The following is a 60948-nucleotide window of genomic DNA, read 5'->3' on the forward strand; positions in this document are numbered from 1 at the left end:
GTTCCTTCGACTGCATCTTTCAAACCCATGACTAAGATGCTCTGCAGCAATTCACCATGGTTCCTTCGACTGCATCTTTCAAACCCATGACAACTATCATTTAGCAAGGCCAGGGCATTAGATACGTGGGAATCCACCACTTGGAAGTTACCCTCTAGGTCACTCACCATCCTGACTTGGAACTACATCATCATTCATTTAATCTCGCTGGGTCAAAATCCTAAAACTCCCTTCCTAACACGCTGTGGGTGTACCTATGCCATACGGACTACAGCGCTTCAAGAGAGCAGCGCACCACAACCTTCTCAAAGGCAATTAGGGATGGACAATAAATGCTGTCCTCGCTGACAAAGCACCCATCACCTGAGTGAATTAAAAAAATACCTCTATTACAATTACGATGAACTTATTTATTCTATAAGCTGTTCCAAAGAAATTAAGAACTCATCGCTTGGTGAATTCAAACATAGGCCAGGATTTTCCACTCCCGATTGTGTCAGGCAGGTTTGGTGATGGAAACAAATTCTTGCAAGAACTCCCAAATTGTGTTTCACATCAACGTAAAGGGGTGACACAATTCAACATCGAGGACATCATTTGAATGCATTTGCACTAATTATCAGGCCTCTATGTTTGAATCATTCCCCACACCTCCATCAGAAAATCCATCCATGGTGCCATGAGGGCAGAATGATGTGAAGCATGATGGGGAGCACATCTGAGTGCGTCACTCAGAATAGAATAAGGTCACGCCTAGGCACTGTCACCGGGGGCCAGTCCATAGGCAATGCTGGGGACAATGTCAGGTGAGGATGTGCGGAAACTGGTGTTCCAGGTGAACTTTAGTGCTGAGACTGCCTTTAAAAATGGTGCCATGATTGTGGGTGAGAGCGGGCAAATTAGAGACTGTACCACCAGCGTTACATCATGGGTCCCACCCCTAAAGAACTGCACTACATAGTGGAGAAAGCTACAATTGCTATCAATGGCTTCAACACAACTTTTCCTGCCTGCTATCAGCCTTTGCTGATTTCTGGGAAAATTGAGTCCTTAAACTTGGGTTAGACTGATGCTGCATTTTATAGAATGTACCTCGAGTAATACACTGATTAAAGTTGCAATCCTTGACGAACTATTAGTCAATACCCCTATAATTCAGCAAAGATTAACAACCCCAAATCTGTACTGTGTGTAAATTCACTTTCAGCAATAGCATCGTTCCAAAAGTGACTAATATTTGAATTCACAATTTGTAAAGAACACTGCTGATACTACCTAAATAATAATTAGTCCATCTCACTTCCTGTTCACAGAGACACCGATTAACTCTGGTGTCAGGAATTATGGGTGAGTATTTTATTGGCACTATATATAACATATATTTATATATATATAGGGGAGACAGAGCAGGCTGGAGATGGGGGAAGCTTACATATCCATAACTCTTAATTAGAGCAAATTAAAAATCTGGAAATATAAAGCTAGTATCAAAAAAAAGTGGCCAAAAAGTTGTCAAAGTGGCATAAAAACCCAATTGGTTCAATAAAGTCCTTCTGGCAATGAAACAACCTATTCTTCCCCAGTCTGGTCTGTGTGTGACTCCAGTCCCACTGAAATGGTTGACTCTCTGCTGTCATCAGCCAGTCATATAACAACACGGGCAGCTGTTCAAGAAGGCAGACAACCACCACTTTCTTAAGGAATGAGAGATGGGCATTAAATGCCAGCATTGCCAGTGACAGTCACTTGCTGAGAAATCGTTAAAAGATCGAGACAATTTATCAGGCTATGGGATGCGTGGCTTAGACTGGAATTAGCCTGCTTTCATTGCTAATTGCATTAAAGGAGAGGCTAAAGGCTGGTTTCAAAAATAATTTCTGCCTCACCTCCTTTCTGAACAAGCAGTTGTTAATGTAATAGGAAGTTCTGTGGGTTACATCTGAAAGGAAATTCTGGAGTGGTGTAAAGTTGATTGGCTGCTGCCCGGTTTGGGCAAAGTTGAATTTCGTCTATTTTTACTGCATGATCTCACTGCTGTGACCATGGGCAGAATCTTATAGAGGCGAGCGGATTCTCAGTTGCTGGAAAGTTGACACAATCCCCCCTTCACCTCTTTTCCAAAGGCCATCTAAAATAACCACCACTCAGACACTTACCAGGCCAACGGCATGCCTTGTCCTAAGATCAAAGACCCCATGGGCAGAATCCTGCCATGCCAAGAGGTGTCAGCTAATTAGAGGTCAGCAGCTCAGCAGTGCCACAGGGGTGGGGTGGCGTGGCTGCTGCTGATACAGCACCCACGCAAGATCTGGGATTGAGGAGAGACCTGGGCATGGGTGAGTTTTTTAATTCATTGTTTAGAGATTTAAGGCCAAAGAAGGGTGCCAATGAGCCCAATTCTCACCTGTAGAATTAGCCTTTTTTTTTACAAATAAGGACAAAGAGAATTAAAATGTTCCCAAACACCAATTCTATTTGACTAGCATTACCATGTTTTATTATTATCCAGCACCACAGCATAGATTTCATAACATCTATGCTTAACATAGTGGGACATTTCAAACAAACACAGCAATAAAGCATGCAAAAATACAATCATCACTGTGATAACTTGACAAAAACAAAACATTGACATTTCCCAGTTAATTTTTCTATACACTGCAACAGAGGTGCGATAGAGCAAATGAGCAGAAACGGAATAGATACCGCTGGTATGCTACTCAGTGAATATGACTACAGACTTCACTTGTAGCTTATCAAATATGTCTTAATTAATTTACTACTAGCGGCTTATGGCTACTGGAGCAGCAGAATAACCTAAGTTCTAAGAGGCACTGTTGGGTATTGCTGCCTGATCGCTTTTTCTTAAATTATGTTTAATATTTCACAAGAAATTCTTATTTTTGGGAGCACAGACTTATTTTTATGCTTAATCACACAAGTATTAATACAATTGCATTCACAACCATTCTGTCATAATGCATAGACAGCATTTTATATCTATGATGTGAAAATGCTTATGTGGAACTAGATCCCTGCATTTCAGTGGTTAAATTAAAGTCTGCAACAATCATTCAATTTACATCTATATCAAAATGAAAACCCAATGTCAAACCTCTGCATGCAATTTAAAATTAGCATCTTTTCAATACAAGTTTTGAGTTGCCTGATTAGATAATTAGATTTCTCCCAAACACCCATTCCTCCACCTCTCTCCTTTTAAATAACTAGCAATGTGGTGCTTCCAAGACCTGGGTAATGCTGCCAGTGTAATTGTATTATTAAATGATTGACAGTAAAGATTGCATTCCATTATGTGGTAACAGAGTAGAATGGTTCATTGGCTGGTTGACTCAATGGCTTATTTTCAATCCAAGACATAGGGCAAGCTCAGACTTCTGAATTTTCCCATCCTTGTTTACATCACAGTGGCGCAAGAGAATTTCACGGAACTTGTCAAGGTCAACTCCAGTAATACTCGACTGAACAAAACAAAACAAATGAAGTTACTGAAACAGGAATGGTGCATTCTAACTTAAGTGCAAAAACACAATACAACAAAGGTGCCAAATATCATGTATACTTGTAATTGCATATCTCCATCCCTTTTGCACATGATATACATTTCTAACGCATTGTGCTGAGGAAGTCCCCATCCAAAACAGGCAGCAGCTTTCTAAAATTATCATAATAATATAGAAAATGCACATTTGATGACCATTTTATGCCAATCATTAGCAATGGGTGCAAATTTTACCCTTACAGAATGCTGTTTAACAAAGCATTGGTCTAGAGTAAGTGTTAATGGCAGAATAAAGGACAGCTTTGTTTGAAAGCAAAAACGTGAAAATAAGATACAGACTCACACTTGACAAACAGAAACACAAATCAAAACGAGGACCGAGTTTGTGGTCTGAAGTTGTTGAACTCAATGTTGAGTCCAGAAGGCTGTAAAGTGTCAATTCTGGACCAAAGCTTTGTTTATCATCATCAATAACGCTCCATTTGTTCCATGGCATCTTTGTCACTTAACCTCCCTTGCCCTCTAATCTATCCCTGACCTTCTCTTTTGTTCCACCTGGCACCCTCCCCATTTTCCAACTGCATAACACCCATCATATTTCTACCTCTCTTCAGTTCCAAAACAAATCGCATTAGACTTGAAATGTTGGCCAAAATTTTCCAGCTGTTCCTGCCAGCAGGATCCGAGTGCCATCGATGGTGAGCTCCCACCACGGGATTGCCGGTGATGGAAGGTGTGAACAACTGGAAAACTCATTGACAGCTGCAGAACTGGAAGATCCCACTACTGGTTGCCTCTGCTGCCGCTAAATGCGCCACGGGATGGTGTGGAAAATCCCACCATTAAGACTGTTTCCTTCTCCACAGATGCTGATAGACCTGCTGAGTATTTCTACCACTTTGTTTTTATTTCAAATCGCCAGCATCTGCAATATTTTCCTTTTGTTTTATGGTATTTATACATCTGCCTTGGCAGACAATTAGCACATGCAGTCTTGGAGGAAGGTTAAGACAGGAAACCTGCCAGTTCTATACTTCACAGAAGATGTAACAGCTTTTCATCCTTTACCAAAACCTAACTGACTGCAACCAAAATGGCATTAACCACATTTACGTTGCACCGAGATTTAATCCACATTAACTGGGAGTCAGATCTTGAATATTACTGAAAAGAGGGGACGTGTTGCTGCCACTTTTGGTCCTCCTGCTTGCTGTTCAGGCTGCCCATGTGGCTTATAGTGGGCGAGAATCTGACCCACAGCAGGATCTTCACGTTGCCACCTTGCCAGGCTCTTCTCATTTTCCTCTCCATAAATATTGTGGACCTGACAGACAATTCTGACAGTGAAGGAACTTGGCACAGCTATTAGTTGACACAAGTTGTAAGATTTGGGTAGCATAGTGGCACAGTGGTTAGCACTGCTGCCTCACAGCGCCAGGGACTTGGGTTCGATTCCCGGCTTGGGTCACTGTCTGTGCGGAGTCTGCACATTCTCCCTGTGTCTGTGCAGGTTTCCTCCGGTGCTCTGGTTTCCTCCCACAGTCCAAAGTTGTGCAGGTTAGGTGGATTGCCCAAGCTAAATTGCTCCTTACTGTCAGGGGGGACTAGCTAGTGTAAATGCTTGGGGTTATTGGAATAGAGTCTGGGTGGGATTGTGGCAGTTGCAGACTCATTGGGCTGAATGGCCTCCTTTTGCACTGTAGAATTCTATGATCCATCTACAATCTATGAGAAAATAATTTTCCAGTTTGGAATTAGTTCCGATTTATTCTAATGTAATTTTTAAACCAAATGGAAAGCCTCAGCACAGTGTTCTGAGCTGGCAACAGCTGCCTATTCTCAAAGTTACAAAAAGTTATTGACATATGTTGCCCATTCTCTGCTGATGGGTCAGATACCACAGAACGTGAGCACTGAGACATTTTAGATTGCTTTAGACTTAAATCGGAAATCTGCACTTTCCAGCAGTGAGCAAATTTCATTAAACAACAGTTACGATGACATGGAACAAAATAAAGTTATCCAATATTAACTGAAGTTTCATAAGGTAGAACGTAGAGTTGTTCACATGCAAATAAAATCAGAGACCAAGCAAGTCTCAATGTGTCGTAACAGAACAGCTTAAAACAATAATGGTTTAGAACTCCAAAGGGCCAAATCTTCAGCGTTTTGCAGTAAATTAGTTGAAAAACCTAACAAAGTAAGCTTGGCATATAACATATCACTTACAAATGCAATGCAATTTATAATGGTGATACCAGGTATTGTGAGACCTTTCCCACACAGACTGTAACAGTTCAAGAATACCCTTCATTAACTTCAGCTAAAGATGGATAATAAATGCTGGCCTTGCCAGTGAATAACTTCTCAAGAACAAATCAAAAAGTAGTTTCGTAAATATTGGCTTTTGATATCTCTTTTGAATAATCTTAGCCAAGTAACCTTTAAGAATGTGCCTTTGTTGCTTTACCTAAATCACCTCAACAGCAAATCTTGTTTTCCTATTTACGTTGGTGCTATTAATATTGATACTTGTTGATAGAGGTAATATCAATTCAATTGAAATTCTGATTGCTGAGAGTTGCTATATAATTTAAACATTATTTTTAAATTGAAGTATTAATTCAGTTTTGTGTAAACTCACCTTCACCAACTCCATCATATCCTTGACAAATCCATCTACTTCAGGACCTTCCAGAGCTCCCGTTTTACTCTGCAATATAAACGGGAGTTGGCAATCAACACAAGGCTGGGTGATAATTTATTATTCCTTGTATCACAAATTCAAATGAAGGCAGTCCAGCAAATCATTTGATCACGTTTCCAGAATACCAATTCTATTGTCCACTGCCTTTACAGAATACAGCTTAAACAGACCCCACTGCAATCTGTTCCAACTGCTTGTAAATAGAACCCACTGCAATCTGTTCCAACTGCTTGTAAATAGAACCCAGTGCAATCTGCTCCAGCTGTTTATAAACAGACCCCATCACCATCTGTTCCAGCTGTTTATAAACAGACCCCATCACCATCTGCCCCAGCTGGTTATAAACAGACCCCTGCATCATCTGCTCCAGCTGGTTATAAACAGACCCCTGCATCATCTGCTCCAGCTGTTTATAAACAGACCCCTGCACCATCTGCTCCAGCTGGTTATCATGATATAGCCTGAACAACAATGACTTTGCTTATTCATGCTCTGGCTGTCAATCCCGTTGTACAACTTGCAGTCAGAAACCACATGCTATAAGTATGATAATACATCCATATGCAATATCCTGCATATGTGGGACTTCAGAATCTACTCTTAACAATGGCATCAGTTTTAACAAACAATTGCACTCAGTGCCATGGTCTTCAGTTTGAAGACAAAACCTCAATCGCATCTGCGTACCTTTTTGTTAATTACCAGACACATTTTAGTCCTGTTTCCCTTCCTCGCTGATCCATTGGGCTGAATCTTAACCTAACAGACACAATCATAGTGAGGGTTGGGTGGGGTATGATGATTTATAGTGGTGGCAGGAATCAGATCATGAGGGAGATGGGCTTTGTTGTGCCTGTTTAACTTGGCATTAGTATCCCAGGCTTCCCAGCCAATCATCAAGTGCAGGGATGATGATGACCTATGTCTGTCAATGGGAAGTGTTCTAAGGGCAAGAGTCACAGTAGCCGCATTCCTGAGTCATCCTTGAGGTTTCGGCATGTACAAGAATGGGAGCTTGATGTGGGAAGGCTGATGGATTTCCCTTTGTGAAGCATTGGGTGTGATGCTGTGCTGCCCCTTCTGAATACAAAAATACAAGGTTGAAAAACTAAGTACAAGCAAAAATTCATTTTGGCACACTTGGCAGTGGGTTAATGATTTTAGTTTAGAGTGTCACTGTATCAGTCTTCCATAGGGCCAGGGATCCTTTTTAAGAGATTTCTGGAAGAAACGATACAGCATTGATCTATGAGCTCATCAATTCCCTTTTCATTTTCTCAACAATGTCTCCAACCCAGTTCAGAAATTAACCTTTCAGAAGCTATGGAAAGCTTCTGTCTTGTTTTTATGTTGCAGGATGATGATCAATAACATTGATAACAGAACGTGACCATACAACTGCAAGGCATCTGCATTCTTGTACATGTGCAATCTGACCTTCAACCCCCAGGTCAGGTGACTCCATGTAATGCAGAGTATAGCATATTATATCTACAATTGGAATCCACTACCACAATCATCCTAATATCGTGACAGTTTCAGAGAGAGAGAGAGATGGGGATTTGCTTATCTAAAAATAGAACTAGTTTAAGGCTGCACATACACTCAGTCATAGCTTTAATCTGATTATTCAGCACAGAATTTGCTGGAATAATACATGTTTGCTGTTCCCTTAACTTAAGGACGTTTTTCAATGTAATTTTCTGCAAGTGTACTCTGGTGATGATGTGACAAGGACAACATGGCATTTGGAAACTGTTTGAATGACTGGAACAACCGCGTTAGGATTTAAGGATTGGAAAAGAAACAGAAAAGCTAACAAGGAAGAGGATAAATTACGGTGGATGAATTAATATCAAATAAATTAATGTCCAAAAATGTGTGGCTTGGGTTGATTGGCCATGCTAAATTGACCCTAGTGTCAGGGGAATTGGCAAGGTAAATGTGTGGGGTTACGGGAATAGGGCTAGGTACAGACTCGATGGACCAAATGGCCTTCTGTGCTGTAGGGATAAAGTACAGAAACAGAAATAAAGGCTGGAACTTTTCATGGCTGGAGAATCAGGGGCAATTAAGCCTCCACTGGCCTGGAATCCACAAACAGATTTTATGTCAGTAGTCAGATAATTGCTTAAAGTTGTGGCTTCTGTTCCCATTCTGGAGGATGTCCCCCCAGCCCCAAGAGCTGTCAGCCAATCAGATGGCCAACAACTCTCCAGTCTCAGGCATGTCACCAGGAGCAATAGCCACTCCTGGGACTGAAATCAGTCCCTGATGAGAAACACTGATGTCTATCGGATAAGCGGGGTGGGGCGATTTCGGTAAGGGTAGCCAGGCAAGCGTCAGCTAGGGGGTGAGGGCACAGGATTCTAGAGGGGGGTGCCCAGGCAGGCTGCCAATGTTTACCTGGTGACCTTAACTGATATTTAAGAAGCTCAATTGGCTCTATGGCAGGCAGGTTGCCTGACACCGACACACCACTGGTGAAATCCTAGTGGAAACAGGTAGGAAACAGATATGGTTCAAATGGTCTCTTTTTGCACTGTAAGGATTCGATGGTTCGAAATATAATTATTGCTGGGGGAAGATGCATAAAAATAGTGGGAGTTATGGGAAGACAGATAGGGAAGACGATTTAAGACCAATATCAGATCGGCCAAGATCTTTTTGAATGGTGGAGTAGGCGGATAGTCTATTCATGCTTCTTTTTCTTGTGATCTTATGATCCAAGTGGGGCAACCAATTGGCACACAGCAAAATCCCAACAGCAGCAGGATCATGATGAGACAATCTGTTTTAAGTGCTGGTTAAAATGAGTTCATTTGTGAGACTGCATACCAAAATACACTGGTCTTTCTACACTGTTAGAAATCTGCATGCATGTGAGCACATACACAAAACACAAATACATCAGAGTAAAATATTCAAGTAAAAAGATAAAACCCACCACATCATAATGGGTGAAAATCTTCTCAAAGTCTTTCTGTCTGTCCTTCAGGCTACACGCCTATAGTCAAGAGGGGGAAACATAATGTCAAAAATCAGTGGTTTTCTTTGGAAATTTGCTTGATGTGTCAATGTTCTGATGCATCAAAATAAAACTGATGATTTTAAAAATTAAATACATAATAGTTACAAAATTACATTAATTGTGTTTCATTTAGAACAATTCTGAATGTGTTTTTTCTAAAGTGAGATTTAGGGAAAAACATTTTCCCAAAAGCAAGAATAACGTACTAGCAGGTAAGCAATCAGAGAAGCAAAGTACCATGATGCTGAAAATTCAAAATAAAAATGGAACAATGCTGGAAATACTCGAAACAGAGCGAATCGTTCAGGTTGATGACCTGTCATTGGAACCTTTCCTGATCCTGGCATCCTGTTCTGATGATAGGTCTGAAATGCTACCTTTATTTCTCTTCATAATGCTGCCCTGACCTGTTTGAGGGCAGGCCGAACTGGCGTATTGGATCAACTATAAGGTAAAGTGGCCATAGTCCCAGATGGCCATTGGCTGCTCTCCCCATTGAGGGTGAGAGCTGACTGGTGGTGACTTTAACCTGAGGATCACCGCACCTCAGGTGAGGGGCTAGGTTGAGAAAGTAGGGCCTTCATAAACAGCCTCAGCTGGCATGGGAATTGAACGCATGCTGTTGGATCCCTCTGGATCACGAACTAGCCATCCAGCCAACTGAGCTAAACCCACTCCCCAGTTGAAACAACTGGGACTGTACTAGATTTCAAAGAACAACTTATTTGGGAAGATCCAGGAATAAAAATGCAGAGATGGACAGGAATTAATTGTAATCAAAATGTGCAAATTTGGAAGAATAAGTTAACAAGAAATCTCTACTATGTTTTGTGAATCCAGTGTGGAATGGTAGCACTGGAAAAAAGGGTGCATCATACCTGATATCAACTTGAAGCTCTCCCAGGTCCAATGTAAATGGCTAAAAGTTACCTAGTCGCTGAGGGCTAGTTCTATAGCCTAAGATTTGTGTAGGGCTTTTGCCAGCATTACATTGTTTGGAGTGTGCAGTTGACACTCGGGCTACAGGATTTCTTCTGGAAAAGCTGTGGCATTATTTGTGGAAACAGCTCAGAGGGAATTCCTAGCCTCTGTAGCCAATTCAAGAGTGGCACGGGAATTGTTTGGGAAAAGATTTCCGGAATGCTTTCTGAATCAGATAACTGTATAGGCCATGAAGGAGAAATAGGCCAGACAGTGGATTTCAGGTTTGCAACAAGTTAAAAGCAAGGTTTGACAGATTCTGCAATCTGAAATAAAAAACAGAAAGTGCTGGAAATACTTTGCAGGTCTGGCAGCAACTGTGGAGAGAGAAACTGAGTTAACCTTTCAGGTCAAACATGAATTCTTCAGAATTGAAGGAGGATAGAAATGTGATGCATTTTATGCCATTGGAAGGGGAAGAAGTAGACAAGGGCAAGTGTAGGATAGTATAGAGGGTGAGAGAGATGAAGTGACGAATAGGAGAAAAGACAATGGGAGTGGTAATGGTTGTAGTAAAGAGACAAAGAATGCTTAGTCCCAGCAATGTATTTAGCTATTTGGATTCTAGACCAGCACACTGGAGTTTGGACCTGCCATTGCAACTGGTTCACGCTCCCACCTGGAAGTGACCCAGCTGGATTATCTACAAGAGGGGGACTATCCATGTGCAGCGAGAGTGCCTGACATTGTAAGGGCTATGCATTTTAAAACAGTTGTACAGAATTCATAAGAGGGAAACAAGAAAACTTTCAAACTGACAATTCAACTAATAATCTGAAAAAAATCCATTACTGGGACTATTATATACGGATGACGTAATGGGTTTAGTGAATGTCATTTCCAGAGTCTCACAAATTCCTTTTTGGACCATATTCTACAATTTAACCTTTGTGTTTCAGATAAGCTATAATTCTTGCCTATGATGTGAAAACAAGCAGTTCTGCTACTTCAATGCCACTAGCTGACGGTAGGTGGATGAATCAACTCCCAACCTGTCAGAGGATTCACCCTGATACTCACCTCTGCATAATTAATGAACCTCTAATTGCAGAATCAGGAATGTATTTCTGCTCCTGCAGGATGGGAGCCACTGAAACTCTCCGTAATGCACTTAGCCTCATAAATGAAAAACTCCATCCTACGATGGGGCTATTTTTTGGTCCCAACCCTACTCTGTCTGTCAGATGCCTGTCTGTGAGCTCTTCACAGAGGCACCCATTCAGAGGCTATGTCTGGGTCCTGCATCCTATTGAGGAAGAAGGGTAGGAGCACTTAACCAGCAGCCTGGGAAGGAAAGCAGCTTCTCCATCAGAGGTGACAGCTGTCACTGATGGAAGGGAAACACAAGGCTGGCTCCATCTTGTGGCACCTTCTCAAGAGATCTGAGTTGAGACCAGCCGTGCAGTGGGGAAACCCCTCCACAGGATGCTTGGCAGCAACATCTGACCAGTTGCTGGCCACAACACCATTAAGTTCACTGGGCCCCTCTCAAACCAGCCACTGGCAAACTATGTCCAGGTACCTTCCACATTTGGCCTGCAGTGAAGCCCCATCCCTGTGCCATCTCCAATCAGCCCTCCAATGGGTAGCAAATGATATAGATTGGCCATCCGCTGGTACCAGGCAGGTAACCGCTACCCATGCTGATCTATCTCAGGGTAAGTCACCCTGAGGCAGGAACACACAAGGCAGGTGATCCCAACACAGCTTTCACCGAAATTCTTTTCAGTCCCACCTTAAAGTTGCAGGACCAGGAAGAGTCTGCCCAATGTGATTTTCAAAGGGTTAACTCCATATACTATTGCTGAACCACTGTAGCAGCACTCACACATCGAATGTACTCAGATGCATCATTCTGTCCTTTTACTTAGGCCACAGTTTCTTATTTGACACCTGTTTTAGTTGAACTTACATCCATTTTGAACTGTAAAAGGAAATTTTCTTCCAATGACAGAATCCTGCCAAAGAAAGAAAAGAAATCGAAGGTTAATGCAAACTGTAAAATAACTATGAAGAACATGCAGCAATTATTCTCTTGTTTAAAGACCATTGCATTCCAACACTGAGACTGGGGAAGGTACTCTGGGATTGGTGGGAAACAGCTAGAATGGACCTGTGTAGCACTCATTGTGTTATGATCCCTCAACTGCGTAAGATAGCTATAGTTTAAACTGTCTCCTTTGATTCAAAGTAAAATGGAGCAGTTTGGAGAGGGGGTTTGGAGCTCCAATGGGACCTGCCAGGAGACAAGCCTAATTGACTTCATATTAAGTCTGCCTGGAGGTAAATCAATGTGACCAGCTAATTATGGAGAATGAATTCGTTCCAAGTTGAGTTTCTAAGTCTGGTCCAAATTTTAACAGCTTCTCACAAAAGGGGAGGTAGCTGGTCATGCTGCTGCCCAGGCTCAGTCAGTCAGAGAAATTTGGGGGGCGGGTGCAGAAGACCAAAACCAGAGGGTGTAATACCTGGCAAAAGAAAAGGACTGCTTTTGGGTTAACCACTAAGTAGAGAGCTGGTGAGGGTGGAACCTTGTTAGAGAAAACAAGGACTGTTGAGAGTTAAAAAACAAAGGATCGTCAGAGGTACCTTGCTGCAGCAGACTGAGTGAAGGGGACTCTGAACAAAAGGATTGGCTCTGATGGGCAGGGAAAGAGATCCAATTAAAGCCAGGATGAGCCTGGGAATGTAATAAACAAGAAATTTCTGTGGGAAGTGTAGTGTAAAATATACACATGGCATGGGCTTTTGCGGTTAAGTTAATGAAAAACACGTTTAGTGTAGGCACAGTAAAAGTTTTTAAATATGAAATCTTATCATGCAATTCTATTTGTGCCAGTCTCCAGAAATTTCTTATTGCTTTTTAAAAGTTATCATCTCTATGGGGATTGTAACAATTTCAGCAACTAATCTTGTCCGGTCTATGGCCAAACTTGCTGTACATCTGTGCAAAATATTTAGCAAATAAGCAAAATCAATTTGCCAATATTAAGGTCTGGAAAGGCTACTGCTCTATTGCCCAAAAGCAGGCAGTGGAATGGTGAAGAATAAAAGGAAATGGGTGAAGGGTCAGTTTTCACGGAATTGCGGAGACACCGCAAATGTTTCAAAATGGTGGGTGGAACCAGGATGTGGAGGTTCTGGCCCAATATGTTTGACAGATCCCATTTTTGACAGCAGGGGAAAAGGAGTGGGTTGTGATTCACACATGAGGGAAAGCCAAACTCAGCAAGTCCATTTAAACTAGCGCTGAGTTCAAACAGAACCTCATTTCTATTGTAGCAAAGGTCTTAACTCACTGTTTGGGAAGTGAAGTAGATGTAAATGATCATGAAAAGCTCATAAGATCTGCAGAACTGTCATGATATGAAGTAATTTAAATCCTCAGCCATTTACAAATTGGAAAAATGTAAACTGTGTAAAGCTTCCACTGTCCCTTTAAGTACTATATCCGTAAAAGTGGAAAAGATTTTATTCAAGCAATCACAATAGTTGTTTGTCAACATTTACCCAAGGATTATCATTATGAATGCTTGGCTGCTTTCCATAAACTGTAATTATCATACCAAGGGGCCCTAACTTCACAGCTTGATCAACAGCTCAGATATTATTAAGGGATTATTTGAGTTTAACGTGTGATTATGAATAGAAGTTTGTTTATATTATAAAGGATTGTGCATTTGAGGAGATTTAAAAGCTTTAAATAGATGTTACGAATGGAAGTTTTTTTTATTATAATGAAGGCTGTAATAGATATTTAGACATTTATTATATTTCAACATGGCTCTTAAAATCTGCTCACGGTGGATATTTGGCATGGAGGGTATGAGGAGTCATTGGAGTGGCATTAGAGTGTGTGTGTACGCATGCGCGCATGCTCTAGTGGGCCTAAAGTATAGTGAAACAACTGGGACAAAGTCCTACAGAACTGAGGCAGTCAGGTTGACAGACCTGCCTGTACCAACATGAACCTGAAATAGGAAAATGGCAGTTTTGGAAATAATCAGCAGGCCGGCCAACATCTGAGGTAAGAAGAAGAAAGTTAAGATTCGATGGTCATTTGTCAGAATGGGAATACATTAAAGATGTAACGGGTTTCAAGCAAGTACAGAGGGATGGGAAATAACAAAGGGCTAAGGTTCTGTGATAGGATGGAGGGCGAAAGAGATTAAATGTCAAAGAAAGAGACCATCGGAACAAAGAGAGAGTTGAGTGGAGGTGGAGGCAAACCCAACAGGGTTAGGGAAAAGACTGCGATCAGCAAACACAAGGCCCAAGTCTTCCTTGAGGGACTCTGGGTGAGTCCTGCACTTTCTGGCCCAAAATGATTGCTGGATTCTACTGTTGGATTTCCCAATCTATGGCGAACGCCTTACATTGACAATTTTAAACCACACTCCTAATTGCACTTTGGAATGCCAATTTAAATATGTTAATCAAGTGTCCCACTACCCCACGGCAATCATTATATGTCTTAATATCCATCACCATAAGTAAGGCAATGTGTATGTTCACAGCATATAGGGAATTAATTCTCCAAATTTAAATCTTCAACTAATCTATCCCCACACTCCTGATCATCGCTGGGGAAGGGGCAGGAGTGGAGGGCTGTGTTTAATATTGAGACTTCTAAAGTCCTTTTCAGAATGAAGGAAGAGGAACACTATTGGCAGTACAAGAGATTCTGAAAGTAAGTTGAAGGAAGGAAATTGTGGATTTAATATACAAAAATGACAATGGAGAAAATAATGGGACTTCAGGAAGACCCATCATTATTTCAGGTTCATGTTGATACAGACAGGGCCTGGATCTGAAGATTTTTATCACATGAATATAAAGGAAATCTGAGAGGAAATTGAAATCAGAATCACTGAATCACAGAGTTACTACAGTGCAGCAGTAGGCCTTTTGGCCCATCCTATCTGCACCTGCTCTCTGAATAAGCAGTTCATCTAGTGCCATTCTCCTGTCTTCTCCTCTTTAGATAATAGTCCAATTCCCTTTGGAATGCTTCAATTCAACCTCTTTCTACCAGGCTCTCAGGCAGTGCTTTCCAGACATGTGTGAAAAGATTTTCCTCATGTTGTTTTTGCTTCTTTTACATCTGTGCCCTCCCCTTCTCAATCCTTTTAGAAGTGGGAACAGTTTCTCCCTACCTTCTCTGTTTTAACCCCTCATGATTTTGAAAACCCCTATCAAAGCTCCCCTTAGCCTTCTTTTCTCCAAAGAAAGCAGTCCGAATATCTCCAATCAATCTTTGCACAATAGAGTTGAACCCTGCACATCAAGAAAAGGAAGTCTGCTGTCCTTACCTGGTCTGGCCGACATGTGATTTCAGACCGTAGTAATGTGGTTGATTCTCAACTGCCCTTGGGTAACTAGGAATGGGCAATAAATGCCAGTGATGCCCATGTCCGATGTATGAATTAAAAAAAAACATTTGCCCAGGCTAAAACCAAAAAGAAGTGTCTGAGACCACTATATGCTGCACCAACACTTTTTGAAAGTGGTACAACGCCATATAAAAAAAATCGATTCACCATGCACTGAAATAGAGACTACTTTATTTTTGTGGACTTTTATATTGGAATCAGATTAAGACCACCCAGGTTTCTTTTAGATTGAACACAAAACCAGAAAGATGAGTCTTTCCTCAACCTATTTCTAAGGCTTTCAAGTATTAATTCAATGAGAAATGATCTTCTGGAAGTGACTTTGCGCTGAGAATAGAAAGTAACTTACCTTGCCAAGTCATTGAGGTCCAGGCGGCCATCTTTGTTTTTATCAAAAAATTTCATCTGAAATAAACAGTGGTACATTTTAGTAAATGATCAGTCCGCAAGACACTGTTTCCAATGTAAGCATTGCATACTGTTACATTACTTTAATATCTCACCAAAACAAGATGAAATGGTCGAAAAGGAGCACTGGGATGAGAGTAAGAAACCAAATTTTATATCTTGGAATCCTAAAAGCATGAAATAACATGTGCTATAAATCTGCCTATTTGGTAATGTACGTTAATTTGATTCATATATTACAAGATATTCCATGGTTTCCTTCCCCCCCGCCCACACCTCAATAGTTCTGCTATCTTATGTGCTGTGTTAGTTGAGCTCAGGGCAGTGATGGGCTGCAGTATTCCTGGGCCAGGTTGGAACAACTATGTTCATGCTCATTATACAGTAATGGGCCATGGGCTAGAGTTTCATCAAAGAGATGGGTATGAGGAGTGGGAAATTTTCCTGAGTTTGTGGTCCTGCCCCAATTGTGGCAGAGCCCATCCACCTATTTTAATTTCAGGGAGACCTCAAATCCACATCACACCCCTTAATTTTATCTAAACAAATATGCAGGCATTGACAAATTGTCTTTCAACAAAGATCAGTTTATTACAAATTAATAAAGATGTGAATCACATGCAGTCCCTTTGCAAATGACTGAACAGACCCCTGCTGAGCTAAGTCCATTAGGCACTCTTGGAACTCAGGTAAGCATTCATAATGAGACTATTTAGCAACTGCATCAACAAAAACAGGTTGAGCAGATAGTCTGACATCTGTTTTCCCAAATAGTCTCAACATGAATTTGTGGCTGAGCTCCGGGATTGGGTAAATGACTCAGTGTAGTCAGGGTCTGTTTACTCTGCTGAAAAAGTGGGTGCTAGTTTTGTGCGACTAACCTCTTTATTTAAGTGTAATGACCTGATCTTTCTTTAAATAAATTGTTTATTTGGAAAGATTAACAGTTGCGAAGTGGATTGAAAGCCTCCCAATTGGGATTTCCGATGCCTGTGTTTGATCCCTACAGTGCAAAAGGAGGTCACCAAGCTTGTAGTGACTCCCCAAAAGAGCATCTTACCCCAGGCCCACCAAACCTAGGCTCTGTCCCAGTAACCCCGTGCATTTACCATGGCAAATCCACCATACCTTCACATCTTTGCTGTGTGGGAGGAAACTGGAGCACCCGGAGGAAACCCATGCAGACACGGGGAGAACATGCAAACTCCAAACAGACAGTCACCTGAGGCAGAATCAACATGGGTCCTTGGTTCTGTGAGGCTGCAGTGCTAACCTCTGTGCCACTCTAACGAGAGCCACTGTTTTTCAAAGGGAATGGCAAATGCATCATTGTTTTTCTTTTTGGGTTTTGACTCAGGACTGGGGTTGCCCTATGGTTCCTCTAAGATTCAGTGAACCAAAATGGTCTGGATTCCTTCAAACTTGTTGGGGAGGGGTAGTGGTTTGAAATGCCCAGACCCCGAGTGGTGCCTGCAAGGGTAGAAGTGTTGTGTGCAAACTTGCTACCCAAGTTCCTGTCCCATCGCAGCGGAAAATTGCCTGAAAGTGTAATGGAAGCAGGAGCTTTCCATCAGAACACCTTTCATTTGGATGAAGTGAGTGGAGTTAAAGGAGAAATTGTTCAATGCGAGTACGAGTTTCAGCCAGGCACTGGAGAATGTTTGTGGGTTGGAATTGTTTGGGTCTTTGTTCAAGGTGTTAAATTATGCTCAAATTTAACTTCCTAAAATTAATCCTATACCATTAATCCTATCATATACTTTTAACAAATGCTTTGATAGGAATATCAACAGTAACAATGATTAAAGTTATTAATAAAACCATTTTGTAAATGGCAAAATGTTACTGATTTATCTGCCTTCTATCTGCTGAATGGTAACTTAGACTAGAGATGTTGGGTGGAATTTTATGAGAATGATTCTAAGTGCCCAGCTGGCTTGAAAATGGGAGAGTTCCTGATCTACTTTTTGGGCGAGATTGCCCAATCTTACGTACTTAGACAGTGAAAAAATGGTGCAGACTATTTCTAGCTGCTGCAGGCAGTGAGCTGGGCTTAATTTGCCAGCCAGCCTGTAGAGGAAGCTACCGCGCATGTGCAGACCTCTGATGTTGCACATGCACAATTTCAGCAGGTCTGACAGAGAGAGAGAGAGCTGTCAGGCCCCTGCTGCTGGAACCAGCCTGAACCAACCCTATCCCCCACCTGCCTTGTGAATAACGAGGGCCAAAAAGGATTTAATTCAGTTGTTTAATAACCACTAAGTTAAAAGTGTATTGTTAATTCCTTTATAGGTTGGATTAAATGACCAAGAGCTCAAAGACGTGGACAAAAGCCCAGCTGAGGAAGACTGTTAAAAAAGGAAGTCAAAGGCAATCACGGGGTCCTGCAGCCAACTGCGAGCCCCACAACACACAGACATCCTAGTTTCCCCTCCTCCCTGATCTATCCGCATTTGCAGAGCAGCAGCCGCCCCACCCCCCGATCCATTCGCATCTGCAGAATGTCAAGTAGCTTCCACTCCCCTGCCCCCGGTCAGGCTGGCATTGCCCAAGGATCACCCCTCCCCTGCCCTCAGCCTCTCCGGGAGCCCCCCTCAGTGGGCCTCCAGTTCCATCGGTAACGCCAACGTGACTGCTCCCCGTTCATAGGGAACAGGTGATTTTCCCGCTGGCATGAACCTCTCCCAGTGAGGCCATAAAGGCAAGTGAACCCAGACAATTGAGCGCAGCACTCACTAAGCAGATGCAAATTCACATTTAAATATACTTAAATAAATTATTAAGTCTGGTCATAGTAAAATCACGAGTGTTGAGAAATCGGGCGTGATCCTGATTTCTCGCCTCTCACGCAATTTTGCCGGCTTGCCCCATCTAAAATCCCGGTCGTCAACTTCATTTCTTTCCACAGATGCTGCCAGACGTGGCAAGCAGGATTTTATGGCCTCGCTCATCCCGAAACCGTAAAATCCTCCCCGAGGTCAATGGATCCTCCCATAGTTTGCTCCTCGCCTGCTCCAATTCCAGTAGTGGGCGGAGATGTAAAATTCTGGCTGCTGAGTTTACCCAGCATTTTCTGTTTTTACTTCAGTCTGTCAATATTCTATTAAAAAATGGGATTTTTAGAGGAAGCTACTTGTTTTCCCACTCTGTTGTAGCGCAGGACACCATAAAAGGGATTAATATTGGTGAAAATTAGGGTCTAATTATTAAGTTGGACAAAATGGTGAATACCAGATACCTTTAAACAATGCCAGATCTTCCTTTCAACAGGCTCCAACAATAAGGGGGACTGGGCAGGTTGTACAACTGACTGTGATCTGCTATTACACACCCACACCAACATTGAAATATTATCACAAAGTATTTAAAACCAAAAAGAATTGCATTTATTTTTAGTCGGCCGCATCCTCCAACTTCTCACTGTGGGCAGACGTTTTCCACTGTAAAGACTCATGCTGACATTCATTACCAGATGAGTGCGAATCTGTAGATGTGATCTTCAAATCCATCCCAACATACCCACTACATTAAACGAAAATAAACAATAATGTCCAACCTGGTTAGAAATACACCAAATTGAACAGTCAAGACATCCAGGAAATTGGCTGTAGATAAAACGATCGGGTTGAGACATAGGCAGCAATTATGGATTAAGTGGGTTGTGAATTGCATTGCTCATATTTAAATAAAGACAGATTAAAAAAAAGTAAGTGGCTTTGTGTGGAATAGCTGGAGTTTGTAAAGGTTACAAAGATGCTCACCATAGTGTCAGTGTACTCGTCCAGCTTGTTGTCTGAAATAGTTCTCTTGTGTTGAAGGAACAGGTCTTTCAGAAAGTTCTGTTTATCACAAAAGGGATCAAACAAAAATTAATTTTCCAACTCCCAGTTAATATAGTTCTTTATTCTCTGAAATATCATCTTTCACTGACCAATGGAGCAAAGAAAAGCAATTTCCATTCTGGTCGATGTTGTTTCGATTCCTAATTCCTGTAGGAGGTTGCCAGGTAATATCACTTAACGCCAGTGCATCCTTTGTCTTGTCAATGCATTTGTCAAACTGTCAGTGCAGCTTATTGCTGGATTAACAAATAATGTCAGATTTAATTTAGCCTTGTGAATAATGAGGGCTGAAAAGGATTTAATTCAGTTGTTTAATAACCAGTAAATTAAAAATGCATTGTCAATTCCTTTATGGACTGGATTAAATGACCAAGAGCTCAAAGATCCGGACAAAAGCCCAACTGAGAAATTCTATTAAAAAAGGAAGCCAAAGGCAAGATTTATTGGTTCATTATTTAGTAAATAAAAATATTTGCAAAACTGATGAGAAAACAGAGACTATTTTGCTTATTCTATCCTTTTAGTTTCTTAGAATGTGGCAGTTTTGATTTAGACATAAACCATACTCACTGACTCGCATAGCTTCTGCCCTGACTAGAACCTTGTGCACTAACTTTCAGTATAGACTATGAACTCTAAGTGCTGACAATGAATACAAAACATTGACCATAAACCCTAAAATTGACTATGATCAGACTTTCTGGCCCTCCCACGAAGTGTTCTCCGTTAACAATGGCCAATTGTCACTGGCCGTCAATGGGACCTTCCAGTCCTGCCGATGTCTACATTGTTTTGTGTGGCTTGCCCATCTCGCCTTTGGTGGAATGAAAGATCCCACTAGTGGGAAGGACCAGAAAATCCCACCCTATAAACCCATTGATAAATTGCGCACACTGACCATAAATTCAACACTGATTTCAGAGTCCGAGAGGATAAATATATACAAACAGCAGGGTTCAACTCTATTGGGTTCCTAACTTTCCAACATTTTGTACTATTATAAGACAAATAGCCACAAAATTACAGAAATTTGGGAAATGCAATTAGCACTCAAACTTAAACTAAATTTTATTCATTTTAAATTATAAATTCAAACAAGTGAGAGTTATTTTTCTATTTTTTAAAATATGGATCAAATATTTATTATTGCTAAGAAAAGGGACAAGAATTTATACTGGTCACAACAGTGTATGCTAATTGGTTGGAAGGCTGGTTCTGATTGGATAAAATATTGCCATGGCGAATGCATCTAAGAACTATTGTCCCCCATGCATTTGGTTCTGCAAAGTAGATCAAAAATCTGGACATATTCGTTTTATACGGGGATCTGTTCCCTGCATATATGTCTAGTAAGCATACACAAGCTACATTGCAAGCCTGGCTGACAATCTTAAATTAGCTTTTAGTGTAATTCTTAGCACACTTGCAATTGTTCAGCAAGTAGTGCCCAATCACAGAATTGCATCTAATGTTAAACAGATGGCACTCAGACCCCCCACCATGTCAGAAACTCATCAGATGTCTGGAAGGTACCTCCCAATTGCAGACATGGCACTCTTGGCAGTTTTGAGCTCCGTATTACATGCCTGGACATTGCCACAGCTCTAAGTTGCCTTGTGGGTCTCCCTCAACGTCGCCCACAATTGGCATCCAGCTCCTGAGGCCATTTTTAATTTGATATTTTTAAAATGTGTAGACAGGGCACCTCTTTCTCTTTTACCTTAAGTGCAAGTGCCTAATCCTTAGAGGTCTCCCTATTAGCCCTCCAGCCTTCCTGCCACTAACTGACCAATTCAGGGAAAACGACTGCAGAAGTTCGCAGATACTGTGATTATTATTTGTATAAACCTCATGTTTCCTGTTTTCATGCGACTTACTCTGAGTTCACTGGCTGAAATGTATCCACTGCTGTCTGCATCATATTTACGCCAGATCTGAAAAAGGACAATAGAGGAATTAAACAGATGAAAGTTCCCACACCGGCCAGATTTATAATCCTATTGTATGTGTACAGAGCAGGGAATGTTCTTCATCCATAACGCACTGGCTTCCAATGCGGTTATATCTTAAGTGATGCTCCAACTTCCATCACAACCATCAACAGCTTCAAGACTCATTAGCAAATTTGACTGAAATCCAAATGTTTCTCATGCTGCCAACTCCAGATAACAAAATAATTCAAACAAAGAGGTTGTTCAATGCCCAAACAAATTGAATGAACAGAGAAATTTAAATTGAGTAACTTTGGTTAAGGTTAGACAGACCACTCTGAAAATAACTTCAGTTAGTTTGGATAATTTATAATTAGGCGAAGTCAGAATCTGGGTTCGTGACTTTGCTTTGCTCTCAGAGATTTCTCCAGTACAACTTTACATACCATTGTGCAGTGTGTGCTTATGCTGGTAGGATAGTAAAATAAAAGATTTGCCTTTGTAAAGTGCCTCAGATCATCTCAAATCTAATAAAACATTACTTACTGTTGTAATGTAGAAAAATGGCAGCCAATTTGTGCATAGCAAGTTACAGTCACGAATAATATGATAATAATGATGTAATACTATTTGAGGGGTAAACACTGGAAGACCTGACCACCTCTTTGAATAATGCCGAGAGATTTTTCTTTTATATTCATTGATGGTATGTCGACATTGGTGACAAAACACAAAGAAATCCCACAACACCAGTTTAAAGTCCAAACAGTTTTATTTCCTAAACTGCCTGTTTGGACTTTAAACTGGTGTTGTGGGATTTCTTTGTGTTTTATCCCAGTCCGATGCTGGCATCTCCACATCATTGGTGACAAAGCCAGTATTTAATCCCCAATCCTAACAATCCTGGAGATGACGGTAGTGAACTGTGTTCTTGAACCACTGCAGACATTAGGCTGTGTAATGCATTCGCTTGCCAATGGCGGGTTCAGCATCTGGAGGTTGGTGGTGTTCTGACTTCCAATCCATCATTGGTGTTTGCCTGATGAAATGTTAATTGCCACCAATTAGCGACAAGCGCAGCTTACAGACTGTTATCCTGCCCAATGAGTGCTGGAGGGTGGGATGTTTGATCTTGGAATTTTCAGCCTGTATTCTGGAATAAGATCATGTCCAGCACTTTAAAGGGCCCCCTGGCATGGAACACTGTCAGGTGACCCATCAGATGATCATTCAAAAGCAGAGACTGTACATTGTGAAGATCTGTGAATGTTCCAGTTCAGTCAAGCAAATTGATTTCTCTTCAAACTAATCTCTGCCAGCTGGGAAAATGCAGGGAGAGATTTTACTGAACCCTTTCTTTAGTTGTGGCAAGAAACTCCAGGGAAACATCTGCCATATTAAAACATCCCTGGTCACGGTCATCCACTCAATCATGCCCAGGGGCATTCACAGGAGCATTGCCGTGGGCCCCTAAAATCATCATCTCCTGATTGTCCTGAGTTCCATCAGGCCTATCCTCATCCCATTGGGCATCTCCACTTTGAATGGCGAAGTTATGGAGTGCAGAACAAACTACAACCATGAGGGACGTATGTAATGGGGAGGACTGCAATGCACCTCATATATGTGCAGCATCAGAAGCACATTTTTAGGAGTCTGATGGCTTGCTTCACTTTATACAATCATAGAATCCCTACAGTAGAGAAGGAGGCCATTTGGCTCATCGGGCCTGCTCTGACAACAATCCCACACAGGCCCTATCCCCATAACCCTACGTAACCCCTGCTAGTACTTTTCATACTAAGGGGCAATTTACCATGGCCAATACATCAAACGTGCACATCTTTGAAGTGTGGGAGGAAACCAGATCACCCAGAGGAAACCCACGTGACATGCGGAGAACATGCAGACTCCACACAGTCACCCCAAGCCAGGAATCAATGTCAGGTCCCTGGTGCTGTGAGTCAGCAGTGCTAGCCACTGTGCCATAGTGCCGCTTTTAAGTCACTTAGTGACTTTAGCCTGGTGCTGGCTTTGTTCTCATTGAACCTCCTCTCTTCCATGAATCTCACACACACCATGACAGGATAGTCTTTATTACCTAGAAGCCATCTCTCAATTGCACCTGGACTGGTGAAACGATCTGGAATTTGAGAATTGCTGAGAAGATGGGCATTGTGTTTGCCCCCTGTAAATTTGACACACACCCACATGACCTGCTGTTTGTGGTCACAGGCCAGCTGCACAGGTTGATTGAGTGGAATCCATTTTTATTAATTACACCTTTATGCAATGATGTGCTGCCAGCTGCTCGGGTCACCCTGTCAGATCAGTGCAGGCAGCCTGAAAAGAGTCTGTCACAAAATGGTTTAGTGTCACTGTGACTTCAAGGCCAAGGGATTGGGTGGCTCAAGGCAGTTTGACAAGATCTCCCCTATGAGCATCTCATAAAGGGATGTAGCAGATATCATTGAGAGCCTCAATTGTCTTCTGCATCGAGTCTCAGTCATTTGCAGATGGCCGAATCACTGCCTATATACCCTAAATGTAGCATAATGTCTTCCACGCCTCCAGTGAGGGTCTTAAAGCTCCTCCTGACTGTTGGGGTCTGGTGCTGCTGTGTCTCTATCCTGAGGACCCACAGCATCCGAGGCCTGCATCTGATCACGTAGCCCTCTCATCCATTTCCTAATTTCCCTCTCCTCTACAGTGGAGGTTGTGTCTCCAACTAGGAGCACAATCTCCACCTGTGTCTGAGAATTGACATGCCTCAGTCCTGCGTTATGGACAGTTTCCAAAGCCCCTCTCAATGAGAGGAGAATTCTTCTGAAGAGAAAATATCCAAAATCACCTCGATATCCAGCTGTGAAATAAGTGATGCCTCCCATTAAATGGTTTGGAACCATAAAGCTGAGACTCTGTTCTCAGCTGCAGTTTAAATACCCACCCAAATAAACTTGCCCCTAAAAAATGGGTTAGTGACCGGACATGAATCTCACCTTGACGGCAGATTATTGTATTCTGGCCATATTATTTCAGATTGCCTGTTAATTGCCTCAATTAGCATTTAAATTGATATTTGAATAACGTGAGTGGGTCCCTGATTTCTCACCCACCCACATATAGTATCTAAAAGCTGCAAGATGAGGTTGGGAATGCCAGCCAAAGTCCTCATGCTACACGTTAGGAAATGCTCCTGATGGTGGGGTATATTAGTTAGTCCGTTGTAGTGAGGGTACTCCCACTGTGCTGTTAGATGGTGAGATCCAATATCTTGATTCAGCAACGATGAAGGAATTGATATAGTTCTAAGCCAGGATGATGTGTGACTTGTAGGGGAACTTGCTAAGGTCAAGCGTCTGATCAAGCCCAAGATGGGATGCAATGCCTTATCTTTTCAGCTTGGATCCTGTTTGTCTGTCTTGAGGGGACCTTGAATTGGATTCAATTGACATTTGAATTTGGTTTTTGGGACAATCAAGGAATGGATTTGGGCTGACCCAGTTCACTCTGAGCACTGGCTAAAAATGGGAGTATGCAAGTGGTGGTTTCCGGTGTATCTGCTTGCCTTGTTCTTCTAAGTGGTCAGGCTTGCAACTTAGGAAGGCGTTGTCAAAGAAACTTTGGTGAATTGCTGCAATGCATCTTACATAAGAACTAAGAACAGATGTGGGCCATCTGGTTCCTTGTGGCTGATCTTCTCATGGACTCAGCTCCACTTACCTACCCATTTACCATAATTCTCAATTCCTTTACTGTTCAAAAATCTATCTTTGCCTTAAAAACATTCAGTGAGGTAGCCTCAACTGCTCCACTGGGCAGGGAATGCCACAGATTCACAAGCCTTTGGGGGAAGAAGTTCCTCCTCAACTCAGTCCTAAATCTGCTTCCCCTTATTTTGAGGCTATGCCCTCTTGTGCTAGTTTCACCCACCAGTGGAAACAACCTCCCCGTTTTTATCTTTTCTATTCCCTTCATAATTTTATGTTTCTATAAGCTCCCCATCATTCTTCTGAACTCCAATGAGTATAGCCCCAGTCTACTCAGTCTTTCCTCAGAAGCCACCCTCTCAACTCCAGAATCAACAAAGTGAATCTCCTGTGTGCCCCTTCAGTGCCAGTACATCCTTTCTCAAGTAAGGAGACCAAAACTAAACACTCCAGATGTAGCCTCATCAGCACCTTATACAGTTGCAACCTAATCTCCCTGTTTTTAAACTCCATCCCTCTATCAATGAAGGACAAAATTTTATTTGCCTTCTTAATTACCTGCTGCACCTGCAAACCAACATTTTGTGATTCATGCACAAGAACATCCGGGTTGCTCTGTACAGCAACATACTGTAATTTTTTGCTATTAAAATAATAGTGAGTGAGTGAATATTCCTGGTGGTAGCTGGGTTGCTGTAAAGGTGAGCTGCTTTGTACTAAATGGCATTGAGTTTCTGAGCATTGTTACAGCTGCACTCAACTTTGGCAAATGGGAGTTGCTTCATCTCATTTTTGAGTTGCGCCTTATACACAGAAACACATAGAAAAACTACAGCACAATACAGGCCCTTCGGTCCACAAAGTTGTGCCGAACATGTCCCTACCTTAGAGATTACTAGGCTTACCCATAACCCTCTATCTTACTAAGTTCCATGTACTTATCTAAAAGTCTCTTAAAAGACTATCAAATCCACCTCCACCACTGTTGCTGGCAGCCCATTCCATGCACCCACCACTCCGAGTGAAAAACTTACCCCTGACATCTCCTCTGTACCTACTCCCCAGCACCTTAAACCTGTGTCCTCTTGTGGCAACCATTTCAGCCCTGGGAAAAAGCCTCTGACTATCCATTTGATCAATACCTCTTAACATCTTATAATACCTCTATCAGGTTACCCCTCATCCTTCGTCTCTCCAAGGAGAAAAGGCCAATCTCCCTCAACCTATCCTCATAAGGCATGCCACCAATCCAGGCAGCATCCTTGTAAATCTCCTCTGCACCCTTTCTATGGCTTCCTCATCCTTCCGGTAACGAGGCGACCAGAACTGAGCACAGTACTCCAAGTGGGGTCTGACCAGGGTCCTAGAGAGCTGCATTTATAGATGATGAGCAGGCTATGGGGAAACAGAGGTGAGTCACTCATCACAGAATGCCAAACCTCCAGCCTGCTCCCTGTATTTATATTGTTGGTCAAGTGACACTTCTGATCAATGGTGACCCCCTCAGGATGTTGATGGTGGAGAACAAATCACATAATCCTGTTTACTGTCACTTACCCTTCCAACTTCCAAAATACCTCAAGAAGATGTTGTCTGTTCTTGGCTGATAACTTAATCAAATGAAAACAATTTTCTTCTACTTACACGTTTGTGATTTTTTTCCTCTACTGAACCTTAACCACTCTTCCAAATTGCAAATTCGAATGTTTCTATTTGAAATGTCATCAATCTTCTCATCAATGCTTGTCAGTAGATAAAATTAAGTGGCTGCTTTTATGATGATATACTGCCAGCTAGAAGCCTTTTCCAAAACCTTTCAAGGTTGATTAATTTGAATCCAATGGGCAACCTGCCCAACTGCTACTATGCACTCAGAAAATAACAGTCCTGCAAACATAGGATGGTTCTAAGTAGTAGGAAGGCCCCCATATTTATCTGAATGTCGAGTCAGGAGGAGCTGGAGTGTTCCTCAGGATCCCACATTAAAAGATCGCAGTGCTGCTCCCCACCAGCCACCAATTCGCTTCAACACATCAGTCAATCCACTCCCTAGCCAATGTTATCCCCCTCACCTCCCCCAAACCCAATTTTCCCTGCCACCCTCGAGGCTCTAACCATCTGCCCATCCTCACTTTCCTCACCCACAGTAGCCTGACTTCAGTCTGGATCTGTCAGTAGCTGTCTGAGGTTTTTGGTTTCACTTTGACCCTCTCCATTCAGACAGGGATCGTACACTGCTTGAATTTCTACACCACAGTTTAAAGGGAGCCAGGTGCTCCAAATATTTCACGTAAGTGTTCATTATTTATTACTAGACTTTGTCAGTGAGTATCAGAGCGTTCTATTCATCATATGTTGGGATTAGAGGGAATCAGAACAGAACTTGATTCTGACTTCACCAATGTCAATACAAGTGCACTTCTTGCAGGACTTATCACATGTTGCTCAGGAGTAGGATACTTGGTTTGTTTGCTTTCCCTGATGGAAATGCTTATGTTGTGGGTTAATGTCAGTGTAACAATGCCACAGACAAATAAACTATACAATTGCATCAATTGTTTGAATGTGAGCACCTGACTGGAAATTCATTTAGCCTCTGATTTGACAAGACACCCAAGACTGGATGAAACTCATTCCAAGTCAGCAAGATCAATAGGAATTTAAAACATTTTGTCAGGAATTAACTCCAATCCAGCAATCAAAAGGTTATAGTTAACAGATGTAGTTCAGCTTGGAGATATGTTAATACTGATACTGCTTAGGTATCAGTTTTTGAGTCTCTACTCCTCATTGTCATTAATAAGGAGGTAAATAGAGATATTGCAAGTATGGTGGGTTTGCAGATAACATCAAAATCTGTGCAAGATTTTAGATGGGAGAGGAGTGCAATCAAATTCAAAAATATTTTGCTTTCTGTGGGTGATACGTTGGCAATGGCATTTAATTTGGGAAAATGCAGCATCATGTATGTTGGTTGGACCAACACAGAATGTGTGTATAATTTGAAGGACACAATACTAATAGAGATCGAGAGGGAGAAAGATCTTGGTATTAATGTGCAGAGATCACTGAACATTCAGGACTAACGTAAAGAAACTATAGCTAAAGTTAACAAGGTGTTGGGGTATATAAATAGAACTATAGCTTATAAAGGACACCGTTTTGACATTGATAGGACCAGAGCTACAGTTCTGTGATACATCCACATGCTGGTGATATAGTGACCTTGACAAAGGCCAGGAGGTGAGCTACAAGACTGCTCCTTACCTTAAAAAAACAACTCTCAAACTAATCACATTCCCAAGCCTGTTCAAAAGAAAATTAGATTCTGTTCCAATTTAATAAATTAATGAAGAGCCTTGCAGCAATTACTAACTCAAAACCTGAATAAATTATGCATAGGAGTTCTGTCCCATGGTTTATTATGAGATATATATATATAAATTAACCGCCACGTCTAGACCCAGAGGTTGGTTACCTACCCTCATGAAATCCACACTATTGTCCAATGGAGTTTCACGTCGGAATAGAAGAAGAAAGTTTTCATCTTCAGGGAGGATCATGTTTGCCAACTGGAGAATTAAAAGATTACACGTCAGACCACAGCTGCTTTAGATATTTTTGTATTCAAAGCAATCTAGGAATTTAATTCTGTGTTGGGACGAGAGCATAAATTTTACATGAGTTCACACTGGTGCTACTGGTAAACATAGAGGGTGACCTTGAAAATTAGCTCCTGACAATGATATTTTTGTACTCAGAATAGACACGATGGACCAGGACACCTCCTGCTGTGCTACATGACATTGATTAGCAACAAGGATGTGACCTCAGTGCAGAATGTGGACCAGAATCATCCAAAATGCTTTCCCAATGTTTCCAAAGGCATTCTGTAGTACAGCTTTTGGTTATTCAGCTGGTCCTGATCTCAAATATCTCTGTCACTTCAAAATGTTGACTATTGAGGAGAGTTGTGCAGGTGGTGTCACTGAGCTGTGTGTTTGTGATATAATTTTACAATGATAAAGCCAATAGCTGACACAGTGGTTGGAAGTCAGAATTAATCTTCTCCACACATCAGTAGCATTGGCGAGAAGTAGTTTAACGCAGTAAATGCAGTCTGATTTCACAGTTAGCTCCTGTCATGACACCACAATGATGCAGAATGGGAGTCGCTGTCTAAAGTGAGGATGTAACTCACATACAACCTATCTGCTCCTGTAACAATAAAAAGAGGTGAAAGACCTGACCTGGGTCAGGTAGAAATATTGCTTTGCATTCAGATTAAGGCTCTGTGATCAAAGATATGACTGAGTAAATTGCATTCTGCATGGTGTAAGATACATCAAAGAGAGAAGATTAATTCTGACATTAAAATACTGTTTCTACTATTGGCTTTATCATTGTAAAATTATATCACAAACACACACATCATGTTCTCCATGTATTTTTTAGTTTTTGTTACGTCTGCGTAAGAAAATATACCCACGTTCTACCTTTGCCTGTGGAAAAAAAAATTCCAGTGAATTTCAACAAATGCTGTCTCCATTTTACAAAGGATTCATAATAATGATCTTTATTGATAATGTTAAATCCAAAATCCCACAAGTTGATACTATAAAGTGTAATGCTGGGACCAAAGGTTATTCACATTGTGTGTTGGGGGTGGGGTGGCGGGTGAAGGGGGTGGAGCGAGGTGGGGGGTGGCAGCAGAACTCCCTTCAGAATTTCATTTAACCGGGACATCAGTGGAAAAGAGGAACCTTACAAGGAAATGAAGTCAATGGATCATCTCCTAATCCTAAACTATCCAAAACAGAAAGGAGTGAATTTCTGCCTTGCCAACAGGGAGTTAGAGCTGTAGTGAACGTAGACCAGAGAATTCTGTCCCATTTTTTCTGGTCTTAATTTTCAATCAAGCTGCCTTTGAGTTTTACTTTTCACTGGGAGCAGGGGATTGATGAACTTAATATAATGAGTACACCCTGCAGTTTAAAACCCTTCATACTAATAATTACCACTGTCTCTTGCTTTCCAAAGTCCAAAAACAATTCAAAGCCAAATGCTATTAAATTGCAGTTCAACACCCTCTTCCTTTTCCACTTCTTGTCATTGTTTTGAATATGTCTGGTCTGCTGGTTCCTGACTATTGCAGATCACTGAGAGAGCAAGAGCTAGGAGATAAGCTCTATCCTAATAGGGAGGATGTTTACTTTGGCGTGGAGAATTCAAACGTTTACCACGCTAACTTGTCATACAATTTGAAATTGTCATTAAAATATCTATGCATTTTGCTTCTCAGATATCCTGCAGTATTAGGTTTCACAGTTTGAGACAGTCAAGGAGCAGAGGGTTATTGTTGAGCTCCCAGTGATGTGACATGGGGTAGTTAATATTGGTACAAAGTCCCCTCTTCTCCTCTTTAGAAGTTTTCCAATGTTGGCACTATTTCCTGACTCCTAGCACAAATGGGTCTGGGGTTGGCAGATGGAGGAATTCTGTTGGGAAGCAGCAAGTTAAATAGCCTCCCCTGCCTTCACCTTCTGATTAAGAACAGTGGACAGGTTCCCGAGAAGGAAGTGCAGGACACATTGGGCCCAGTCCAATGGAGGCTGACAGCTCTCACTGTGAGACAGGCTAGAACACTGCAGAGGGCCAGACTAATAGACTGGCAGAAAGAGACTGCAACTGCCATTAGCATCTGTGGGACAGTTGAAAGATGAGTTAATAAGGCCAGTGCAGACATCCAGCTCCACTGTTTCAGGGCTCAAGGGCAAGGTTGCGATATAGGTAGAAAGCAGCCTTGTTATTTGCTGTTGCTGTACTCCTCCACAGCCTGAAGGTTAATGATGCTCCAGCCTCCTCTCTGTCTCAAGGGAGTTTCACATGGTGTGGGGCTAATGTATTGCTAGCAAGATTCCAGCTTTACTTGAAAACTATGGGTTAATTGTCAATTAAAGTGGAAACCTGCTACTGCCCTGACTGCTGCTGCAGGAAGTCCACCTCTGGGAAGATCTCCTGGAAGTGGGGACATTTGGGGAGCCAAACTGATGTGTGGCGTTCAGAATTTCCTTGCCTTCCCCACCTCCAAATTCATCTCTGTGGGGATGGTATGATTCTACTCATCATGTTTATTCCCAGCTTTCCACTCAAATTTCAAAGCAGAAAATATGATCACAATGCACCAGAATATTTGAAAACAAGTCGATAATAGTCAATTTCTATTCATATTCAATGATAATTAATGGCACTTAATGTAATGTGACCCTTTACAATGTGAAGGCATAACGTGAAATTTTTGCTATCTGTTGTATCTACATACAATGATACAGGAATGATACTGGGTGACACTACAGACAGGACTTTTCTCCCACTCCACAGCATGCTGCAGAGTGGAGGGAGATGGCGTGTGCTCGTTGGCAGCGGGATCTTATGGTCCCACCATTGTCAACAGGGTTTCCCATTGAATACATCTGTTGCAACATTGGGCAGTGAAAAGGCACATGGCAATCAGTGGGGGGGAGGCACACTGCCACTCTGCAATTGGGCTGAATGACAGAGGGAGGGAGGCTAGCAATCGGAGCTGGCCATCGATGTGGTGAGGGAAGTAGTTCAGCCTGCCCGGAGCAGGGAGGAGGCTGGGTCAAGCATGCTTGGGTCGGGGTCATTACACACGCACCGATCCTGGCGCTGACAGAACGCACAGTGCTGTGCTTCTGGATTCACCAACAGAAATAAGCCCTGCCCATAGATTTTCAACAGGATTGACGCTGAGGCACTCTGCAGTGCACGGAGCATGGAAGATTTGTTCTGAAACTCCCGCTGAAAAAGCCAACAAGATTTACTCCAGTTTTATGCAAATTTGACATTTTTGGGGAGAATCGCCCCTGTTGTATTTAAATTTAAGAAAGGAGAGAGAACATGTCCAGGGAACTACAGATCAATCAGCTTAACATTGGCATGAGGAGAAATAATGAAATCTCTACTGAGAAAATAGGAAGATGTCCAGAAAACAAAACTATAATAGAGTCAGCATGGATTTCAAGAGAGGAAGCCTCTTTAGACAAACATCTTTGAATGATTTGAAGAAGTCCATGGGGAGCAGATAAAGGAATGTAGTAGATATATTATATCTAAATTGTCAAAAGGCCTTTGAAAAATTGTCTAGGTACATACTAAATGAGTGAAGTGAAAAGGAATGTGAAGCTTGAGCCAAGTAGCAGAAAGGATAACTGGCTACAAGGAATAAAGCAAAGACTATAGGTAGAGATAGTTATTCAGAATAACAGAAGGTGGGAAATGGGGTCCTACAAGTATCAGTGCTGGGACTGTTGTTTTTCACTTTTTTTCGACTATTCAGACTTTGGGATCAAAAATAAATTTCCAAATTTGTGGACGATGTCAAATTGGGGGCATGGTCAATCCTGAGAAGAGCAGCAATAAATGACAAGATGATATTCAAAACTTTCAGAATGGGCAGAGAATAGCAAATTAAGTTTACTCACAAGTGTGAGATGTTATAGATTCGTTTGAAAAATAGTTTCATGTTTGGCAGCAATGATTCCAAGAGACCAATCATCACAACGAGACCTTGTACCCTGAAGGATGTTTCAGAGAGGAGGCAGATTCCACAAATATTTCTTGGCCGAGGTTTTCCTAAACTCTATTTTCAATTAAATAGTTAAATTTGATGTTCAGTTAAAGTACAATGAAGAATTAAAGTTCAGTGAAGAGTTAATGACTTGCAACTGTTTATGTTTGAGTTGGTACTGGAAGTGTTAAATAAAAAAAATTGAATTCTTTAAGTCTTTATTGGTCTCATTAAATTGGAATGCTAGAAGGTGTTTAAATTGAAGCTGTATAACAATGATCTGGTTGACACTGGAGAGATTAAACTCAGATTGGCGGATCACCCCCATTCAGTCTGTAATTGTGGCTCGGAACTTATGTTTGCTGTCATTTTAACTCTGAACCTTGGTCTCATTCTGATCCATCTGTCTCGGTATCCAACAGTGTTTCAGTGAAGCTCAATTTGTGGAACATCACCTTGAATTTCAATTAGATACTGACAACCTTCACAAATCAACATTGAGTTCAGTAATTTCAGCCTAGGTGAACTCTCTTCCATTTTGGTCCATTTCTCTTTGCAGGATTTCTTGTGTTCACTTTTTGTTTGCTTTCAGGTGGCAGTTGTCATCGTTCTGTCGTTCATCGTTCTGTCTTTCATACCTCCTCCAGACACATCTTTTGTTTTCTTACACTTCCTATTATCACTTTCACTTTTTATATCATCAAGGCTAAATAAAGTTTTGCACTCCAACCTTTTTATCATTTAACATCTCTTTCCTTCCATTCTATACAGAACTTCCTTTTTGTTCTTTCTAGGAGTATAGGAATAAGATAGAGAATCTGGTAAACTGGTGCAACAACAATAATCTCTTCTACAATGTCAACAAAATGAAGGAGATAATCATCGACTTCTGGAAGCATAATGGACGACGTGCCCCTGTCTACATCAATGGGGGCGAAGTGGAAGTGGTCAAGAGCTTCTTTTCTCTAGGTGTCCAGATCACCAACAACCTCTCCTGGTCCCTCTATACCAATGCTATAGAGGCCCACCAATGCCTCTATTTTCTCAGGAGGCGAAGGGAATTTGACTCTCACCAATTTTTACAGATGCACCATAGAAAGCGTTCTTTCTGGTTGCATCACAGCTTGGTATGGCTCCTGTTCTGTTCAAGACAGCAAAAAACTACAAAGGGTTGTGAACGAAGCTCAGCCCATCATTCAAACCAGCCTCTCATCCATTGACTCTGTCCACACTTCCCGCTGCCTCGGAAAATCAGCCAGCATAATCAAGGACCCCGTCCACATTCTCTTCCACTTCTTCTGATAGGAAAAAGATACAAAAACCTGGGGATATGTACCAACTGACTCAAGCACAGTTTCTTCCCTGCTGCCATCATTCCCTGCATCCATGATTGGACTTACCTAGTACTAAGTTGATCTTTCTCTACACTCTAGCTTTGACTGTAACACTACATTCTGTGCCCTCTTCTTTCCTTGTCTAAATACGGTAGGCTTTATCTGTATAGCATACAAGAAACAATACTTTTCACTGTATACTAATACATGTGACAATAATAAATCAAATCAAGTCCAATTCCCCACCCTTTTCCCTTTAAAAATCTGACATTTCTAAGTTTTCCTGCTTCTGGTGCAAGATCATTGACCTGAAACAAGAACTCAGTTTCTCTCTTCACATCTACTGCCTGGCCTGCTGAGTACTGCCAGCATTTTTGATTTTTCTCTCAGATTTCCAGTACCTGCATTATTTTGCGTTTGAACATTATCTGTATCTGTGCAAGGCTGCATGTAGGTATGGTCCAGAGTGATTACCAAAACTGACCTCTAAGATTTGAGGCAGATTTAAAAGAGCAAAGATTCTGTACTTTTAATATGTGTCTCATACATATATAACCAGGGTCATAGTAAAATTGTTTTAAGTATCTGGACCATGTTCATTCAGTGCTAAGGCCCTTGCCTCACAATACAAGATTTTTGCTCTTTTAGATCTGCCTCAAATCCTAGAGGTTAGTCTTTGTAATCACTTTGGCCCATATCTACATGCAGCCCTTCAAATTCTGCCATCTTTGTGCTGCTCACATTGAGACCATGTTTCTACCTGGAATTAACTATTTAGCTCAATTTCAATTAAAAGTTTGTATAACATAATGACCCTGCCAGTCCCTTAAAATGAAAAGAATCAAAACTAAATTGTCAATTTCTTGCTTGAAGGGAATATTAAAACATGCTGAGCCTCGCACCTTGCTCTGTATTTAAACAGGAGGGATGGAATTTGAGAATTTGAACTGCCTGTAGGTCAATCGGAAATTTCAAAACTGTATTCGATAGATCTTTGTGAGGCAAGGGCCTTAGCAGCAGCATTGAAAAATCAGCCCAAGGCTGGTAGATGGAGTTCAGATACAATATCAGCCATGATCTAATTCAGACTTGTCCAAGTTGCATTGACCCCAGAGCCCTCCAGACTCGGTTGACTACATTTCGTGCACATTTAACTAACTTACATTGGTAAAGAACACAGTAAAGCTGCTCATTCAATCACAGGCTTGTTTCTCCTATATTTGCTGCTAATAAGTTCAGGAGCTCGAGGGAGGGGCAGAGCAGATCTTGGAGCTCATTAAGTTGTTTCTCTTTCTATGCAGCTTTCTTTTTGAAATTCATGTTTATCATAGTATCCCTACAGTACAGAAAGAGGCCATTCAGCCCATCAAGTCTGCACTGACAACAATCCTACCCAGGCCCGATTCCCGTAACCCCATATATTTACCACCCTACTAATCCCTTTAACTTACACATCCTGGGACAATAAGGGGCAATTTAGCATGGTCAATGACCTGAGCTGCACATCTTTGGACTGTGGGAGGAAACTGGAACATCTGGAGGAAACCCATGCATATACGGGGAGAACCTGCAGACTCCGCATATGCAGTGACCCATGCCAGGAATTTAACCCAGGTCCCTGGCACTGTAAGGCAACAGTGCTAACCACTGTGCCACCCATAATGTTAAGCAGCTTTAATAGTGTGTCAAGGCTTATCTTTCAGAAAGTTGTTCATTGGCCCTGAGTGAGAAAAGAATTGAAATTTCTCTTCCCTCCTCCCCACTGCTTCCCCATGTGACTGGGCTAAAAGGACTGAATGGCTGACGTATACCCCCAAAGTGCCTGTTAATGTGCCCTATTGAAACAAATGTTTTCTGTGAAAATTCTGCTTTATGAAGTTGATTATTATTCAGTTGAATACTGAGTAAGCTGGTATTGAGAACACTCTTAAGTACAGTTAAGTATTGTTAAGTACAGAGAAAGCTGACAGTACCCACAGCCGATCTGACATTGTCGCTTTGCCCAGTTGTTTCTGTCAGCATGAGGAGAGGGAGACGTGTGTGGTAAATGAACAGATAAGCCTGGGCAGGAGATGGGCTCTATCGCTTGCTGATTAGTCTCAATAGCAGTGTGGGTTCGACAGAACCTGGAACTCTCAGTATTTTAGAAGAAATGCTAACATACACTTCTTCCTCAGACCGGAATGGAAATAACTTCCACGGACAGCAGATCATTCCTCATCACATCATCAACAAAACTGTGTTGATTAACCAAAAAAAAAATTTAAATTAAAAAGCTTGAGGGTTAGACATTAAGGAAGATAATTACATTGTACAGACAAGCCTTCAAAGAAAGAGAAAAATTAAAGAAATGATTGTGGTAAGCAACACTTTAATCATCTGGGAATTAAAAAAAATGTGCAGAATTTAACCAAAAATGGCTTGATAATATTTTGTTTACATGCGCTTGCAGGCAGGTGGTGAACCACTCACTGACTGAATGGGGCAATTGGTTGAATTAAGAGCATAATTAATGACTTCCTGTTTGACGTGAAAAGCTCCTATGATGCACCTTTTTGAGCAGTGAGAGTGACGTATAAAGCGTTGCAGACTCTCAGGCCCATTGAAAGCCCCATTACTCAGTCTTCATTACTTGAATGCCCTTGAGACTAAGGAGATTTAACTATGTTAATTTTCCAACTTCACGCATCTGACACTGATGCCAGAATTTTACCAGCATGCTTGCCCCGATTCCCGTGGAACGGAATTCTCTGTTGGCCTCAGGCAGGATCTTACGAGCTTCGGGAGGGCGAGATGGTAAAATTACAGTATGAGGGTAGAGTTCTCCCATTTTGAGATTAAATACTGAGGTGGGGGCCGGAATGTAGACTATTTCTTGCTACGAAGGCTGCTGGCAATCTCAATTAAGCAGTTGGGCATTTTATGCCTTAATTGATAGCAGGCAGGCCTCGATGATGTGTCCGGCTGCCTTTTTGCTGATCCACTATTGAAGTAAGAAGATAGACTGCCAAAAGTCATGATAGGGTTCTGGGAGCAGTCTGAGAATAAAGGTGGACTTCCAAGAACAAATTGAGGCTGGAAAATATACCTCCTCCCATACACCAAAATTGGACATTACAGATATGGTAGTCCAGGTTTGTGGGCAGTCTCCACCTTGAACTCTTGAAGCAGCCCCAGGCATTGCTCAGTTGAATTCTGACACCTGCCTGCCATGTGCTTCTAAACATGTTTCATGTCGACTTGTTTTCCCAGTAATCACTAACGCAATATTTCCCACCAGTATCACAGAGAATCTGGTGGGGAGGTGTGTCAGGCATTCACTTGCATCCCAAATTGCAAATGAGGTTCATTTACCTCAGCCTCAGGCAGATTTTCTAACCTGCCATGAAAGGCACCAGCGAAGGATCCTGCGGTAAATTTACATCAGCATGAAGCTGATATCTGGGTTGCCTATCATATTTTATCCCCCCATGCCCACCATTGAACCCATCTGCGGGAGCCTGGGATAATTCTGCCCTGAGTCTTTCCTTCCAACAGCCCAAAATGAATTTGAGTATTTTTTCCACTACATTTCCCAAATAAGTATTCAATGGTCATGTATAGTAGCATCTAAATTTTTAAAATGAACCATCTGTGTTAAAGCTCTCTAGAGCGCCAAGTTAGAAAACTGCCCCAGGACATCTAGCAGCTGCCGACTTCTATTTTGTCGATCTGTCAGCCTAGTTACCTGGTTCCAAAATAGAAAATGCTGGAAAAGCTCTGACGGCATCTGTAAGGAGAGAAAAGAGCTGACATTTCGAGTCCAGATGACCCTTTGTCAAAGTCTGTTATCTGTCTGCCTCTATCTATCTGCTCCTTTTTGTACCACATTAATTTGTTTAGCATTAATTAGAGGAATTTCACCTCAGCCTGGCTGCCTTTTGTAATCTCCGGGGCTGAACAGTACAAGTCCAAAGATGTACAGGTTAGGTTGATTGGCCATACCAATTTGCCCACAGTGTTTCAGGATGTGTAGGACAGAGGGGTTAGCAGGATAAATGTTTGGGGTTGTGGGGAGAGGGCCTGGGATGGGATTGTTGTTGGTGCAGACTCAATGGGTCAAATAGCCTCCTTCTGCACTGTAGGGTTTCTATGATTTCTGTGAACCATTTCCAATTTAACAGTACCTGATCTTTGTGTTCCCAGTCAGTTGTTGACCTCTGTGATTCTGACATTTGACAATCCTGTAGCTAACTGAATTTCAGCAGCTGTTACCAAGGACAATGATTTTTGGCAGCTCTCCAAACATCTTCAGATAAATTTGCTGAATAGATGTGACTAACACACTCGTGGCAAATTCCTGACCCACCCAAACTGAATGACTGCATCAAAGCAAAACACTCCACATGCTGGAAACCTGAAATAAAAACAGAAAATGTTGCAAAAACCCAGCAGGTCTGGCAGCATCTGTGGAGAGAGGAGCCACCCCCCCACCACATTAGGCCCTCCTTGGCAGTGCCATTTGCCCCTTGGGTAGTGCTGGGGACCAGGCTGGCATTGCTAAACTGGCAATGGCCGGGAGCACCCTCTTACCCCTACTGACCTCCTGGGGGGGCTCCACGGACCCCTTCCCTCCAGTGGAGTTGGGCTGCCAGCCCCCTGTTAGTGTTGTAAACCCCAGTGGAGTGAAACATTCCTGGCAGGTATTGGCAAGGAGAGGTAGGAGAGACTCTGGTGGCCCAGAGACTTCCATCCTTGGCCCACTAATGAAATGTAAATTCTAATTTGGGTAATTTATACAATTCCAGGCTGATTTCTGGTGTGGAGCAGACAGCGCCTGAAATCCAGCTTCCGGAGACGCGCGGAAGCCATAGCTCCCAGCGGGTAGCCTGCTACACGGTCTCCACTTGAGTCTCCCAGCCCAGGAGTGGGAGAATTGCCCCCACAGAGTGAGAGCAAGTGAGCACTGATAAAGGGTCATCCTGACTTGAAACGTTGGCTCTATTCTCTCTCCAGAGATGCTGTCAGACCTGCCGAGATTCTGCAGAGTTTTTTGTTTTTGAGACAGAGCGATTGATTACCTCCTGGATTTGCAGCCTCCCATCAGCAGTGACATCATACGCTGACATAAATCGCTCTTTCATTTTCTGCACCTTTTCAGCACTCAAGTCATCCTGTGAAAGCCAAGTGGGATAAACACATGGGTGTTAGAATTCAACTGATATCTGTAAGCATAACCATGCATCGATTTGCCAACTGGTTGCTAATTGATGAAGTTTTTTGTACATATCGTTGCAATTGCTATCACCCTTTGGGACATGCACTTCAGTGCCAATGTACCGAGTGTGTCTAATTCTTTTGAAAATCAGACAACTATTTACCACAACACATCAACATCAACCTCCTTCACCCTGATACATTGTGACATATTCCAAAGTAAACAATTCGAACCCTCAGACCTAACTGCAGTTCCTGTGATTTTTGCCACAGATGAGGTCCCTTTTGGCTAAGATCAAGTGTAGTATCGACATGCTGTGCTTGGTTGATGTCATCAGGTTACAGTTCAGCTTCATTTAAAGCAATTTTTAAAAGTGGCATCTCTGCCTTTTTGGCTAAGATGCAAATGAGATTAAGCCTTGAAGGAGGAGCTATACCTACTCCAACCAGCTTGGATCATGTAGATCAAGCCCAAGACAGGAGGTGAGAGCCCTGTCTTGTCAGCTTGGGTTGGGAATGTCTCAACTTGTTGAGACTCTGAATTGGACTTGATTTGATTGAATTGAAATAAAAACAAAAAATGGGTCACAGTTTCACTGTTTTGCTGTCATGAATTCTCTCTGGTGATTGTGTGTCAGCCTGTGCAGGTATCTGATCCAAATTTTCGATTTAAAGTACCCTGGGTCAGTGTACTGCCCTTCCACCATCACGGAAATGACTGAAAGACTGTCTGCAGTCCCCTGCTGAGTCCATGTCTGGCTACTGGTTTTTCAACTTCAGTCTGTCCTGGCCACAGAGCAAACACACTACATATGATCATAGAATTCCTACAGTGCAGAAGGAGCCCACTGACCTCCACCACCAACAATCACACCCAGGTCCTATCCCCGTAACCTCATGTATTTACCCTGCTAATCCCCCTGACGCTAAGGGGCAATTTACCAAAGAACATAGAACAAAGAAAAATACAGCACAGAAACAGTCTCTTCAGCCCTCCAAGCCTGTGCTGATCTAAAAAAAACTTTCTGCACTTACTCGGTCCATATCCCTCTATTCCTTCCCAATTCATGTACCCATCCAGATGCCTCTGAAATGTTGTTAATGTGCCTGCTTTCACCTCCTCTGGCAGCGCATTCCAGACACCCACCACTCTCTGGGTGAAAAACTTCCCCCACACAAGTCCCTTAAACTTTCCCCCTCTCACCTCGAATGTGTACCCCCTTGTAATTGACACTTCCATCCTGGGAAAAAGCCTCTGACTACCCACCCTGTCTATGCCTCTTGTAATTTTGTCAATCTCTGTCAGGTTTCCCTTCAGCCTGGTCTTTCCAGTGAAAACCATCCATGTTTATTCAACCTTTCCTCATAGTTAACATCCTCCGGACTAGGAACATCCTGGTGAACCTTCTTTGCACTCTCTCCAAAACTTCCATGTCCTTCCGGTAGTATGGTGACCAGCACTGCATGTAATACCCCAAATGCGGCCTAACCAAGGTTTTTTTTAGCTGCAGCATGATTTCCCAACTCTTGTACTCAGTGCCGTGGCTGATGAAGTCAAGCATGCCATATGCTTTCTTAATCACCTTAGTTACCTGTGTTGTCACTTTAAGGGAACTGTAGACCTGCACACCGAGTTCCCTCTGTGTGGTAATGTTCCTAAGGGTTCAGCCATTTACACTATAATTCACACCTACATTTGATCCTCCAAAATGCATCACCTCACATTTGTCTGGATTAAATTCCACCTGCCATTTCTGTGTCCAAGTCTCAAATCTGTATATATCCTGTGTGTCCTCTGACAATCCTCAGCACTGCCAGCAACTCCACTAATCTTCATCTCATTCGCAAACTTACTAATTAGGCCACCCACAATTTTCTCCAGATCATTTATATATACTACAAACAACAGAGGTCCCAGCACTGCACCCTACAGAACACCACTACAGATCTCCATTCTGAAAAACACCTTTCCACTGCTACTCTCTGCCTTCTATAACCAAGTAAGAAGTCTCACAACACCAGGTTAAAATCCAACAGGTTTATTTGTAGCAAACAACATTTGCTACAAATAAACCTGTTGGACAGTAACCTAGTGTTATGAGACTTCTTACTGTGTTTACCCCAGTCCAACACCGGCATCTCCAGTTCTATAACCAAGCCAGTTCTGTATTCATCTAGCCAGTCCACCTTGAATCCCATGTGATTTTAGTTTTTGTATTAGTCTGCCATGTGGAACCTTGTCAAACATCTTACTAAAGTCCATATAAACTACATCTACAGCCCTTCCCTCATCAGTTATCTTTGTCACCTCTTCAAAAAATTCAATCAAGTTGGTGAGACATGACCTTTCCTGTACAAAACCATGTTGCCTGCCACTAACTAGTCCATTTTCTTCCAAATGTGCATATACCCTGTCCCTCAGAATTTTCTCCAAAAGCTTCCCCACCATAGATGTCAGACTCACCAGCTTATAATTTCCTGGATTATCCCTAATTCCTTTCTCAAATACGGGAACAACATTGGCTATTCTCCAGTCTTCTGCAGCCTTGCCAGTGGTTAAAGATGATGTGAAGATATCTGTTAAGGCCCCAGCTATTTCTCCCCTTACCTCTCACAGTAACCTGGGATGGATCCCACCCAGTTCCAGGTACTTGACTATCTTAATGCAATTTAGGACATCCAACACTTCTCCTTCAATATATTGAGATTCTCTCGAGGGTTCACACACCTATCTCTAACCTCAACATCCATCATGTCCTTCTCCTTGGTGAATACCGAATACCATGGCCAATTTGTCTAAGGTGCCCATCTTTGGACTGTGGGAGGAAATGGAGCACCCAGAAGAAACCCACGCAGACACGGGGAGTATATGCAAACTCAACTCAGTCACCCGAGGCTGGAATTGAACCTGGATCCCTAACACTGAGGCAGCAGTGCTAACCACTGTGTCACCCTGTGCTGTGAGCCCTTAGTACAGACTGTGCTAATGGTTCACAATAGAACAAGTATGCAATGACCACATGTTTAGGAAAAAAAATCAGGCACAGGCATCTTCCACTTGTCAATAAGAGATTTATGAGCTGGAATGTCAGGATCCATTTGGACAACCCAAACAGTGACAGGCCGCCATCGCAGCCCGAAAAATTCAACATTGTTGTCCTAAGCGAATTATAATGTGCAGAAAACCAACTTAAGGAACAGGGCTGCAAGTACACTTTTTTCTGGAAGGGCCTTTTGCGCCTCCACAGGATGGGCTCTGCCATCAAAAATGAGCTTGTCTGGCATTTCAGTGACTTCCCCTGTGGAATAGATAAATGCTTCCTGACTACCCAGCTCACCCTAACAAAGAATCAGCAGCTACTATCATCAGCACACATACTCTTGAGACAACAGACAAGACCAAGGAGGGATTCTACACCAACCTTGAGCAATCTCTGTCCAGAATTCCAGCAGGTGACAAACACATCTCAGGAAGAGCGTTACAAGCAATGATGGAGTAGGGAGAAGCAAACCTCAATGACCTCCTGACAAAATACCTGGAAAATGACTGTCACAACCGACACCCTATTCCACCAACGAGACAAGCGCAAGGCCACAGGGCAACACCTACATTCTAAACACTGGCGCTTGTTTGACTATATCACTGTTTGAGCAAGGGACCACAGAACTGTCCACATCACCTGTCCCATCTCAGGCAACTAGACCTGCAAAACCAAGCACCATCTCGTCCAAATATCATCTCCCATCAGCTTGGCCCCAAACAGCTTTAATTACCTTATTCAGTCCATCACTTGCCTTTAAAGTCACCCCCATAGCACAATTTTTCTAAAGGCACTCTCTCTGTCATACCTCTCCACAATCGTCAATAACAAACTAGCAAACATAGAACTTATAGTTGTGCATGAGTATTTTATTTTTGTAACAGAAGTTACAGCTATTGTCACCTCTGGAATAAAACAACAGATTGCTTTCTGTGGCGACCTTTTTTTATTCATTCATAGGACATGGGTGTCGCTAGCTGGCCAGCATTAATTGCCCATCCCTAGTTGCCCTTGAGGAATTGAAATTTAAATTATTCTCACAAACGGAAAATGATTTTCATTCCTTTTGTTTTACAAATTACACTGCTTTCAGTAACATTTAAACTTAACAGTCTATGTGTCTACGCTTTTGGTACCAATCCAAGTGCCTGTCCTTTCTGTGGGGGTGGGGGTGAGGTGAGGGATGGGGACTTGGTGCTGAAGATAAAGAAGTGAATGGTGTTGAGTGGAAGATATCCTTTTCTAACTCTTGGGTCAGGAGTATAGATAACATTCACGTTGTAAACTTTTAAATATGCAACTGATACACTGGACATTGTAATATGTTTATAACTATGCATTTGCAAAACAATGTAGTCTCCTATCATAATTTTATGTTTTTTTCTCCACTGACCCACTTCGGATGTGGAAAAATCAGGTTGTTATAAGGGCAAAGTTGCCAGAAGCAACAGAACATTACCAACAAGCAGCAACATTTCAACAGAAAAGCAGATAAAGTCAAAGTAGATTGACAAAAGATAACAACATTTTGCTATCTCTTCAAAGCTTAATTCTGATTAGAAGACAAGGGCTAAAGACAACTGTGAATGGTGACATAAAAGCAAAATACAGTGGATGCTGGAATCTGAAACAAAAACAGAAAAGCAGCAGATCTGATTGGCTCTATTCTCTCTTCACAGAGGCTATGTTAAGTCTGGATGTCCCTTTGGCCAGATTTGAAACATTGCCTCTATTCTCTCTCCACAGATGCTCTCAGACCTGCTGAGATTTTATAGAATTTTTCTGTTTTTGTGAACGGTGACAGCTTCTCTTCTGGTTTACAATGGAGCCCTTCACATGGCATCCTAGGCAAATACAAGAGGGAAGAGCTTACCCAATGATTCAACTTGAAAAATCACTGTGCTGTGAGACATTGTAATGAGGAAGAGGCCAAATTCTGTGCTGTTAGCTAATCGGGGTTAATACAAGCATTACAGTTGGCCTCAATATTCCTGAGCTAGGGTGGAAGTACAAATCATTCCATTTCTCCTTGGTTGCTGTCTCCTGCTGGCAAGTGTAGCTGTAGCTGTCAGGGATAAGAGAGTGGGCTATTTGCTATGAGATTCCCCATTTACCAGGTGAGACGAAATATATCCTGATGAGGCTCACTTCCGTTATTTATTAACTGAAGATGCTCACTTCAAACATAATATAGGTCTCATCACTCACCAAAGAACTCATTGCAAAAATGGAGACAATATTCTGGCTATCTTATTTGATACCAAAGGTTGAACAAATAAATAATATTTGACGTTTTGAAAAGAAAATGATCATAAAGTTGTCTCAGATTTTTGTGCAAAGCAAGAAGTCTCACAACATTAGGTTAAAGTCCAACACGAGCTTTCAGAGCATCCCTTCATCAGATGCGTCAGGACTTTAACCTGGTGTTGTGAGACTTCTTACTGTGCTCACCCCAGTCCAATGCCGGCAACGTCACATCATGTTGTGAAAAGGTTTACTCATGTTCTTTAAGGAGGAAAATTGTGTTTGCCAATCTCGTGCAGCCTCTGGAGAGGTCACTTTGAATCTGGCAGTTAATTTATTCCCTATTCCATAAAGGTTATGGTGACCTACTGGGATCAATCATGCATTGTTAGCACAGAGAGATTTATCCACTGCCCTGTGTGACTTGGAACTTAAATAATGCTGCCATAATCTCAGTTAGGAAACAGATTTTATTTGAATTCTACCAGAATTAGAACCAAATCAGTTACTTTACTTCTACACGATATAAAGCACTTCTTCAAATTCTTGTGATTAAAATATATAGCCACTAAAGTTCTCATGGCATTTAATGGGTTATGTGGAGAGATGCAGATTCTGCATTTACACTCCTGGTACAAAGTTATGCCAGCTGGGAATACAGGTTATTCGTTGCAGGGGTGGAGTATTGGTATTGTCATTGGACTAGTAATCCAGAGATTCAACGTAATGCTTTAGTTCACTAGTGTCCTTGAGGGAAAGAAATCTGCCGCCCTTACATGGTGTGGCCTACATATGACTCCAGGTCCACAGAAACGTGGTTGACTTTTAAGTGTCCTCAGTGACATTGAACTAAGTGCCACTCATTTCCAGGCACTAATGCTGGTCCAGTGACACCTACACTCCATGAATGTATAATAATTAAAAGTGAATGGTCCAACTTTGTTCTATGTACTTGTAATTACACACACATCTATATGTATGTATACACACATACGTAGGACATATAGAGATACATACATAACTATGCCAATGTCATTTGTTTAAAACGAAACGGTGAAATTGGTGCACTTATGCTGACTAAAAACCTGGTGGAGAGGACACAGATTGATGGTATTTTAAAAATATATAATAATTAAGTTATAAAGCAAGCGCAACCAAATGAAATATAATTATATTTTAACTGATGGCTCTCAGAGAACTTAATACAGTCCAAGTTGAAGATAAATGACAGCTAATGTAACTGCAAAATCTCATACAAGTCCAGTGGTAGATTTCAAGATAATTCAATTGGAATTTGAAGCCACATTATATCTTATTCTTAATGTTTTTTGTATTGAGTTAAACATCCATTTCTCCTAAAAGCACAATCTCTTTCTGTGGTCTGGTCCACATTTGCCAAGAGGTCTAGTGCTTTGAGCGTGCCAGCTGGGAATCTGCTTTTCAATTAAAAGGCAGATGCTATAAATTTGTTTTCTGTGCACCAAGTTGCACGTAATAGGTGTCAGTATTGGAAATTCAGGTGCCATGAGGAGGTTGGGTCCAAATTCCCAACAAAGCACTTTAGGTTGTGTGAAACCTAGAGCCATGAGGATTAACTTGGACATCTGCTCATACATTTTATAAATCGACAGTGATAGGGTTACAACATGTGTGATCAAATGCCAATTCCAAACTCTGACTTTCCTAAAAACATGGCAAGGATTAGAATTGGTCTGAAATGAATGGTTTTTGGCATGAATTATGACAAGCATTTCAAATCTATTCCAAACTTTCAAGAAATTGCAGACTTCCCTGCAGAGAATGTACAGGAAACAGCATAACGGCAGATAGTCAGGATTCATTTTGCTTGTGACTCAAGTCTTGTAAGAGGAAGCTGTATCTCTCACTCTGTAAACTATCACAAGCACAGTACATTATCCTTTCTAGTGTAATCATGTGAGAAAGTCTAGCATCTCCAATGCCATACTTGGAAAGTGAGAATACAGAATTGGAGCTGCGCTGCTCTTATTGTATCTCTAACTTATGCTCCCTTTGGGGCTGGCTCCCAGTTAGGCACATGAGATCAGCACAGTTACTTCACTGTTCCTTTTGCATTGTTTTTTCTTGAATGTATATCTCGTTAGACTGAAGCTATTGTGAAATTAGCATGGCAGCTATCTTTTATTTCATTGTTGTTTGCATTCAACAGGTCTTTAATAATACTATATGACCAGTAAAACAAGGAACATCAATTAACTAATGGAAAATCTACACAGGTCTGGCAGCATCAGTGGAGAGAGAAACACAGTTAATGTTTAGAGTCCATATAACTCTTCAGAGCATTAATGCTGTTTCTCTCTCCACCAGATGCTGCCAGGCCTGCAGAGTTTTTCCAGCATTTTCTGTTTTTATTTCAGATTTCCAGCATCCTCAGTATTTTGCTTTATAAACTAAACAATGTCCATTGTCAGATTTTGACAAATCATGTTAACAGCAGCTAGTCATTAAGAACCTTAAAAAGAAAGAGCTTACATTTGAGGCTATTAGACATAACAATAAGTAGGACATTCGTCCCATCAAGTCTGCTCCACCATTCAATGAAATCATGAGTGATCTGATGTGATAATCCCCAACTCCACTTTCTTGCCTTATCCCCATAACCCTTGATTCCCTTACTGAGTAAAAGTCTATCTGTTTCAGCACTGAACCTACTTAATGACCCAGCCTCCACGGCCCTCTGCGGTAACGATTCCACAGATCCAATATCCTCTGAGAAGAAATTCCTGACCTCTTACTCTGGTCCTATATTCTCCCACAAGGGAAACAACTTCTCAGCATCTACTCTGTCAAGTTCCCTGAGAATCATATTTGTCTCAATTTGTATTGTATGTTTTCAGGTTGTCTCTTTCAGAAACAAATATTTTTGAAAGATAGTCAGTATACTCATGTAGGCAAATGTAGCTGCCAATTTGAACACAAAGTCTCACAAGTAGTGAGTGACAGCAATGACCAATTGATTTATTTTTGGTCTCATGAACTGAGGGATGAAAGGACACAGAAGTATTCTCCGTACTTTCAATAATGCGATTATAATTACTTGTGATGGTGACCAATGACGCTTCAATGACAAATAGTAACTTTATTTTGATTTTTGCTTCAAACAAAGGAGGCATTGTGGTATTGTCACTGGACTAGTAATCCAGAGAACCAGATAACCTGGGTTCGAATCCCACCATGGCAGATGGTGAAATTTGAATTCAATAAAAAATCTGGAACTAAAAGTCTAATCATGACCATGGAACCATTGTTGATTGTAGTAAAAACCCATCTGGGTTCACTAACGTCCGTTAGGGAAGGAAATCTGTCATCCTTACCCGGTCTAGCCTACATGTGACTCCAGGTCCATAGCAATGTAGTTGACTCTTACATACCCTCAGGAATGGGCAATAAATGCTGACCTAGGCACAGCGACACCCACATCCCATGAACAAGTAAAAAATCTGAAACTTTAAGAGAGTCTTTTGAATGGTTCATTAAACAGAGGTCCTACCTGCCTGAGGTTTCCCCCACCCCATGATGAAATAGTTTGACAGCAACTCACATGAACACCCAAAGAAATGGTTACTTGGACAAAGTATTTATCTGCTATGATTTTCAGCAGAATCCTGCAGCTTCTGTTATACACAAGATTGAAGAAGGGGAAATAAAATCCACTTTAAATCTTCATGAAAACATGACGATCAACTTTGAGGATGCAGTTGCACAAGATAACATTATTTAATTTTGTCTGAAGCAGCCTGGTTAATCATGTGGAAGAAAACACGGGTCTATTGACACAAGGCAGATTTGACAATAGCAGAGTATTTCAATTATAAAGCATCTGGCATGCCTCCTTTTTAATTTTGAATATTTGTCAAACAGTAGCCAGACACTGAACAGGAACTTAGCTTATAAATAGTATTTTCAATTGGTGGATGTATACAAACATTTATGTTCTCATTGATGTGTCATGGCTTGTATACATTTGCTTTACCACAAGTTTATTAGTAATAGTTACTTTCAGCTTGTATTTTTATTTGATGAACTGAAACCAAAATGTAAGCTTTGCCACTACCTTGTGGGATTTCATGAAGGCTAGGATGGGATTATAGTGAAAGGATAGTAATAGTTGGCTGAAATTCTGCTCTTCATTTTCTCTGTGAAGTCATTAACTCATTAAAAAAAACTTTTAAATAAACCCACTAAGGGAGAGAAAGAGCTTTAAGAACCATTAAATTCAAGACAGTAATGCATCTTGAGTTAATGTTATCTCACTCTGCCACCTGGGTTTGACTCTAGCTGTAACCAGTACGACCAGAGGGAAGGAACTAACAGCTGGTCACATCAGACCTGCCGCACACTTACAATAGGTGGAGCATATTGACTAAATATTTCCTATGGAACCATTTCCCCTGAACTCTTCCCCCTTCTCCTTCACTGCCATACTTTTTTCTAGAGAGACAAAAGAAAGGACCAATAAGGGGAAAAAAACTTGAGAAAATTCCTCTCTGACCTGAATATCTAAACCATCCAAAGAGAAATAACAGAATAATTCTTGGATTTCCTTACTCATTTCCTTACTCAGCTCTTCCCAGTAGAATAAATTGGAAGGAAAGTATATTAATTGATCAATGAAGGCCTTGTTCTGCATGTTAGACATTGACACGAAATTAAATCAATGTCGGCAGTCTGAGTTCACTGTTAAAACAGTTATTGGTTTTTTGCATAAAAATGGACATAAGTTAATATAAAGCATCACTTAGAGATGCTACAGTGAAGTTGGGGTTTAACACACAACTGACTAGACTGAACATTACTCTGCATTTGCTCCATTTGACCCGAGTAATACTGACACTTTTGACCAGATTAATCAAATTTGGGGGGTTTTATCCTCCAACATCAAATATTAAGGATACAGACAATGCCCATCATTTTCCATTTGTTAAAATTAACCAATGAAACTCTCCCTGGTACTGCATACTCAATAACACTACTCCTTGCCATTGATAGCAAATAAAACCTGTTCCAAACCTGAAATTAACCAGGGCAAAACTCCCTTCACCATAATTAACATGCATTTTCACAAAAACTGTCCAGAATGAGTGATCCATCCTAAGGAGCTAAAGAGCTTCTCATGCTAGTCACTCAGCCTCTTGCTTTATCACCCATTTAGACTCTCCAAACTTCATCAGATTATAAGCAGAGGTAGGTCAATCATCCTGGCAAATCTTATCCACCACTCAATGAGATCACGGTTGATCCAAACAAGACCTTAATTCCAATTTCCTGCCTGCCCCTCAAACCCTTACCTTACTTGTTGATCAAAAATTATAAAAGGTAGAGAACAATTCTTCATTGTCTCTATTTAGTTTTCTTTCCCCCCCCATTCTTTCCCCTTATTTTATCCCCCTTTTCTTACTTTTTCTCCACTTGCTTCCCTTTTTCTGTTTTTCCTCTCTCCAACCCATCTTTCCCCTCCCCCCACATCTCCATCTGTCAGACCTTACCCCTCTTGTTTCAGCTTCTCTGTTGTTTGGACTTTCACATCTCCTATTCTCTCTATGGGCTGCCATTAGCAGCCTTTCCCCTTGTTTTTGTAGCTATGGATCATCTTTCATTCTCTCACCCTACAATGTAAATATCTCCCACATTCTATCCTTTTTAGCTTTGACAAAGGGTCGTCAGGACTCGAAACATCAGCTCTTTTCTCTCCCTACAGATGCTGCCAGAGCTGCTGAGATTTTCCAACATTTTCCCTTTTGGTTTCAGATTCCAGCATCCACAGTAATTTGCTTTTGACATCCTCCCAGCATTTACCCTGTCAAACCTTCTCAGGGTTTTGTGAGTTTCAGTGAGATCACCCCTTATTCTTCTAAATTCCAATGATTACAGGCCCACTCTGTACAATCTTTCCTCATCCAAGACCCCCTTCATCCCAGAAAGCAGTTTAGTGAATGTCCTCTGAACTGTTTCCAATGTAAGTATATCCCTCCTGTACTCCAGATGCAGTCTCACAAATACCATGCTGTGGCAAGACTTTACTGCTTTTATGTTCTATCCCCTGTGCAGTAAAAGCCAGCATTCCATTTGCCATCCTAATTTCTTGCTGTACCAACATGATTCATGTATAAGAACACCCAGATCCCTCTGTACTGTAACACTCTACAGTCTCTTATCACAATACTCTGATTTCTATCCTTCCTCCAAAGTTAACAACCTCACATTTTCCTACATTATAATCCATATGCCATTTTCCCCAGTCACATAAACTATCTATATCCCTTTGCAGACTGTTTGTAGCCTCCTCACAACTTGCTTTCCTTCCTCTATTTGTAACATCAGAAAATTTGTCTATAATAGTGTGTCCCTTCATCCAAGTCTTTAATATAAATTGCAAATAGTTGAGACCTACGGCACGCCAACAGTTTCACTTTGCCAAATTGAAAATGACTCATTTCTCCCAACTCTGTTTCCCGTTTGTTTGCTAATCCTTTGTCCATGTTAATACATCACCTCCAGCACCACGTGCTCTTGCCTCGAGCATTAACCTTTGATGGTGGTACCTCTTCGAGTGCCTTTTTGGAAATCCAAATACACTACATCTAGTGGTTCCCTTTTATCCACTCTGCTTGCTATATCTTTAAACAACTAATAAAATTGGCAAACACAATTTCCCTTTGATAAAGCCTTGTTAACTTAGCCTGATTGTATTTTCATCTTTTTAATGTCATGTAACTACCTACTTAACAATGAATTCCAGCATTTACCCCATGACAACTTAGTACACTTCACTAATAGGTCACCCTGATATTCCATGACAATTTGACCTTGAAATCGCCACACTACCCACTGCCTAAATCTAAATCTCTTTCAAACACTGAGTTCCATACATTAAACAAATTCCACAGTCAATGTCAGGCTTTTGTTCCATGCACTGACAAATAAAGCAATTCCGAATTGACATCAGCATTTGAAATTAAATTATTCTCCTACACAGGAAAGCTTCTGGTCTTAAAACCAAAAAACTGATCTAATGACTTAATAACAGAATGAATACAATAGAAAGATTCACCATCAATGGTGCACAGGCTATTGGTTTTATACAGCATTACTTTCTGGATTGGGAGCACTCATTTCTGCAAACTCCATATTTGATTTTTTCTGAATTTCAGTACACCTCAAAAACAGATAAAGTTTCAGTATTTATTGCTCCCAGCTTCATGAAATTTTAACCTTCCAGAGGCTTGAATATATTTGCTCCATTCTTTGCACTCAAATGTTGAAAATCTGCCCAACATTAGTGGGGGGTGATTCTCCCATCCCACTGTGTTTTTTTCGTGCAGTGGGCCAGCAGACTTTAGCAGCAGCTGATTCGTGCCAGCTGTACTGGGCTTCCTGACCTGAGCATGTCTCCCAGCGCCGGATTTCCAACACTGTCAATTCCGCACTGGAAAGCGGAAATGTTTGCAGCTCCTCATTATCACGTATTTTGAATAGCATTTGTTTATTTATTAGTGTCACAAGTAGGCTTACATTAACACTGCAATGAAGTTACTGTGAAAATCCCCAGCTTGCCACATTCCAGTGCCTGTTTGGGTACACTGAGGGAGAATTGGTCAATGCACCTAACTAGCACATCTTTCAGGTGTGGGAGGAAACCAGAGCACCTGGAGGAAACCCCTGCAGACAAGGGGAGAACGTGCAGACTTCACACAGACAATGACTCAAGCAAGGAATCAAACCCAGGTCTCTGAGGGGCAGCAGAGCTAATCACTGTGTGACTGTGCTGCCTGGGACTGAAGTCTCTGGGCCTGCTAGCCTTTTACACCACCCCCCCCTCTCCCTGCACCAGGAGTGGTTCACTTCAGCAGGGTTTACAGTAGCTTCCCACTTGCAGAGACCTGGTGGCCCAACCCTGCTGGAGTGAAGGAGAGGCGATCGAGGCCTCCACCCGGAGGGTAAGGCACCTACCCCGGGGTGTAGGTGCCCCCTTGGTATTAGCATCTTGACAGACAAACCAAAATGCCCCGTATCATCCAAATATTAGCTGCATTTGTGCTTCAATAAATTCTGATGCAATTGCACAGATTTCAAAATGCATTCCTAAGTTAACAAGTTTTGCTTTTAATAATGATTGATAATCAATAAAAATCCTTTTCCCCCCACACAAAATATTTGAAGTGTTCCTAATAATCACTAACATTTAGCAAGTTGTCTAATTTAGTTGTTTCACCTGGTTATTCTCATGTTGTTATTATGATATAAAGGCACAAATCATTCATAAGGGATTGGTTAAACATATCATTATTAAGCCTCAGCACATGGGAACATTGATGCAAAGGTAGATAGTTTAAAAATAGAACTAGAACATTACAGCACAGTACAGGCCCTTCGGTCCTTGATGTTGCGCCGACCTGTGAAACCAATCTAAAGCCCATCTAACCTACACTGTTCCAATATCATCCATATGTTTCTCCAATGACCATCTAAATGCCCTTAATTTGGGGGAGTCCACCACTGTTGCAGGCAGGGCATTTCACGCCCTTACTACTCTCTGAATAAAGAACCTACCTCTGACATCTGTCTTATATCTATCGCCCCTCCATTGAAAGCTATGTCCCCTCGTGCTAGCCATCTCCATCCAAGGAAAAAGGCTCTCACTGTCCACCCTATCTAATCCTCTAATGATCTTGTACACCTCTATGAAGTCACCTCTTAACCTTCTTTTCTCCAACAAAAACAGCCTCAGATCCCTCAGCTTTTCCTCATAAGACCTTCCCTCCATACCAGGCAACATCCTGGTAAATCTCCTCTGCGCCCTTTCCAATGCTTCCACATCCTTCCTACAATGCAGTGACCAGAACTGTGTGCAATACTCCAAGTGCGGCCGCACCAGAGTTTTGTACAGCTGCAACATGATGTCATGGCTCCGAAACTCAATCCCTCTACCAATGAAAGCTAACATACCGTATACCTTCTTAACAACCCTATCAACCTAGGTACCAACTTTCAGGGATCTATGCACATGGACACTGAGATCTCTCTGCTCATCCACACTACCAAGTAACTTACCATTAGCCCAGTACTCTGTACTCCTGTTACTCCTTCCAAAGTGAATCACCTCACATTTTTCTGCATTAAACTCCATTTGCCATCTCTCAGCTCAGCGCTGCAGCTTATCTATGTCCCTCTGTAACCTGCAACATCCTTCCCCACTGTCCACAACTCCACCGACTTTAGTGTCATCGCAAATTTATTAACCCATCCTTCTACGCACTTATCCAGGTCATTTATAAAAATAACAAGCAGCAGTGGCCCCAAAACAGATCCTTGCAGTACACCACTAATAACTGAGCTCCAGGATGAACATTTCCCATCAACCACCACCCTCTGTCTTCTTACAGCTAGCCAATTTCTGATCCAAACTGCTAAATCACCCTCAATCCCATCCCTCCGTATCTTCTGCAATAGTTTACCGTGGAGAACCTTATCAAACACTTTATTGAAATCTATATATATCACATCAATTGCTTTATCCTCATCCACCTCTTTGGTCACCTCTCAAAGAACTCAATAAGGTTTGTGAGGCACAACCTACCCTTCACAAAACCGTGTTGACTATCCCTAATCAAATTATGTCTTTCCAAATGATTATAAATCCTTTCTTATAATCCTTTCCAAAACTTTGCCCACAACAGCAGTAAGGCTCACTGGCCTATAATTACCAGGATTGTCTCTACTCCCCTTCTTGAACAAGGGGACAATATTTGCTATTCTCCAGTCTTCTGGCACTATTCCTGTAGACAATGATGACCTAAAGATCAAAGCCAAAGGCTCTGCAATCTCCTCCCTAGCCTCCCAGAGAATCCTAGGATAAATCCCATCCAGTCCAGGGGACTTATCTATGTTCATACTTTCCAGAATTGCTAACACATCCTCCTTATGAACCTCAACCCCGAAGAATCTAATAGCCTGTGTCTCAGTTTTCTCCTCGACAACATTATCTTTTTTCTGTGTGAATACTGACGAAAAATATTCATTTAGCGCCTCTCCTATCTCTTCGGACTCCATACACAACTTCCCAATACCGTCCTTGACTGGCCTTAATCTTACCCTAGTCATTCTTTTATTCCTGACATACCTATAGAAAGCTTTAGGGTTTTCCTTGATCCTACCTGCTACAGACTTCTCATGTCCCCTTCAGGCTCTTCTTAGCTCTCTCTTTAGGTCCTTTCTGGCTAACTTGTAACTCTGAAGTGCCCGAACTGAGCCTTCATGTCTCATCTTAACATGTCTCCTTTTTCCTCTTCACAAGAGATTCAACTTATTTAGTAAACCACAGTTCCCTTGCATGACCATTTCCTCCCTGCCTGAAAGGTACATACTTATCAAGGACTGTTCCTTGCACAAGCTCCACATTTCAATTGTGCCCATCCCCTGCAGTTTCTTTCCACATTCTATGCATCCTAAATCTTGCCAAATCACATCATAATTTCCTTTCCCCCAGCTATAACTCTTGCCCTGCGATATATAGAGCTGCTCCGCTTAAAAGCAAAAGAGAGATGAAAGCCCAATCACATGACACACTTCCTTCAAGTGATGTCATGCTGCAATCCCCAAAAGAGGTTCAGTCTGATCTGGTAACCTTTTAGTTTTCTCCATGGATAATGGCTAATCTGTTCTGTGTTTCCACCGATGAGTGTTTTGAATTTCCAACAACTGCAGTGCATTTCTTTTTTGGTAACATATTTTACTGCTTCCATATATCCCAGAGATTTTTTGCAGAAGACACAAAGTCAAAATTGCACACATTTAAAAATGTCAAGGAAAACTCACTATAAAGAGCTAACCAACTGAGGAAAATAATTGTTACAGAACTATTTAAACAATTATGATTTGAAATCTAGAATGAACTGGCTACAGAAAAGAGCAAAGATGAGAGATTTTATATACATGGAAATGATTGGATTTCTGGGCCTTTAAAGGAGAGTGAATGTCATGAAAACGTTGTGCAATAACTAATTATTTTCTGTCTTTGCAAATGCATTTAAACACTGTTATTCTCTGGCATGATTGACTTTGTCACTACTATGGTTTTAATGAAAGTAGTTTTTATCTTTTTATCCATGCATCTGGCAGTCAGCTGCTGAGGGAAACTAAATTTGTTGTCATGGAAATGCTTCTGATTAGGTTATCCAACAACTAAAGTACTTACTTCAGCACCTAGCTTCTTCATGAGGTGACGGAAAAAGTCATCCAGTTCCTTGCCTTCAATGTAGCCATTATCTAGGGAGAGTTCAACAAACAGTGTAATGACTCTAATGAAATCATTTGTGGAAGTACTGAATAAGATCAGTACAAACAGCCATTTTCTAGAACTCCTGCCTGAAGAACATTTGTTACAGAATAAATAATACAGTACAGCAAATGGGGCTGAACTTATTAGGAAACAACATTGGGAGCATCAACATCTTGCATACTTAGGATTAAAACTGTACAAGTTTGAGGCACTTTATTGTTAGGTTGATTTCACTAAGTTGCCTTTATTATTCACGTATTAAAAGGTTTTTTTAAATTCAAACTTTCATTTGTCCTCTAGATAGACATGCCACTCTTTGCAACACACAGAAAATGACTGAATAAAAGGGCTGACCAGATTGCTTTAAAAGGTGATGAAAACCTACTTTAGCGGACATTGGTCTCACTAACCGCTGAGCTACTTAAGAGCTGCAATTTTAAAATGATCGGCCTGCTTTGGCAGCGTAGTGATTCTGCCCAGCTGCTGCTGTTCCAAAGGGATGTACAGTAGTCAGAATGAAGAAATACTACTCTCAGTGAGTGCTCTTAAAGACCAGGTTCCATCATATGCTGCCCTGAATGGAGTGAGTAGTGCATACACTGCAAAGAAAATGTTTTTATTGACTATAACAGTATAGCTTCCTGTCTTCTTGGTTAAAAGATACATTTGTTTCATAAAAGGACAAACACAATTGAAATTACACCACACTATCTAAACAGTGGAGTGATATCTAGCAGTACCTTAACAGTTTACTTTAGAAGGCAGATGTTGGGTGAACTCCACACCAAAATATTGCAAATGCCAAAAAAGTGAAATTAAGGACCAAAAACACTGGGAATACTCAATACGTCCGGCAGCATTTGTAAGGTCCTTGGCTCCATGATGCTGACACATTTGGTTCTAGAGTGAGAAGTTTGCTCTGATCTACACCAATGATAGTATAATTCATTCTGAAATGCAGACATTTAACAGAAAGACAATTTCAATTGTCTTTGTCCTTTTGTGAAGCAAAGGTATTTTTAAACAAAGAATACAGAAGCAAACTGGAATGATTCCTGACCTACAGTTCATAACTCCCCCATGGGGAAGGAAATACTGACATTGTTACCCATGAATCACAGAATTGATCCTTGCACCCGTTCTTCATTGAAACTCTCAAAAGGTCAACTTTCTACAAATGGCAAAACTGGAGATTTCACCAGACTTAGTTCCATTATCTACATTTTTAAAAATAAAATGAAAATACCAAATAATATTCAGTTTCTGATAGGGCTGATGTCCAAACATAACCAACTACATCCCATCTCCTGTTCAGATCATAACCCATATAAGACCAATTTGTTGGTTCAAGAGATGGGATCACTAGGGGAGTTGGGTCAGTGTGAAAAGCATCAAGCTGCAACACTGGAATAAACTGGTAGAATTTGCCCATGGAAAACAAAAAAGGAAGCAGACCCCAGTCTTTATGAACCTTGTCTGGAGCAGGGTACAACCTGGGCGAGTCAAACACAGTCAAATTTAAAACTGTGTCAAAAAGCGTGCACTCTCAACAACCTGCTTTATGCAAATCTTGTAAAATTCATTTGTTTTATCCTTTCCGAAATATTAAAGAACTTAATTTGATCGCAAAAAGTTTCCAAAACAGAATGGGGAAATTAATTTATATTTTACAACCAGATTAAGAATAATAACTTGAGTGTTTTTATGCAATGGTCCCACGTAACATTAAAGTGGCTTTAGCATCGAATCTGATAAAGTAACATTGAATTACCATCAGCGTCAAACCGCTGCCAAATCTGAAGGAACCCCATTGCGTCCAGGTTGTCGAAGCCCAGGCTATCCATGGTGCTGGGGAGTTGAAAGGAAAAGTTTCCCCTGGCTGGTAAAGCTTTTCCGGTGGTTGTACTGCAGCTCGCAGGAGAGGTCCAGAGTTTTGCGGTGCTCAGCCGTCTTTCTTCACACCCAGGCAAGAAGACAAGTCCAGTTAACAAGCACTGTCTCTCCTCCGAACCAAACAGCCAAAGTGTCAACCAGCCGCCCCCGCGAGGCAGTCCGGAGCTCTGCCCCCACAGCTTAGCTGACAAGCTCCGGCTCCACCCATCTCAGCATCCTATTGATCAGCGTCCAGTGTGCCCTCACTTGCTAATATCACACACAAGTCCGCATTGAAAGGCTGTTTGGAATAATAACAGGATCCAGGACAGATAAAGTGATATTCTTGCCGAGGTCATTTATAATTTTAATTTAAAATAAATACCTTTTTAACAGGAACAGTGAAATTTTGTCTAACTGACCCAGAACAAAGACCATATTGGGAGTGGAAGGGCAATATTCTGTAGGGTTTGAAACAGCCGTACTTTATGAAATTAATGAAGTGCTTGTTCTATTATTTTTCTACTGGAGAAGAATCATTTTCTCAGCTGTAGAAATCCCTGGTGTAACTAACAGTCTTGGTTCATGCCCTGATGCACATGGTCTCTTCCCTGCTAACTAGAACTGTGACCCTCAGCCAGCTCTCTCTAATTCCAAGCTAGGCTAACAACTGAGAAAACAAGTCACCAAACTGAATCATTTTATCATGTATCAGACACTTTGGACAGAATGGAGGTGGGGCATTTAATCAGCAAGAGGGCAATGTGTGGGGATCTTCCTGTGTGATTAAGTCTGGGTCCTGAAAGCTCTTGGGTGGCCTTCCTATTGGCTGCTAATCGAGATCCTTAAATGGGCAACTATTGGCCACATCATAGAATAGAATCCCTACAGTACAGAAGAAAGTCATTGTTCCCATTGAGTTTGCACCAACCCTAATCCCATCCAGGCCCTACTCCCATAACCCGGCATACTTACCCTGCTAATTCCTCCTGACACTAGGCTCAATTTACCATGGCCAATCAATCTAACCCGCACATATTTGGACTGTAGGAGGAAACCGGAGCACCTAGAGAAACCCACAGAGAGTGAAAATTCCATACAGTGACCCGAGACCAGAATTGAACCCGGGTACCTGGCGCTGAGGCATCAATGCTAACCACTGTGCCACCGTGCCACTCTAAAGGCCAATTAAGGGCCTCATCCTGCCGTGGTTGATATTCAACCAGTGGTGGGTGAGGGAGTGGCTACTTGGGAAGCCCAAAAACAAAGACAGACAGATTTGCTTGTGGGCTTCCATGGTGGATCCCTCAGTCAAAAGGATCGAGGGACCCAGCATCAGACAAGGTGGCTCACTGAGATCCCCACTTTTCCTTATGACCACTATTCCCCATGTGCCACCCCCCCCCCCCTCCCAACCCCTACCACACCACACCTCTGACTGTCCTCACCTATGGCCTGAGTCTGATCCTGGCGTCAGATCACTGCAATGCTGCCAGCAGCCACTGACCCTGGTGGCCCTGAAACACAATGAAGATCCTTGGGTGGTGGAAATTCCAATCTCAAGGACCTAAATCCTGGGGAAGATCATGATCTCATTGAATGGTGGAGTGGACTTGATGGGCCGAATGGCCTACTTCTGCTCCTACATCTTATGGTCTTACGCTTGCTAATGAAATGCCTCATGGGAGTTCTCCACTGTACCGAGTTCCTGCAGGTTCTCCAGTCAGCAGGCAAGATCTCAATGGCTAACAGCATTTGCCATCTGGAGAGAGGTAGCTTTGCAGGTGTGTAGGAAATTTTGAAAGTTGCAAATGCCTCTGAGCAAACTTACTGGAGGTAGAGTCATCCTACTTCCAGCTACCCATCTGGCAGTAATGGGTAGCCAATCATTTAGTGCCAACTTGAATTGATTAATGATGCCACTCTGTCCCACTCACTCTCCACCCCCACCCCCTGCTCCCAAACCCGTCCACACTGATGGTCTATGAGTTGTGACTACACTTACTTTAACCAAGCCTTCAGAGGGTGACTCCATCTCGGCACACTCAGGGTCTCCCACCTAGATCGGCAGTGCTGATCTAGCCATGGGGCTGCGGCCACCCAGAGCCTTGGTTGCTGCGGTTAGCCCTTCCAGCTGCAGATGCCTCGAATTGGATGGCTTGTTAATTGGCCATCTCCTGAAAGATTGTCCAATGGGTCTTAGATACCATCAGTTTCTGGACCCACACGTAGTCCCGGTATCCAACAATCTGCAAAGATTCTGCCTGTTGGGTTCAAGCAAGGAGTTAAATCCCCTAATAGTGACACTGGCTCAGGCCTGACATTATCCAGCCTTCTCTGAGTTTCCCAAGGACCAGTTCCTCCAATTAAGATACTAAGTGCTTCTTCTATCCAGCATTGTAACTTCCCCAGCCAGTGCGTAGGGTCCACATTGTTTCTACAGGTCGGAGAAAATGAATGCATAGCAGGGGCCGACCTGAAAATAACTATGAAGTAAAGCTTGTGGTTAGCTACAGTGTAAGGTTAGTACCGAAAGCAGTAGTTCTTTCAAAATGAACTCACTGCTTTCTTTGAGAATAGCAACTTTACCATGTGACTTTCAAATGCTTTGCAGTCCACTGAACTGGGTCTCAACCCCTCACCTACGAAATGTCCCTGCAGCATGGGTTCTGCTTACGCTGAAGTAGCTCAGACCTCTGAGGAGTGCCCAGCTCAGCAGTCACAGCATGAGACACAGCAACTGGAAAGTGCCTTCTCCACAATTATAATCATGAAACAGCAGAGATGGAAACAGGGCCGTATCTCGAAGGAAGTGGTACCCTTGGCA

The 60948-nt window shown here is 41.8% G+C and overlaps 1 protein-coding gene across 1 annotated transcript; it reads right to left on the reverse strand.

The window, feature by feature from the left end:
• Positions 1–2469: 2469 nt before the first annotated feature.
• Positions 2470–58316, reverse strand: scgn (secretagogin, EF-hand calcium binding protein). Its single transcript, XM_080215786.1, has 11 exons — positions 58021–58316; positions 56166–56236; positions 39512–39604; positions 29009–29098; positions 21763–21819; positions 19805–19882; positions 15985–16040; positions 12155–12200; positions 9178–9237; positions 6168–6236; positions 2470–3482 (listed from the first exon to the last, which is right to left on the reverse strand). Exons 1-11 carry the CDS (start codon positions 58091–58093, stop codon positions 3354–3356), a joined length of 822 nt encoding a protein of 273 aa, XP_080071912.1. The 5' UTR covers positions 58094–58316; the 3' UTR covers positions 2470–3353.
• Between the last annotated feature and the right edge of the window lie 2632 nt (positions 58317–60948).

Source organism: Carcharhinus amblyrhynchos, chromosome 2, assembly GCF_965287045.1.
Source record: "Carcharhinus amblyrhynchos chromosome 2, sCarAmb.v2.hapA, whole genome shotgun sequence".
Classification (NCBI taxonomy): Eukaryota; Metazoa; Chordata; class Chondrichthyes; order Carcharhiniformes; family Carcharhinidae; genus Carcharhinus; species Carcharhinus amblyrhynchos.

Coding starts and splice junctions, on each gene's coding strand:
- scgn (XM_080215786.1), bottom strand. CDS start 58,093: ATGGATAGCCTGGGCTTCGACAACCTGGACGCAATGGGGTTCCTTCAG. Junction 19,883..21,762: donor TTTCAGCCAGTGAACTCAGA/GTAAGTCGCATG, acceptor TGTGATAAACAG/AACTTTCTGAAAGACCTGTT. Junction 16,041..19,804: donor ACGAGTACACTGACACTATG/GTGAGCATCTTT, acceptor TGTTTATTTCAG/ATGAAATTTTTTGATAAAAA.